Genomic DNA, 56077 nt, shown 5'->3' on the forward strand with positions numbered 1-56077 from the left:
GGCCTGGCTAATTTGTTTCTGCTGGTCCAACAGCGTTTCCCAGTTTTCTAAGCAGAGCAAGAGTTTGGAAACAAAGCTGCAGAAGGGGTCGTTTCTGACCCAGCTTCTGATTTCCCAGAGGACAGCCTGCTATTAACACACAGCCTCTTATTCGTAAACGATAAAACTTTGTCCTGGTGGACTATTCATCTACCAGACGTTTTCCACCCATGCAGTTCCAACATTAGCGGCAACTGTCAGGCAGAGAAAGACGCTCGAATGAAAAAACTACAGGAGGGCTAGTGCAAAACGGGAGTGTCTGTGAGAAAAGGTCCAGCTTTGCTATTAATCACCATTAAATGCTGTGGATTTGTACTACTTTACTGTAAACAAGACAGGTATACAGTATCTTACTGGAAAAACATTCACACCCCTCATGTAAACTGACCAGACAAAGGGATGTCAAAAAATGTCTGTGGGCATACCTGTCTGGGTTGGCGCTTTCACAACTAACCATGGCCTTGTGCTGTTACTGTATAAGCAAGTGGCTCTTTCTGAGTCTAACACAACAGCTCAGAGATCCCAGCAGTGACAACAGCAAGTTCTCTATTTAGTACTTCCATAGTTTGGAAGAGTCTCAGGCACACGTACACGTACACATGTGCTATTAGGTTTCATCTACACGTGCCACACAGAGAGACAGAAATGTAATAATTTGCTGTGATCACAACAGGTGATTCATTCTAATCACCCCCAGCTCCAAGTCCCCTAACCTAGCTGCTAGACAACCCTGTCCTATTTAATATACAGGCAATTTTCCAACATCCAGAAAGAAATTACTCCAAATTTACAATATAAGGTCTTTGGTCTTCCCATCTCCTTCCCAAATATACCCCATTTCCATAATCCACACACATATAATTCCCAGTTGCCTGGCCATGTAAGCCACATACTCCATAATTTTGTTTTCAGAATGTGATTGAAGCAATTACTTTTTTTCCTGAAAAGCACTCTTCTGGCTAGTTTTCATTCTCAGCACCAGGTGGCAGCCAAATGTTGCAATGGGTCTGCTGTGCTGGGCCTTGGGTGGAAGATCTGGAGAGCTGAATCACCCCCAAGAAATAAATCGGGTCTGACACCCTGGATCAGTCCCATCTCCATGTCTGTGCTCAAAACACTCCGTGCTGAGGACTCTGTAGTGAAGGTGAGGCAGACACACACTTTCCGTTATGCTTAACCATGGAGTTCTGCATTTTAGGAGTAAACTCTCATGCTTTTACTGAAAAGTGTTCAAATAAAAAAGGCCGGAACCAGAGGTTATTTATGTACCCACTGACTGATAAAATGCACTGATCTCAAAAATGCTTTGCTTACATACAGGTTAAAATGATCATGGCACTCCTTGCTCAGACCAGACCAATCCCATTTTTCTCTGAGGCTTTCATCACCTTTTCCCCTTTCCACATCATTGCGCTTTTCCACCTTGGCTTACTTGCACTATTGCAGCTGACCCCAGTACTCTTTAGTGCTTGAAAAATGAGGCAGCTAGGAGAGGTGAGAAACCAAGGCTTCAGCAGGATGTAGAGGTTTCCTCCTTCATCCCAGAAAAGGCCCTTTTAGAGCAGTGAGAGGACATTAGCAGATTGGTGAGGTGGAAGCTTATCTCTTGGAGTACGTAAGGAATTTTTTTCTGTCATTGCAGAAAACAAAGGAAACCAACTCCAATTGGAATGTGCATAGACTCTGAGTACAAAGGTTGTCCGTTAAAATTTGACACCAAGATAATTCCTACATGCTCTAAGCACGAGTCTGGGCCATCTCATCCCAGGTCCTACCCTGGCAATTCCAGGGCTGAGAGTGGAGCTGAGAGCCTGTTTGGTGCCACTATGGTTAACATAATTGGAGGGAAGTGAATGGTAGTAACAAGAGAGACTCTATTAAGTAGACACCTGCTCCCCAGCTCCTGACAATTCTAAAATGCTGAAAGAATGCTCATTACTAAAAATCTCCCATTAATGCTACTTCGTGCCAGATTTGGTTGCATAGGCCCCCAGCTGCATCACACCCAGGATAAATGCTTGGAAATTACTTTTTCTCATAGCCCTCTAGCTCTACTTATCTGATCTCGGACAGCTAGAATGAATTTCTTGTCAACTACCTACTATGAACTGTGATCTGAGAGCAACTCTGTGACAAAATCAATTTGGTATTAGAATGGGAGCAAGTAAAATGGATCCATTAAGATGCTAAGTGCTTCCTGCCAAGGAAACATGTGTCTTACATTTTTGCTGAATTCAATAGAGCCACTGGACAATGAATATTTTACAGGATGGGGTCTTAAAAAGTACTTACGAAATTTGGAACTATATTAAAATGGCGACCAGGGCCTCATCTTCTTTCTGCCTTGTGCTGAATACAAGATGAAACAACTAGTGGTGTAATTAAAAATTTTTTTATTATCATGTGGGAACAGCTGTCTAGATCTTGTCTGTTCTTAAGATAGTTGCTTATGTCATGACTCCACACAGACCTCAGACACTCCAAGAGCTCTGGTCGTGAAGCTGGATCAGTTTAGCTCTGAGATGATTCATATCAGGAATGCACAGTTCACAGGGTGGGGAAGGCATTAAAGATTTACATTTATCAATATCAGGTTGCAGCCGGTGTGGCCTCTGGGGTTACCCTTTTCAGGGGACAGTATCAGGAAGGGAAATTTTTTATTTTTCTGTAACTGTAAGTTTCATCTTGAGGAGGATACTCATTTTAAGTGCTTAACTTAAGGTTTTCTGAATTCTCCCCTCTCATAAAATTTTCCTCTGATGACCATATGAAACTTTTGCATCTAACTGTGATCTTCTGAATCCTCACATTAGGTTCCAGAAGCAGCCTAAGACAGAAGCAGCCTAAGACAGACAGTATGTCTACTGCTCCGGCTGCCTGTGGGCAGAAGAGCACCATATGCACTAGCCCTCTTCTTCCACTCCCGTGTCAGCCATACACTTTGAGTATAAAAGGGCCATCTCAGTCCTGTCTGGAGCGATTACAATGGAGTTGCTGACAAGCGAAACAAATTTAGTTACAGTATACCAAATTAGTTACGCTCTACCAAATTTTAGCAGGCCCAAAAAATTGCCATCAGGACTGCACACAGCAGGTCAAGCTATTTGCCATATATTCCCATGACAGGAAATTTGTAATATAATAGGAACATTATATACAAAGACTATTAAAGAAGACAGTACAGTTAACTGTTATTTAATTTTCATTCTAATTCTTTTCAGTATTTATTAGTTTACTGTTTGTTTGGTCTAGGACAGAACAGAGACTCCTACCCTTGTAAGCTTTATTATGTAAAATACATCATTAGAAAGTGGTCAGCAGAGAGATGAAACTCTGAAAGTATTTAGGAAGCTTAACTGAATATGATTCCAGCTCCATTTCAGGAAAGCAATAGAGGAGTGAGAGCTGAAGTAAATGTAGGACTTGGGCTCCTATAGAGAATGACAATAAAGAATTTTTATGAGCTGGAGAGGATCATACAGATCAATATTGCCTGCAAATAAAAACCAAATTCCTAAACGATATGATTTGAGTGGTTAAGATTAAAAAGCAAAAGTTAAATTGGAAAAATCCCTGCTTTTTCTACAAAAATGAAAAAAACTTTAAAAGAAAATAATATCTGATAGGACATTTACAAATGAGTTTTCCTTAAGATGACCACAATTATTTTATAGAAACATTTCCAGAAACCTTGCTCCAAAGATAAAAGCTCCAGATATACCTTTAATATTATTGTATGCTAGACTTAAAAACTCAAAACACAAAGCTTGCAAATGTGAGATTCCCTACGGCAGAAGAATTTAGGACATAAGTATTCCAAAAGCAAGAACCAAAATAACCATCTCCTGCTGTGTTTATCCCAGGAAGATTTTTATTGCAAAAGAGCAGAAATCTGGGACACAGAGACCCAAGATAATTACACTTTGTTTGCAGTACTTACATGCCTTTGCTTGCTCTTAAAAAGTTCCCCTAGAGAAAGGTCCAACAAAGGATGTGTGAGCAAGTACCTCCACACTTATGTGGAGAAATGAAAAAATGACAAAATTCATAACCTGAAAATTCAGAGACAGCATGAATACAGTGATTAAAGGAAGGAGAAGATAACAGGCCATAAGACAAAATAACCGGCTGAATATATCTCAGAGGTTTTTCTCATACATGACTGGACCTACAAAAGATAAAACATCTACAGGCATGTTTTCACACAGATTTTTCAGCTACACTATAGAAGAAAATATGGAAAAGAAGACAAAGACTAATGACAGATAAGATCACACCAAAAATGGAACACAAAGGAGACAAAAAGAACAGTATCTTAAAAAAAACACTGGTGCAGGGACCAGGAAACAAACTTTATTCTTGGTCAAAAAGTATTCTATTATTTTTGATTTCTGAAAAACATGAATAAAATCTATAGAAGGAGTTAGAAAATAAATACACAAAAAGAGACATTAAACACAAGAATAAAACCCAAATGTCTTCCCAGAAGAGACAAAAGGCCTCACTTCAGCACCAGCTCCAGCCAATCTCAAACACTAATGCCTCCTGTTCTCCCAAAGCGAGAGAGGTACAAAGCTATGCCCAGCCCACCTCGTGGGTGGCTGATGCTTAGACGCTAGAGGTTTTCACAGCTCCTCTTCAGGTGCAGCACGTGGCATGCACTGAGGCCGTGAAGCCTCAGGCCACGCACGTGAGGTACAGGTGGGGTCTGTGGAAATAACTGCCACGCAGGTGTGAAGCCCCGTGGGCAGATGCCTCGACCCTGATTACAGAGCCTCAGGGTACTGAGGGCCTAGAGTTCAGGACCCCATTTACTGGGTGATCCCACAGCTCAGGCCACTCAGGAGCTCCCTCCTCCCAAGAAAAGGGATGGCAGCAGCGTGACTTCCACCCTCCTTACAGGGTTGTCACTCTCAGAGGTCACAAAAAGCTTCAGCGCAGCAAAAGCCAGCTGAGACCCCAGCCTTTGTTACAGGGAGGCTTCCTGCTCCACGCAACAAAAAGGCTTGGGAGCACCAGGGAATGTGGATCTGCACCCCAGGCCCTACCTTCAGAGAAGTGCTCCTGTCTAAGGTCCTTCTCCTCCATCTTCTGGGACTTGCATCATTGCCCTCATAAACAGCCTGCAGATTCTCCTCGCTTGTTGCTTCCAGTTTCTCCAACGCTTTCCTCGTCTTGCTCACTTCTGTGATAAATAATAGAAGAATTTTGCTTTCGCTAAAAGTAATTAAACAATTACTTTTTAGGCTAAAGCTATTATTAGTACAATGATCCAAATTTTAAGAAAAATAAAAGACTTTACTACTGCAAAAAGGAGGGAATTGATCTGAGGAAACACCAACCCAACAGCCCCCCCTCCTTGGGATGCTCACCAGATGATCCATATCAAAGGATGGCAACTCCTTTGCAATGGAATGAAAAAGAACAGAATGGGACATCTCTGGTATCCCATGTCCTTGAGATAAGAGAGGAGCTGAAACCACTGAGCCATAAAAGACAAAGGAGCTGCAAATTGGCCCAGACTTGAAGGACAAGGTGTACGTGACCACAAGACTGAAGAAAGAAGAAGATAAGATTGTAGAAGAAGCCAGGAGGCATGCTGAAGGTGTTGAAACCGGCAGCTGTATGGATAAAAGGGGGTTTGAAACTTAAACAATTTGGTGAGCCTGGACAGAGCTGCGACTCCTCGGCCACCCCAGCGCTGCATTTGCTCTCTTACTTTAATAAAGATTCATTAATCCATATTTGGATGTGATTTGCCTTAATCTACCTATAACACTTCTGCATGGCAGGAGCGGGAAACTAGAAGCAAGAGAAATACAGTATAGGAGATCAGGACATCGAAGAAAAAACTCTATTCCCCAGCCCAGCTGAACTTCATCTAGTGAGGCAGGACTCTGCCCAGGAGGGGGTGCTTTCTCTCTTCTCTGTGGTTCCTAAAAATATTTTCTGCCCTCTCATTAATACTTTTTTCCCCTTCTGTGCTTTCTGGTAAATTCTTTCCCCATTATCACCTCAGCACTTTCTGAGAAGAGCTTTTCCTTTTGCTCCCCTGAGCGCTTCCCACAAATGTCTTTCACCTCTTTCTCTTCAGTGCTTCCCAGCTAAATCTTTCCTCCCTCCCCTTGTGTTTTTTGGTTTTTATTCCCGTGTTTAATGCCTCTTTTTGTATATTTATTTCCTAACTCCTTCTGTAGATTTTATTTATGCTCTTCAGAAATCAAAAAAAAGGCACAAAAGCCTTTTTCCCTCCAGCACTTTCCGCAGAAAGTCTTTCACCACTACCCCCTTGACATCTCCCTGCAAAACGTCTCCTTCCTCATACATCCAGCACTCCCTGACAAACCCTTTCTCTCTCCCTCCCATGAGCACTACCAGACGGAGTGTCTTCCCGGCTTTCAGCACTGTCAACACCTGCTCACAGACCCGTCGCTCTCCTCTCAGCACCTTCCACAAAAGCCTCGCCCTCCCCCAGAGCGCCCTGGTAAAACCTCTCCCCTTCTTCTCTTGCATTTCACACACACACACACAAAAATAAAATAAAAAAAAAAAAATTTAAAAAAAAAAAGCAAAAAACCAAACCCCCTTTCCTCATTATTCCCTCGAATTTCGCGACAAATTGTTTCCCTCTCTCCGTCCCCTCAACCCTTAGGGCAAACCGCTCCCCTCACCTCAGATCTTCCCGCCTCACGTCTCGCCCCGGCGCGTGCAGATGAAGCCCTTCTGCCAGCCCGCGTTTCCCGCCTAAACGCGTCCCCCCTCTCCCCTCAGCACTTCCCGAGAAAAGCCTCTCCCCCTTCCCTTCCTTAGCGCCTGCCTCCCTCTCGGCAAAACGTTTTTTTCCTTCTCTCCCTTAGCCGCTCTTCAGCATGGCCCGCCCATGTTTCTCCCCTCTCCACTCCCCACTGAAACCTGCCTACCTTTCTGCTCAGCCTTTTCTGCTAAAACCTCCTGCCTTGGGTCTTCTCTCAGCCGTTCTTGCTAAACCTGCCCCGCTGGCTGAAAAGCCAGTTGTTACTTCTTTTTCTGCAAAGGCATCCTGCAAATCATCTGGTGATTCTGGGATATCTGGTTAGTGAATTAATTACCTGAAGGGTACAAAGAGGTCTATGGGTCAATGCCCAGAAATCTCCTCGGGGAAAGTCTTCCATCAAAATCACTTCTGGAGGGGTTTTCTTGGCACATTTTATAAATACTGTACTGCACTATGCCATTATTTACATTTCAGTAAAACAGGCTTAAAATACTGCCAGTGAAATTTAAATGACAAGCCAAACATTGGGATATGAAAATTTCTGCATCAGAAAACATTCTTTCAGGTGAAAACAAAACAAGGGGTTTGGGCAATTTTTTACCAGATGAGATCAGACAATGTGTAAAGACAGGAGATGCACTGACCAGATCTATAATGAAGCAATACCAGTCAGGGTACATTTGCTCAGGCGAAAACTGCAAAAGACCCTGTCCAGGCATCACTGCTATAATTCATAAGCCTTTAACATGAATGTGACACAGTTAACTGCTATCTGCCACTTTTTCTCCTTTCAGCCCACTCTTCCTAGCCTTTCTTTTGGAACATACTGGTGAAAGAGAGCAGCAGTTTGCAGTCTTGTAAGACTACAACTCCAGGTCTCCATGGAAGCAAAATACCAGCTTTCACTTGCACCTCCAAATAAAGCCAAGCAGCCTTTCCTTTTATGTACCACAAAAAAGATCATAATGGAATTAAGAAAGATTCTTTGCCTGAGGCACAGACTGTTTCCTCCACAAGATTCAAAGTTGGGGTCAGGCTGAGCTTGTGCTGCTTACATTTAAGCAGTTGGTTTCCTCACGATTAGCACAGGGCAAGGCAAAAAAGCTTGATAATGAGCATATCACTCTCCATTTTAACTCCTGCAGAAATGGATATGGCTTGATATTTGTACTGGAAATTACCAGATAAACACAGGACCATATACCACCTAAGAGTGTACTATACAGATTTTGAATACCCAGGTACTTGTATAGTAATATGGAGAATATGTAGTTGCCTTAGAAGCTATTTCCACTTTTCCCCAAAGCATCAGGTACATAACAGCCAGCTTCTTTGCAGTTATAAATCAGCATAGTGCCATTTCTTTATTGCTGCCTGGACAGGCCAGGATTAATTATAACTCTACAAAGTACTCTGGATGTTTTGGAAATTGCTGCAAATACTGGATAAAGCTTTCTTTAACTGTGCAGTCTCACATAGGCTTGTGTGAGTCAAATTAACATCAAGTCTATGGTACATGTAATTTCCCCCATTATTGCCAAAAAGAAATGTCTATACTCATGATGGAGGAAAAAAAAACAGTTATCAATGGGTCATCAGATGTTTTGCTTAATGTCACATAAAATGAAATAGGAAATACTGATTTTTTTTTCCAGACACCAAGATGCATCCAATTAAAACTTAATCCACTGAAAATGAATGAGAAACTATTAGATATTATTTCCCACACCCCATTTATAAAGCATGGAATGGAAAAAAACTGATAAAAATAATTCTTTAGAGAATTACAGAATCTCCTCCATCAGGATTTACATTCTTGTTCTACATATTTTGCTCTTGCTTGTCCGTCCTCTGCCCAGCATGCTGTTGTAGTGCAATCCACAGAGACAGATGCATGAAAATGTGAGATGACTACAAATGATGTCTCTATAGTATCTAGTAGGTGCTGGTTTAGCAGGTAACCGTATCTTATAAATATCTGCAGAGGTGTCTTGTTGAGGATAGTCTCATACAAAAATGTAAACTAAATTTGGTGCTCAGTTGCCTCAGATTTACATCAGTGTTACCGCAATGAACAGTGCTGGCTGCACACAAAATGCATGACTTGGTAAACAAATATGGATCTAGGAGCTAAAGGCAGCTCATTCAAAGGTCAGATACGGATCATTTATTTTTGGCTCAGTGAGTTTTCATACAAAATTTCACATCTGGCTTCCTGTATCTAAAAGACTGAAGTGATCATCTTGAGTATTGCACCTCTTTTCCTGCTGTTGTTGGACATACAGATCACCAGCTCTTTGTACCAGATGCTACAATCTCCCGCTTGATATGAGTATTTTCGGCTGGACCAGACGATCTCTGCAGCCCAAGACTGGTTTTTTACAACTATGGACAGTGACAGTACCACAATGGAGTCATGCAGCAGAACAGCTTGCCCAGAGGTTGTGCAGCCTCTGTCCCCAGAGGATTTCAAGGCAAGACTGGACACAGCTCTGAGCAACCCAGTGTGACCTCCCAGCTGACCCTGCTGTGAACGGGAGGCTGAACTAGATGACCTCCACAGGTCTCTTACAACCTGAATTACCCTGTGATCCTATAGCCTAAACCTCTAGCAAATTAAAATCAAGTATTCTGAGAATAAATCTCTTTTAATTTCCCCATAAATGTTGTCATAATTTTGCAGTAGGCAATGGAATACCATTATGACCAGTCTTTGGGCAGATTTGCCCACTTTGTGTCAAACAAGATTAAGTATAAACCATTAAGTATTTGTGATGTTTCAATTTCTTTTCATTGTTCTCTTAATTTATTAAAGTCAATGCCAAGGTGGTACAAGGCTCATTATTTATACATTAAATTTTCACATCTGGCAATTCATGACAAGATGAAGAACAAAACAGTAACAGTGGTTGACAGAAGCTGACAAGATATGCAAAATCAGTGCCACTCTAATCGTCCTGTGCAGAACTGGCTACAGGAAAGACTGACTTGAAATCTTTAAAACACCTTTGACTCAAATTTACTCTCTGTTTAAATTCACTGAAGTAAACCACTAGAAGATACAAATTGTCTTAATGTCCTTAAGGACTGATTGCCTTTTCTTCAAGCAGTCAATCTCCTTAGGGATAAAAAAAGAAAAATTATTACATCATCCTTCAATATCAATGAATGTCACCATCTTCCTGTTACTGTGATACTAGATATTGTCAGGCTGCTTAAAGCAAGTACATAGCCAAGTTAATAAAAAGAGAACACTGTTAAATTTAGAGTCAGCTGCATGTGAGAAAGAAAACAAAGTAAGAATAACAAACAAATAAAAGGTATTTTCACCTGAGGAAATGTAGACCTCCAGTTTCTCAGCCACTCTGTAATTACTGAACGGATTATGATTAGTACAAATACTGGATTTTATTAAGGATTCCATCTACTTTCTATATTTACCCTCTACTAGTAAGTTTATACTTCACAAACTATTTTCACAAGGAAAAGCATACAGGTCATTCACCAGTGATAAACATTTACACAAACAGGTCACATATGAAACTTATGTATTTTAATAGCAATACCCCTTTACAGAAGATCTGTTCCCCTGCTTTTGCTTTAGGTGCTCAGTTTGAGTGATATAAAGTATTCTTCTGTTACAGCAGTCAACTACAAACAACACTAAATAAAAAACAGCTCACTAAATAAATACTTGTCAGATGATAACCGACTATTTTGTGTATATATTAAAGTTCAAGTAATGATCAGCCTAAGTTTGGTTTGTTTTTTTTTTTTTAAAAAAAAGAACAAAAACAACTGAACAAACAAACCAACAACCACTAGTTTGAGACAAAAACACTAGAGGAGATACAATTGTCTATGAAGACTACGAGAACAGGTATACCAATATAAATGGGACAAATTCTCAGCACTAAGGCACAATAGAATTAATACTAGAATATGGCTAAAACCTTACTACAGCATTGAGTGAGCAGATAACAAGGAGTGTTCCTATGCTCAAAACGCTCGGCTACAACACTAGTGAGCTTTGTGTTTAAGACGCTTTTACCTTAGTGTAGCTTCATACAGCATTCCTAAAAGATGGGGTTTCAGTGGGCAGTGATGGTGCTCATTTACACTGTACTTACTTTAAGGATCAGTTCATACTTGCACAACAAAATGGAATTTTCATACTAAAGTTGACCCTTTAGCATTGCTCTTTTTGGAAACTACCAATATGACAGTTCTAAAGGGAGAAAAGCAGGTTCAGTCGGTGTCGGACGTTGATGGTCACTCGAGCTGACCAGAAAACCCCTGTTGTTTTGGACAGCAGCCAGTCTAGGGCCCAGAATTTGTGAACAGCATAAGGCACGATACAAAACCCACTTAAGTAATGAAATTTAGGTGGGCTTTGGATCAAGCACACACTGAGCTATGGGTTTTGTTCTCCCACTGACTTCAAGCAACGTCCCCTCTCAGGAAAAAATTCAAGCACATGTCTAAGAGCAAGGGCATTTACGCATAGGCTTCAAATAAGGGTGTTCTGAAGAGTCTTCTCAAACAGGCCCTCTGTAAGAATTGCCGCTTGCTTTCAAAAACAGACACTTTTCTGGCACTTGTGGACCTTTGCCATTATTTGCTTCTAACCCGCTGAGATCCCGTGAGTTCGGTAACCACGTATGGCTCAGGCTGACGAGCCCCCCTAGGCGCAAGAAGAGCTCCCAACACTGAGGAAACCTCGAATCCCACAAGTTTGGGCACGCCAAACCCGCGCCACCCCAACGCTTCGAACGAGGCTTGGGGACAAAAACCCGCCGCGAGCAGAGTTTGGGAAACCGCTCCCCTTCCCCGGAAAGCCGCAGGAAGGCGGCGCCGGGCGCGCTGCGGGGGAACGGGCGCTGCCGGCACACGCGGGGGCCGGCCCCGCTCCACTCCCACCCGCGTTCGGGGGTGGGGGGCAGCGCCGCCCTAGGCGCGGCGCGGCGCGGCGAGAGCCGGGCTCATGAGGTTCTCGGTGATGTAGGCCACCAGCAGGCAGATGAAGACGAGCATGACGCAGATGGAGCCCCCCACGGCCGTCATGGCGACGACGATATCCCGCATGGCGGCCGGCTCCACGCGGAACTCCACGCACTGGGCGGGCGGCGCGGGGCGCGGCGGCGCGTAGCGCGGCTGCAGGCAGAGGCGGTAGCGCACGCTGCCGTGCGCCTCCGGCAGCAGGTAGTCGCGGCAAGCGGCGCCCAGCTCCACGCTGTCGCAGGGGAAACGCGTGTAGGTGCCGTCCCAGGAGCAGTTGAGCGCGAAGCCGCGGAGGCCGGCGGCCGGGCGCGGCGGCCCCCACTGCAGCAGCACGCTGCCGTTGCGCAGCACGTTGGCCACCAACGCGCCGCCCGGCGAGCGGTGGGCGCGGCAGGCCCGGGCCGCGCACTGGAAGCCGCGGGCCGGCGTGCGGAAGCAAAGCCGCCCGCCCGCCGCCCCCTCGGCCCCCACCTTGTACGGGCACCACGGCTCCTCCGGCGAGGCGGGCGGCGCTGGCCCCGCGGCCGGCGGTAGCCTCAGGGCGGGCGCCGGCGCCCCGAAGCAGAGCAAGGCGAGGAAAGGCGGCAGCAGGTTGGGCATGCCGGCCGCCGCGGCATGGAGCCGAGCCGCGGTGCCGGCGGGAACGGCGGCGGCGTGCCCCTGCGCCGGTTATAAACGCGGGCTCCGCAGCCGTTCCGCCGGCCGCCAATGGAGAGGCGGCTCCGCCGTTAACTCTCGCCGGGCTGGCGGAGCACCCGCCGCGCAGGACGCGCAGCCGGCTCCGGACCGGCGGCCGGGAGGGGAGGGGGGGCGGTTCTGGGGTGCCCCGAGCGCTGCGCAACCCGCCCCCCGGTAAGGGCGGCGGTTCGGCCCGGGGGGAGAACGGAGCTTGGAGCACTGCTCGCTGGTGCCGGACCTCAGCGGGCGGGAGGGGTGACTCTGCCGGGGGGGTGTCACAACCAGCGGAGATTTGGTCCAGGGCAGGTTGCAGAGCTCGCTGCCAGCTGAAGCAAACCTTGTTCAAAGAAAGAGGAGGGTGAGGTGGATTTTTTTTTTTTTTTTTTTTTTTCTTTCCCGTGGTTATGTAGGGAAACCTAGGCTGCTTTAACCCTTTGGGAGCGAACAGTCAGGGAAACTCGGCAACGATGTATTAATACAGGGAGAAAGACACGAGTGCCCCACTGATAAAGCTGTGGGGATCCGGTGCACACGAGTCTGTGAGACCAAAGGAAGAAGATACTCTTCGCGCTCCTGTCTTTTAACACATGGCATTTTTCCCTCCCTGCAGCACGGCCAACCCACAATCCCTGCATTTGTTCCACAGCCAGGTGGTTTGCAGCACAGAAGAGGGCTGAAGGAAGCAGAGCACTGCTCCATCCTGGCATTACACCGTAACACTTTCTGAACGACCTTGAAAGACTTGAAGTATAGACTTGCCTAAATGTGGAAACAAAAGAGCTCTAATGAAACAATAACAACAATACTTATTTAACGTATGCAATGTTTGAAGATACTCTCTAAACAGCTAAATTGCCAAGAGGTGCTTTAAGTCTTGTCTTTTCTGAGGTACAGATTTTATTCCACACAGAAAAATCACGACGTTTTTTGTTTGTGTTTTGATCACATTTTACATTGTGTCCTGTTCCAGTTTTCATAGCATTTGTCTATATTTAGGTTGTAAAATAGAAAAATTATCATGTTACATGGTTAAAAACCCTAGAAATATACCTCAGCACAGTGAAGAAAAATGAGACCAATGTGTTACCTACTTGGAAGTACAAGAACTACACATTACTATGCAAGTTTTCTTTAAAAGTGTTTATTGTCTTATATAAAGTTTAAAAAATAACAAAAATAAGATTCTGAAGCCCATTTTTAATTTCATAGCCTAAACAAAAAACAAACCCAAATCATACACCTTGGACTTCATTGAAGGTGTTACTTGAATATATACAAAGTGTAATTTGCAGCAATGTGGTACTCATTTAAATAGTTTTGTGTTCTGATGCATTGAACCATCAACATGACCAAATGGACACCTTTTCCTGTCTGAAAGACTTGCCTTTTTAAAGTATATAGTTCAAGGAAACCTTTGAACCTAATTTAACAATACCAAGTATTATAAGTTATTTCCACATCTAGTTTTTAACAAAATTTAATGTTGGCAGATGTCTACTAGCCTACAGAAAGTTGCTAGAAATCTCTTTTGATACCAAGAGGCATCAATAGGAATCAATGGAAAAATAGGATCAGCATAGAAAAGGATGCTAAAGTTGTAGTAATGGCTTCTCTCTTCAGAAAACACTTGGTATCACAGAACAACAGGAGGTGCTGTGCTGCTGAAGGCACTTCTTGGTGGCTGAGGCAAACTTACCTGCGGAAAGTCCAGCCAGGATGCAAAAGCTGAAGATCCAACAGCCCTTCCCAAGAGATGGGTGGGTGTCCAGCAGATGGTTGGAGTCAGACCAAGCCAGTTTTGCCTCTTTAAACATCACTTAGCTCTGGACTTAATTCCATATTTCTGTTTGAAGTTGTAGAAGAGGGAAAAACAAGCTAACCCCAGATACCTCATTTCATGGAAAGCTGTGGAAGCCTCAAATGTCTTTCCCAGAACAACTGCCAAAGTTAGCAGGGATTGGAATAGATAATTATATTCTTCCTGAACCTCTGACTCATGGAAGGCAGTAGTGTTCCTGCACACTGACTTCGATTTGGCCATTTACATATTATGAGCAGAATAACTGGTTCTGTGATTATAGGCTGGAACAGGTTCGTTGTTGAACAGAACACTGAAGTGACCTAAACAATCGTGAAAGCTGTTGAATATATCCTTGTGCCATCAGTGTCATCCTCAGAATTTTTGGCTTATAGGTGTACCCCTGAACTGGAGCCCCACAGTCTTCTTTACAACCAGACATCTGGATAAACACATATTTCTTTGATTTCCAGATTTTTCTTCAGGCGCATGAATACAAGGGTATGAACACGCCAACCGCTGTCAGCGATACTTACACCTACCTCATTTTTTCCATGTATGTTGATACTCTCTAACATTAAAGCAGCACAGAGAGTTCAGCAAAATTGGCAAGCTTCTCTCCAGAGGTGGTCAAGTATAAAATGGCACGGAGAGAGATGTGGGTTGAGGTGAAAAGACATCTATTACTGTGAGGGGCAAAGCAGCAATTGGCACTGAAGGAAGTTCATTCCCTGGCAGGCCTACACTCCATCAGTCTAGGTTAGATTCGTATTTAATCCCTGAATTTCACCTCATCCAGTCTCACTCAAATCATGTAGAATATGAACAATAGTCATCTTTAAAAAACAACTGTTACTCTTAAGCAAGTCATAGATGTAATTAGAAATGAGAAGACATTCTTGGTTTGGGGATATACACACAGTTCACACCTACAGTATACAAGGGTTTAGAGCATTTTCTCCTCCAACTATTTCAGATGTCTTAGAGAAAACATCTCATTAAGCTCCTAGTAGATTGTCCCATTTTAACCCCTAAAAGCCTAATAATCCTGAACAGGTTTACCAAGTAAGAAGTGGATTTCAGAGAAGTAGGCTTCATTAAACAGATTTCATTTAACTAATCTATAGGCGTATGTTTTCCTCACCCATGCCTTTATTTGTAAGGGCACAGAACGTACTATTAATTCTCATCATCTGGCTAAAGATGTGGCCAAACCACTTAATACTCTGGCATCACGTGAACCCGTGGAAATATGTTTACAGAAATCTCATCTACATCATCTTGCTGGAGTCCAAAGGAAAATAAAGAGCAACCCACCAAAAAAATTTGTAACAACACTACATGTTAACTACACATTATCCTGGACTGCGTCCTCTGGCCTTGCACTATGTCTCTAAGCAGAAGACAATTATTTATGCAAGAGACAAGCTTTGGCTTCGCCAGTTTGCCAGCACTGGCTTCATATGAATACTTTGTCTCACTGTTTTCTCTCTTAGTAATCCAGCTGTTTCCTAAGACCTCCTTCTGTGCCCCAGTCTGCAATAAAACTCAGCCTGGACTTCTCCGGTATATTGCTCCAACAGTTCACCCCTCAGGCGAAACACTATTATTTGCTTTAAGCAGTCAACCCCCCAGGCAGCATATCAAAATCAGTAGCATCCCATATTGCCTTACAGGCCTTCAGACAGACTCAACACCACAGGTTTTCTGCTTTTCTGGTTCTCCTCCACTGGGTTTATTGTCTCCCGCTTCATCCCGTTAGAGGAAACAGTGAACTAGTATTAAAATGGGGGCAACTTGCTATAGACCAGACAAGAAAGCGCTAACCACCCACAGCAAACGAATTTATGCAACACTGCTAATTTTAGTCTTGGACACAGCCAGGGCAGATTGTCCCTAGAGCAGTGATGCTTAGTTCTCAGCTACGGGCAGCGTGCGACATACGGTTGCTAAAGTATTCTCCTAGCAGGGAGCTTTACATTTAGGGCTGAGTTGCTTCAAGTCATAACTTTGAGAATTACTCATCCTAGGCATGCAAAAGCAGAGAATTTGCCTCCTAATTTAGATAGCTCCTGCAGTCTCTCTGAATCAGCATGCAGTCGCACCCCCACCGGGGTTCTATTTCCAGCACTTGATTCACTTCCAGCAAGGTCGGAACTTACATACTCTTTAACAATCACAGGCTGAGACACACAGAAGAGGAGTGAATGAGATTCAGCAGACAGAGCTGTACTACATATCTCACGGGAGCAGCTTGGGCACGCAGGTTTGGAGCTCATGCCACAGACTGTGTGGGTCATTGATCCTGCACTGAACTGTGAAACGATAACATCTTACCAGCCCAGCTGAGAATCAGTGGCATTTTTGATCAGGATGCACCTGAACTGGTAAACTGCAACTCCAGCTAATCTCTTCTGAATGTGCTATTTATAGCAGACAGTGGTGGCTGAGAAGTATTGCATCATACAGCAAGGTTGGTAATATAAAGCACTAATGCAGCATTAAGCATTTCAAGTCATTTTGGATATCTGTTATAGTTTTGCAGTGAGCTCCTTAGAGGGCTACATGAGGAGCTATGGCACTTGGCTAATAGACCTTTTCCTAGACTCCCTGGAACAGCCTCTGGCTGCTGTTCTGCCTCTGGCACCTTTGCTTATTCTGCCTACAAAGATAACAAACAGTATGATGAGTAGAGAATCCCCACAACAGCATTTGTCTTCTCAGGAGATCTGTGCACACACTGAGGCCTGGGTACCTCTACACTTAAAGTAGGCTTCTAGGGAGTCACACAAAATGGAAAGATCAGGAACCTAGTTATAAATTGGGGTTTTGCTGAAGCTCTCAAATGAAATAGCTTAATTTAAATAAGAGCTGGACCTCTCTCAGATTTCTGATCCAGAAGAAAGCCGGGAGAAAAAGAAGAAAAGCTGCACACAGAGAATGCTCTGCAGATTGAATGTTCATTTCCAGGCCTGAGAAGGCTCATCGTAAGTGGTGGGTTGCAGCTGAACTGCTGCTGACAAACAGCTCTACAGTGACCCTGGCTGGGGTGTTCTGTCTTTGACTTCCTTAACTTTGTCTAGGCACGGCTGCAAACAGAACTCTGTAGTTAGGAGTGCTCTCAACTCACGTCATCACAAAAGCTAGTATCATCAGTATTCACCTGAGAGGAGTTCCGCATCCTCACATGGTTTTGGAACACACAGTTTAAAACCATTGCAATCAGGCTCCTCACGGTCTCGGTACACAAATACATCCTCCCCAATTCCAGCAAGCAGTAGATCAGGTGTGTGAGGTCCTAACAACATGATTCTACTGGACTCCATAATAACCAGCAGTACCATCCATCTGACTTGATGCTGTAGGTCTCGAAAGGGCAGCATCTGGAAAAGCAGAGTTCCTGTTGCTTCCATACAAAGCAGAGAGCCAACCACATTGACTACTCGAATACACCCGAGTTTGACCTGCACAGCTGATTGTGCTGGTAAGAAACACAAGCAGAATAAAAACAAAGAACCAGAAAGTCCTATAACATGTTAATTTCAAGCTCCATTAGAACCAGTTGAAGGAAAAAAAAAAAAATCAATACTGCCAGAATAAAAAAGATCTAGTTTATTGGGAGATAAATATTGGTTTTCAAAGTGTCTAAAAGTGCTTACAAAATATGCCCCAAAACAAGGGATTAAAAAAGCTGAACTAAGTCAACTAGGGAGCAGAAATCTCTCATCTGATCTTTTATCAGGTCATGACATTCAACCACAAGCTGCAGTTGATGAGTGAGGTCCCAGAGTCCAGGACTTCCGACACGGTGATGAGGAAGCAGAAGACAGCTCAGATGCACGGGTCTTGCACAAGGTAGGAGATGTGACAGCTCTGCCCTGTTCGTATGACTAAACCAGGTCAAAGGCTTTGAGATCTCATGATTAAGCCCATTCTCCTTTCAGCTGCCTCCCTTTTAAATTCCAGGGACTCCAGCTGACTCATTCCCTCTTTCTATCTGAGGTCAGGCAAGATGTGTTTTGGAGTCTGAGTAAAGCACCACAATCTACTGAATTAACAAAACACTAGAAATACCCCCCCAACTTGCTGATTAAATACCCGACCTGTCTAGAAGGAGCAAAATTTATCTTAGCTCCCTGTCAAATGCTGGGAGACTGGAAAGAAGCTGAACAGGACGGAATTGCATTAGTCAGGCTCCAAATATTCCTTCATATCTACCATCATGATACTCTTCCTTACTTTTTTTTTTTTTTTTCCCCCTCCTGTGTACCAAATTTAATCCTTCACAAGCCTTTCATGCTTGCTTGGGAATCCTGAACAACCTGGGCACCCTAGGGAGGTGCCAGAAGCTGAGTGTATGTCAGGAAGACAGAGCGGGAGGAGGTCATGGGTCTGAGAGGCAGATGTAAGGCTGGGACATGCTCTGAAACATTCTGCCGACAGCCTGAGGAGGGCAGTAGCCCTGCTGGGATGCTGCAGCTGCATCCCAAATAGTAATAACGTTTGAGCAAACACACCCATCACACAAGTGGATATACGCTCCCATCCTGCTGCTTGCATTTGAAAGCTTTAAGCAGGGGATACTCTGGCCCTTCCTAGACACTGTTTGTGTCCCACTGGGGGCATCCACAGCAGCAATATGCTACATGAAATAGCATATCCCATCAGAGGGACAGGCAGCTGTGCCATGAAGTGCTTCATTCCCCACAGCTGCTGACCTACAGAGGTTTCTGCAGGGTTGCAGTTGTTTCTGTGGGTGGCAGTCCCTGTCGCCATCGCAGATGAGCCTGTCTTGGCTCAGGCCAGCCCACACCTCCAGGAACCCAGGGTGCAGCAGCAATGTCAAGATGCACAGTATTAGATGTGGAGGCTCCAAGCCCAGCAGGACAGTCACAGCTCAAATCCAAGGAAAGAGAACTCTGCAGGGTTCCACTCTCAGTCACTGGGAAGTATCTCTGCAGCAGGCAGAGGATCCAGTCATTCATACACACACACACACACACACACTGGCCGGCACATGGTCATTTCTGTTGATGTTCATGGTTAGCTATCACCCTTGCATTACTCCAGACAAAAAGCAGGATAACTTCCTCTCCCCACCTTACTCTGATGGGAGCAAAGGAAGTTTTAAAGAAACACTACTGAGCAAAATATTTTATGAAGACAGATTCCTTTGTATTAGCAATCACTCAAGTAAGTCCAAGGACCAGTTCAGGCATCCCTCTGCTGACCCAGGGTGTTAAAAAAAAAAAAAAATAAGAAAAACTCTCCAGCTTGGGAGGGGATAGGGGAAACAAGAGGGTGAAGAACACAATAAATCAAAAAGTGCTTCTAAGAGAAGCAGCAGGATAAAATCATTCCTACAGTCCGAGAGCACTTCCATGCTATTAACGGGAGAGGCATCAATGGCCCCACACACGTCGATGTAATGCACATCTGCAAGCACCCTGCTCAGTGCCTGTGAAGAGAGTTATCTCCTCTGGCCTTTGTTCTGAGCAGTGTTTAATACAGGAGCCAGTTCCCAGGAGGAGTTCCCATCCCCTCATTCCTAGCGTATTCCATTTTCCTTCAGCATCTTTCAGTAGTAGTCGTCCTTCTTGCCATCAGCTCCCTGTATGCCTGCACGGTCCTTCTGGTCTTGGACAAGTTCCAGGTCATCATTGTCATCCACCTCACCTCCATGATCCTCCTGGGTGCAGAGGGAACAGCCAGGAAGGAAAAAATCAGCAAGGCCTCAAAAAGGAGACCCTACCTAGCAGCACACCATGCTGCTTCCAAGTATAGCTGTTCTACCATACCAGCCCAGCTTGGGAAACTCAGGAAAACAGGGAAGAATCCATCTCTGCCAGGGACCTTTAGGTGTCCTTGGCGAGTCACTTAGCCAAGACACAGAGGGAAGAAGCCTGTGTTGCCATAATCAGCCTGTTCATTTGAAGCATGTTTAATATCCTGGCATGACAGTGCCATTTGGACATCTCAGCCTGTTGTCACTGCTACACGAGTAGAAGATGATATCATACATACAACACATATAAAGCTGTAACAAATCCCACCCACCATGTGCAGCAGCCAGCACAGCCTCCGTTGGCACTTTTAGGTCCAACTACCCTGTGTACAAGCCAGGTTCTATACCTAGGGCAAGGATAGCTTCTGACATCAACTTTGCTCTTCCCACCCCATATTCCCCCAGCCCCTTATTCCCAGCAGGCAGCCCAAACCCCCAATTCCTCAGCAATCATGTAGAAGCCGCAGAAAAAGCCTGCAGCAGCCACTCACAAAGGGCAAGGTGAGGATGAACAAGACTGGAAGAGGATCCTTCACTTCTATCTACATGAGCCAGAAGGCACCAGGATGATCCTCACTAGTAATCATGCTCTCAATCTTTGGTGGCCTCCAATCTTTCTCCTAGAGGAATGCCAACTTGCCGCTGACTACAGTAGTCCTGGGGCTCTGAGACACAGCAATAATATCTGTTTTCAGCCAAACAGGAGCAGTGGCTTCCTGGCAACTGTGTCCCAACCAATGTACCACCCTCCTACACTTGCGTTGGGGGTGGGATGTCACATTCTTCTGCCACCCATACTTTTGTTTGACTTGATAGATGTAACCCAGTGACCCTTCTCAAAGTACTGGTGTACTTCTCCCCAGCTCTTCCACAGACACACAGACTAGACCCAGTAGGACCTGTGCAGCAGCAGACTACAGGGCTCCAGTCAATATCTCACCACAGGAGTAAACCCAGGGTGATGCTTGGAGAAACACCTACTGATCTTGCCCAGCTGCACCAGCACAGCTTGTAATTCACCCCAGCTGCTGCTCAGTAAGCATCTCACAGCTCAACTGCTGCAGAAAGAAATGAGGAGGGGAGATAGAGCATAAAGGGTACTCTGAACACCTTAAAAAGGGAGCAGAGGTAAGTGGGCTCCAGGTTTGTTCTGGAGACCCACCTCAGTGAGCAGGCAGAGACAAAACTTAAGTCAGTGCTCACATCTGATTTCCCAAAAGCTGAGTCATACTCAGCTCCTGGCTACCAACATACCCAGGTAACAATCACACCAGAGAGGGAAAGAGGAAGAACCTTGGTGTCGTACAATTTCTTGCTCCTGATCTTCTTGATAGTCATCCATTGGGTCTTCCCCGGGCTTGGCAGGTCTGCCAGCATCCTGAAAAATACAGAAAATCAGACACTGTTGACAGTGACCCAACCTACTTCTGTTCCCTGACAGGTATACAACTCCCTTGCATTAGAGCCCCAGGTCTGGAAGAGAGGTCAGGAATCAGGGGGCAGAAGAGAGACAATGAGGCAACCTAAAGTCCATTTGTACTTTCTCTATCCAGTCTCTCTTCCCACCCGCTGGCAGCAACTGCCCAGCTCCTTCCAGTGTGGAGAGGGAGGCCTTGCCTGCAGCAGGAAGGTCCCTCACACATGCTGCTGTTGCATCAAGTCCCAGAACTGCAGGGAATCTGCAAGTTATTTAGGGCAGAGCTCTAGGGAACACAGCACAGCCCTATCTGAAAGTCAGGTATTTATGTCACTAATTCTTTCCACATTTTCTCTAATCTTAAGGAGGTGTTGCTCTGTTGGTGCCAGCATCTCTTTGATTTCATTGGCCTGGATTTCTCCTTTTTTTTTTTTTTTTTTTTTTAAACCTCACTATTAATCATGATTTTAGAGCCTGACAGATAAAACACTCCTTTTTAAAACAAGCAACACTCAGCTGCTTGTCAAAACAAGCTAACATTTCCCTGATGCAGAGTCTGGCTTCAGACAGCAAGAAACACTTTGCAAAATAAATGGATTCCATCTGCAAGCAGGCAGACAAGGAGGCAGAATTCTCACATGTTGTCACTGCTGCCAAGAGCCTGCTGCATACCCACCCCAGGAACAGCCATGGCTGCACCGACCAGACCCCGAGTGTCAGCCCATACTGTTGTCTCTGGTTTTGGGGTCTCAAGTGCTTGAAAAGATACAGCACCTCTGCAGTAGTAGCTGTGGAATGAGCCATCGCCTATTCAACTCTCTCCAGCCGTGTAGGTGCTGCAAATGCTAGGGCTGACTTCAACAAGCAGAGAGGACAGGGCCAGAACAAGTTCCAGCACTGACCAGCCCATCAATTCTCACTGAGGAAGAGGCTTCTCCTGCCTGCCTGCCTTAGCCTTGCAGTGGGATTATGGATCCATCCAGGACCATGATGGTTTCATTTGAGCCCTTCAGCTCTCTGACTCCCCCCATTCATAACTGGGATCTCTCCCTGGCCCCTGCTGGTTGCCCTCATGCCAGTCACCTTCAGTGGCTTCTCCTTAGACTCTTCTTTCATGCTGGGCTCCTTGAACTTCTCCAAACCTCCCACCTTCTCTTCAAAGTCAGGCCTCTCCAGCTCAGCTTCCTCAAACTCATCCTCACCTTGGTTATTGGGATCCTGGGCAGGATCTGCAGCATCATCTGGCAGCTGGACGAGAAAAGCCTCTTGTGAATGAATACCAAGCAGGATATTCCCTTGGGAGACAGAAGGCTCTCTGCCTTCACCAGCAAGCAGAAAGTGCTGGCTTGTAGCACTTCAGTAGCACCTTTCTTCAAGCATGTTAGTGGTTATAAAAACAAAACCCCCAGTCTTCTTTATCCTTCTGAATCCCTCCAGAACCCAGAAGGTTGGAGCTGCATGCTATAGAAACTTCTGGGAAAGCATCGACTTAAATTACACAGCTGGATTCTTATTCAGAGCTATGGTTGCATCCAGATGATGGCATTACTTACCATTGGTTCCTGGACAACAGTCTCTTTCTGAGAATTCAAGTTTTCCTCCCTCTCAATCACTCCTGCATCTGCAAGGAAAAGGGACAGTTACCGGTGTACTCTTTCAAAAGCCAGTGTCACCAGTTAAGATGCCCACTGTTGGGAAGCAGCTGTATTAAGTTTATGCCAAGTAGAGCTTCGCCTGCAGCTTGAAGAAGACAATGCTCTACATATGTTTTCAGAGGAAAATATTTGCAAGTTCAGGGCAAATCAGCACTATGCTCCTACAGCTGCCAAAACTGCTTCCTTGTCCCCAAGGCTGGTGTGTAAGCCTATGTTGAAGCATGCCCATAATTTACTGGATGACACAAAGCCAGAAACCAGCTCTGAATTCAGCCCCTAACCTATATTAAGATTCGTCTTTCCCTCATGCCAGTTTTAAGTCTGGGCAGGATCTAGAGCAGCAACCCAGCCAGTCAGACCATCGCTGGGAGCCGAACCAGACCACGGGAGGCCAGCACGTCGGTGCCACCTTCCCCTCCACTGGCAAGAACAAAAGGAAAGGTTCTTGTGCCAGGCACGGGGATAGTCAAGGCAGGAGCAGAGTAGTAAGAAGAGAAAAATACAGCCTTTGCTTTCAACTAAATAAAGGCCTAATCCTAACCCTGAACTGGATACAGCTCTGATGTGCCCCAGCTCTGGCACTCGCTGCTCTGTCTGCCATCACCCTGGCTGAGCGTTTCTCCCCAAAACATTAACAGAGCCCGTGAGACAACAGTGCTCCCAACTGGATAGCAGCACAGCCTGGGCAGTCAAGTCATTACTTTGGCTGTTAATTCTAATTAGGACACAGAGGTCAAGGGCTATTGGTCTTCTCACCCCCTTATACCTGTCATGAGGCCTTTTTTTTTTTTTTTTTCAGGGTAGAATTCAATTAGTTCAGGTCCTCTAAGGGGACTTGCTGAAAATCAGGTCAGCAAAACATGAAATAGCAGCTAAACATAGCTGTGGGAAAGCACGGGAATACCAAACCTCCTCTCCAAACAGGCACCTGTATGCACATTTGCTGTCACCTAACTGTTGCTGTTCTGTAAGGGAAGACTTCACCTGCACAGAGTGAGCTGAGCCAGTAGCCTGGGAGGAAATCACCCATCTTGGGTGATTTCAGCCTTTTGATCCAAGATTCAGTTAGAACCACTGAGCTTCATCTCTGCCCCGTGACATCCCTCCTCTGTTCCAAATCCAGAGCCAAAAATCCATTGTCAAAAACGCAGGCTGAGACCATCTTTATAATATTTAACAGGACACAATTCAACATTTCAAATGAGATCCTCACAGGAGTCTCAGCTCCCAGCTTTCCTGCCTTACTGCATTCAAGACTGCAGCAAAAAGCTAGCCACATGAAAAGCCACCTACTTAGTCATTCTACCTCAGTCCAGCAACATACAGAACTAGCATTAGTCAGATCTGTATTTCAGTGTCTCTTTCTGACGAAGGTAACTAGCTGCCTCTCAGATCTTACAAGTTATTTCCATATATACAAAAGAAATTGATGGTAGAGTCTGTCTGCAGCAAAGAAATCTGTTTACAAAGTATATTCTGTCCCCATGAGCACAGCAGAGCATCTCTGCAGATTCTCAGACTGGATACCTCTGCTCAAAAGCCCACTTTAGCTCTCCACTGGCTTACTACAGTATATTTTTGATGTCTTCCCTATTTGCTTCCAAAAGAAGTTTGTAGCTTCCCTCTTATACTTGTAGACATACAGTTGCAATTAAGTCAACCTTCCCTTTGTTACTGGACCTATGGAAGCACTTCAAGCCCCCACCTATCCGCTGTAATCTTCTGAGAGGTCTAGTCATTTTACAGCTTTTTTCTGTTGTTTCACACAACACAAACAGTTATTTAATTGTTTGCTCATTTTGCCACTCACATGTGACCATCATTTCAGGCCCATTGATAAACCTCACCTGGAAAGTGAGGCAAAGATTCTGCTCTCACATGCATAACCTAATGAATTATTCATCAGTTGGTTTCATGATGTGATGATGAACTTTACACCAAGTCAAATGTTTCTCCCAGCCTGTTACTAGCAGAATGAGTCGACGCACAGTTGTCTGAACAGATCCGGATCAGAAGACTGATGAATTCTAACATCTGTTCTAAGAGCTGGCCTCTAATTGACCAAGTGAAGTTACTTACTAGACTTTAAAGTAGCTGTAGGTGCTCTGTAGGCTGACTGACAAATACAACTAGCTGCCCTTAAATTTATTTGCTTTTAGCCCCTTAAAGACAGTTGGGAAATGTTTTTCCCTGAGTAAGCTAGAAAACCCAACTTCTAAAAATATTAAATCAATTCCGATGGGAGACTGAGATTAGTCCTGGAATAAACAATGACATTTTCCCCATCACTCCCACAGGAAAGAGAGAATTGACTTAACTTACACAGATGTTGAGTCCACTACCTTAGAAACGTGTGAGGACGCAGGACAACAGGGAACAGAAATGGAAAATGGTCCAGGCTTTGCATTTGACCAAGGACAACAGAAGAACAAGAATTTTTCAAGAGCCGTAAGGCTTCCTGTTAACACAGAAAGCTTTTCTCGCTCCCCACCTTGATTAGCAATAAATGAGTACTGTGCAGCACAGGATTAGGGAAACCATACCCATTTCAAGTTCCTCATCATCCGTCCTTTCCTTCTTGCCTTCCTGATGAGCTATTTGATGCTCTTCCCCTCTCTTCTGACTGGGTGGCTGTGGGCTGCCTTCCTGCATCTTGTGCCCAGGTTTGGGATCAAAATGAGGGCTCTTTGGGTAACTGTGCACTTGCTCTTCATCCATCTGGGCATTCACTTTGTTAACTATGTCTTTCCAGCTGCAAACAAGGATACAAAACAAAACAGACCCCCCGCCACCTCAGTATATCGAGAGACATTACACAATGTTATTTCATAATAGCAAGCAAAGAAAAAAAACCTCCAACACATGCAAAAGTTTGTCCTAATTTAACTTTTTGGCAAAGCTAGCAGATTGTATTAGTTACTGCGATATCTGATTGAGAGAGACCATTTAATATGCCATATAGGTACCAAGTAAGTCATGCTTTATAAACACAATTTTTTGTAGAACTGCTTTAATATTATTCATACGATACAGTAACATATCCACATAGCAATAAACTCCAATTCTAAATAGATACTGAGTCATGCCTCACACATACCCAAATAAACTAAGTTTTTCAAAAAATATCAAAAACATAAGTCCTCTTTCTTGTTCCAAATTAATTTAAAAAATGAAGATGCTACTGAAGTAAGACTATAGAATTTTGGCCTGTAACGAGAAAAAAAAGCTTTCAAAATAAACAGGAAAGCTGCAGTACAAAATTGACAATTTCCATTGTCTGATAGGGGTTTTTTTTTAAAGCTACAAGCTCTTTATAAATCTTTGCAGCTGGGATGGATACTTTAACCTGCATCTACTTATAAAACTCTTCCATAGCATTCATCTGTCTGCTGTACAAACCCAAACAGCAAAACCAGAACTATCTGAAAGCAAACATTCACGTATTGTTTTGATTTTTTTTTTTTTTTTCAGGTAAACATGGGAAAAAGTGTTTTGTTTCTTCATTCAGTGATGGAAGATATATTCCAATATGATTTACTGCTTTTCCTATCTCTACCTCCCCCCCCAACATGTTTTCTTCCATCTACTGACCTGAAAAATCAATTATTCATACACAGCTCTATCTGTGAGAGTTCAGGCAACGCATTTCAGGCACCCACGGTCAGGAACTCCTTCCTTTGTAATGGTTCCACCTCAATACACTTCTCCTGATGTCTGCATCAGTATCTGTGTCTGCTTCCTTCTTACCAGAAGTGTCTCATCAGAGGGACAAGTACTTGATATCAAGGTATATGCCAAATGTAACACATTTTTCATTAATGCTTCTCTGCCTACAGCAATAGCACCGCTCATGTGGATACCCAACCAGAGGCTCAGCAGCAGAGTAATTAGTAGCATAACACCATTCCACTGCACAGGAATGAATTGGAGGTCAAAGAAACAGAAGATCTTCATATTAGGTTGAGTTAACCCCTGAAAAGCCTGGAAGGCAGAGCTGTCTCACAGGGAATGTTTTCTTTGCAAATATCCTTACTCAAGGACACCTCGAGAAACAAAGGGTAAAGAAAGGGATGAAATCCCAGTAATATGGACTCTCAGAAGTGACTAAACCAAAAACTTGTAACCTGAGTAAGTTACCACCAGTTTCAAGCAGGACTACTGCTTGGCCTAGCCTGTCCTGCTACATGAGTGAGCTGATTTAAAAGTCTACTTAAGACATTTAAGTTTTTAACTGCTGCAAAAGGACAAATGGCTTTAGGTTTAGCAGCTTTTTAAAGCCAGCATACTACCACCACACAAAACTTTCAGTAAGAAAAATCACAACCCAGCCTTCAGCTCAGATTTCCCCATTATAAAATGATCAAAATAGAAATTGGCCATCAAGAGCTCATCTGGAATCTGCTGGTCTCAGCCACCCAATGCAAGAGTTCTTGGCATTGGATGCATGGTCTCTTTGTACTCTACGGTGGTTTGATATTGTTCTTGGCATTGTCACCTTCTGGAGAAAGTTGGTTCATGCACTCCTTATCACAGATCTCATGCAGTGTAAATAACAGCCTCCAGCTGCTCAGTCATTTTTTGATGATAGATCCAGGAAAAGAAAAGCACAACAGACATACCACAATCCCTGTCCTTGCAGAAATAATTCTCCGAACAAATCCAGTATTTGCATTTTATGTTTCACTACTCTGTGCCAGTATCCCCTCTGGGCTTTACGTAGCTGAGGAAAGGCCATTCTGCCACCACAACTTCAACCTCCACCTTCAGTTACACCCACCCAAGTCCTTCCCTATAAAAAGGCAGAATACTCTCTGTGCTGTTACCCTGTGTGTCCATGCAGATGTTATCTATCAAAACACTATGGAGAGGACATTGCCCTTTAAAGTAATATGCAAAGCACAGTCTCTGACCTGGGAAGATTACGGGTTAAGTGAACAAACAAAAATGGCAGAGAAGAATAGGTAGGATCAGGCTGAATTTAGAACGAAACCCACAAGTCTCCTCTGCAGATAAAACATAAATTAAATCTTGTTTGCTCCAGTAAACTGAGCAGATATGACCTGGACACACACGGGATAAATAAGTTAAATGAGAAAGCACTATTTTCAGAGTCAGTCTTTGGATTATGGCCAGACTTTGATGAATTGCAGCCTCAGAAGGACATTTTCTTCCTTTTGCAAAACAGACTGGTCTTCTGCAAGTACTGCTGAGACAGTAAACAGTTTCTCTTGTGCCTGTACAACAGGATCCTGGTCCCTGACTGGACTCCCAAGTACCACAGCAATACAATAACATGATGCAGGAATTATCCATTCTGTTACCTGCATGGAGCAGACAGGTTCACGCCATTCTCTGAACCTCTGCCCTTTCCAAGGGACTCCCCTCCCCAGAGCTCTCCTCTCCCGTTTACCCCAAGAACAGAAGCGTGTACCAGTTTCAAGTCTTTTATTGTAAACCCTAATCCTCATCTTGATATGGTTGAATTGGTTTGACTTCTCCAGATGAAGCTGAAGTTGCTATGATCTACATCATCCCATGTACGGGTATGCAGGAACATAGAGAGGACAAAAGTCTGGGTTGTCTGATGGATTCTGGTTGCATCATTATTTCTGGCATAAACCACTGCTGTCAACTGCCTTACCCCATTCTGGATAAAAAACATAGTTTTGGGATCACAGGTCTCAGACCTGTCTGACTTTTCAGGTTCTAAGCAGGCTCTGTGAAGGACATTCCCTAGCATACCTCAGAAATGCACTAGCAACAGGAACCCAAGCTCCATTCCCTGGGAGGAAAGAAAACAAGAAAACACAGAAGAGAGAATACAGTTTGGGAATTTGTCTTTTCACTAGAAGCAAAACCAGAAAAAACTAGTACCTAACAGGGCCTGGTTGCCTGCTGCTTTTAGATTACCATACAACCTCGGAGGTGAGAAGCTTTCAGATCTCAAGGTCTGGTTGTTCCTGCAGATTTTGGCAGATTACTGATTAATTAGTGGAAAAGAAATGAGCAAATTGCAGCTCAAATATACAACTTAATGCCTCTTATTTATAGATACAGCGGGAATTTTTAGCCTCCCTGGCTGCTGCAGATGGGTCGCTTCAGTCATGCAGCATTTCTTCAGTTTGCTAAACAAAATAGGATATTTTAAGTCACCGTCACTGACAGGGAAGAGATTCCTTGAAGTCAGTTCATACTCCCCTCCCACCCTTCTCCTCTAGCTAGTAGGAGATCCATGCAGAGCTGATCTCACTCAGCAGTAGCTCTTCTTTCTTTCTCCTCCCCACACAAACACTTTAAATACACACAGATCAAATACAAAGGCAGCCTACAGAGCATGCACCAATAACATAAGAGCCTTTTTTCTTTTCCCGGCACAGCACCCACAGAGGCCTGTGCATTCAACCACACAACATTGCCCGCAACATGACTAGTCTTCTGCTTCAGCTGAGATGGAGACCTGGCAGCAACATTCAGTTACAAGATTTAGATGACAGTGGAATCAATAACTAACACTTTCTTCAACCATCTTTCAAGTAGGAACCACACTAAACACAAGAGGAGAGGGACTGGGGATGAGCCTGTATGGTACCTTTCAGCTCAAACATTGAGAGTAAAGGGGGTTTTGTTCCACCAACCTTTGCGTTTGTGCCTGTTTGTTCCCTGTAGAGTGGTGGTTGTCTGGTATCTGAGGTTTTTCTGCTGCAGAGGGTTGTTTCGGATCAGACAGTGACAATCCAGGAGCCTGGCTTTCCTCATTGCTTTTCACCTGAACACTCATCACCATCTTCAGATCCTGCAGAGAAAGCACATGCATACGCTTGGGATACATACAAGCTCCTAATTTTATCAGATACCTGCAAATCTTCCTTGCATTTGGGCAGGCTTATGGGCCAGAAAAATCCTTTATCAAAGAACAGATTCAGAAGTGCTTCTCCTTCCACGCAGCCAAGAGGAAACAATTTGGATCCTATGTGACCCAAGCTTGTCTTGGGTAGGTCAATCTCCAAGAAAAAAAGGAACAACAAAACCACCTCTAAAAACCCTACACTTGTTGCCATTATAATAGTTACTGTAATTATAGTCTAACCACACTGCAATTGCTGTCATTTTTTTAGAGATTTGCTTTCCATAAACTCACTCTCAATCACCCCAGGAGGCAGGGGTGCTGCTTTTATGATTTACTCTTTGCAAATCCAGCAAGATCCAGAACAAGAACCTTAGCCCGTTCGCCTGAGCCCAGACACCAAACCACAAACTCTTAAGAGTGTGCAGGAGTCTGAAACCTGAGGCCAGGACAGTTTCCACATCAGGGAAGTGGTATGCACATATGCTTGTCATTACGAATATCATAGTTTTGAGCTTCAAAAGCACAGGCTACACAAAACAAGCAGCGAGTGCGCAGAACTTACGGGGTTCCCATTTGGTAGGCTGTTCATGGTCCGGGTGAATCGGATGACATGGCCATCCCCATGTCTTGCTGGCCAGGCTGGCATAGCATCTGGTAGGGAATTGGCACCTTGCAGCGGGGCTGGATGGGTGAGGAGCACATTAGCCTGTGGCCTTGGGCCATCGTTACTGTACGAGCTCTGGCCTTGGGGCAGAGGGCCATCCGCCTGCTTCTGAACCCCAGAGACTTGTGATGCCAGTGGGTTCCCAACAGGGCGATTCTCCTGATTGACTGGAAAAGCCTGCAAGGAAGAAAGGACAAGAGCAAACTCTAACAGAACAAGCTCAGTTCCCTCCAGTTCAAAGCCCCAGGCTGAAAACCCACAGAAGCCCTGCAGAACTCTCCTCCCTGGGGTTTTCCTGGGAGAACCACACCTTCTGCCTCACAAGCTGCAGCTGGCTGTTGGCTGGCACCATGGGCTGCTCCTTCAGCACCTGAAACTGCTGCTGCCCCTTCCCAGCTCCTCCTCCTTTGAAACTTGGCATCTTCTGTAGAGCTTCCTTGAGCTGCCTGAACTCTTCCATCTGGGCCTGAGGGAGTGAGAAGGATACAGAGAAACCTCATACAGTAAACAGCGTTAAACAACTCCTTGCTGAGAACAGCCATGCTTTTATGGCCAGTTGTTCAGCACTGATACACTATTAAAGAAGATACATATTTAAATATATGGAAGGCTGGAGATAATCCACAACCATTAATGACAAGACCAAGCTAGCCTTCAGCTTTCCCTCCAGATTTCATGAATATTCTGTATTGCCCTTTTGCAAGTCTTACACCTTATTTTATTGCATACTTTCACTCTTAAGTCCTGACCCATGACACCAATTCTTTGACCAATGCTATTTAGTGCATGAGCCATTGACACAACTCTCGCCTTTCCACAAGAATTGTATCCTGGGTCTTGTTAAGTGTGGGTCCCTCTCCCCTGCTTCACACCCATGTACCTTCAGGTCTGCTTTTTTAATTCCTGCGGAAGCATTTCTCCATGGATGTGTTCATCTCAGCAGGGCTGACAATAATTGGCATAATCCTACTTGACAATTCAATTTACTTTGCAAGACAAATGAAAATTGATTCTCCTGGACTGTTAAGCAAATGCAACATTTTTCTCTCTACTGCTGCTTATTTCTTCCATCTCCAATCCTGAAAAGTAGGGCTTGAAAAACCTACTCAGGAAAAGTTCCCCACTCCTACCCCAGTTATTTATAGGAAAGTGAGGGGGGGAAGGGGGAGAGCTTTTCATATGCTTGCCAGGGTACCTGGAAATGGACCAAACTAGGGACTGGGCAGAGTTGGAAAGCTTCCAAGCAGCAAGGAAAGTTTAGCAGGAAATTAATTCCTGAGCAGGCTCTGTTGATTTCAGTTCTTCCCCCTGAAATTTGACCTTAAAATTAACATTAAAAAAAACAAACCAAACCAAACAAAACCACTCAGCAAAGCTAACATGAAAGGAATGAGGAAAGGAAAAGGAAGCCAAGAACAGTTCATGAGATATAGCCCTAGCTAGTAGGAGACTGCTTCCAGTCAGAACAAGCCAGATAGAAGCAAGACTTGTACCCATCAAGAGCATGTTGAAGTGGTCAGCCCAGAGGGAAAGAAGCTTTAGATGAGCCTTAGTGCACAGACTCCCACGTGCTGTTTGCACCCCATCACGACAAGCTGTGCATGCATCACTTGGTGCCTCCGTGCCTCGTTTTACCTGGCAGACCAACTGATATGACAGCTACTGCAGGTTGGACTTGTGAAACATGTTAGAATCCTCAGAAAATGAACAGCTTGTCTAGAATGCAAAGTATTCCTCTAAACTTTCACCTGCCAGAAGGAAGCAAGATCAACAACAGGATACTCTGCAAATCGGCACTGCAATGAACTGCAGTGCTGATAAAAGAAGCTGGGAGTATTTGTGGGTATCTGCTCTAACACAGCATCTCGCCTCACTGAAGGCAAATTTCATTCCATTCACCTTTGTGTTATGAAACACTGATTAGACACGACAAAGAGCTGATCAGAAAATCGAACAGAAAACTTTAACACTAGGTTAATTGTCAAAAAGATCCAAAGTATTTTCTGAAATCACTGGGACCAACCACTGCCACTTCTGTAAGAGCCAGAAATAGCAGTCAGGCAGATGGTTGGAGCACAGCTTCGTTACACGACTGTCTAGTACATTCAGAGCAGGGAGCTGAGCCATGTCTCCCACACCCCGGGCAAATCCTTCTACTCTTGCTCACTCTTAATTTTGGCAAGAAATGACAGTGAGCTGTTTCTTGCAAGCTGCTTTTCCCATTGGTCACAACACTAAAGGGGCCAAAAGTTAATACTGGCAGCACAAAAGCTGCCACCACGTTTTCCAGTATGTAAGCACTTGACTTTGTTGTAGCCTCAGCCATCTCTAGCCAGTTGTTTTTTTTTTTTTTTTAATGCTGTTGAGAATATGTGCTAGTTTGCACACTTGAACCGCTGATTGCTTTCTCTAATGCAGCACAGTTAGCCAAAGTGCATTTTAAGGGTACTCTGCTGAAGAGTAATTCAGGTCCGGTCCTACATGTTGTGTCAGATGCAAATGCACTCAGCATTGACCCAGCAAGATGAAAGTAGAAACACAAAATGACAAACAGAGGACCTTTGATCAACTGGTATTGACCCAAGTTGTCAAAGCAGAGGCCTGTATGATGGGAGCTGACTGGGTCTCAGCGTTGCTTGAGAGCAAGCACAAAGCAGTGACACTGGCAGCTACTTTGAAAGTTTAGTCAGGAGGCCTAAAAATGAAGGCTGAGATAGCCTTGATAGCTGGAGGTATGAATGTAGGCTTGCTGAGGCACTGGAAAAGTTTGTAATCACACGCTGTTTCAATTCCTGGTAGGGGCTTGCTGGACTGACCCCTATGGAGACCAGAAGTCTTTGTTTAGTTTCCAACAAATACACTGCAGGCAGTGTCACTGCTGAGAATCCTACCAGTCTGCCTTGGCCCCATGGAGGAGGAGAGTGAAAAAGCAGTTCAGTGTAAGTCACTATTATGAAGGCAGGCAAATCAAATACACCTGACAGACCACCCGAGACCCCTCAGAGCATGTCTGACACGAGCCAAAGAGCTGTCAAATGGCAGCTGCCTGCAATGCCAGTAACATGGGCTTCCTGCCTGCAGCAACTAGTTACCTGTGAAGCTTGCAGTGCCCGGGAGACACTTAGTGCCTGCCATTTTGCAGGGCAGATCAGGCTGGAACTCAAAAGCAACCTTGAAGTCAAAACCCACTACCCTCTACACCTCTAGTTCAAGTTCAGTGGAAGAATCTGTTTTCAACAGCATCTAACCACAACTAGCACCTTGCTTCTGGACTTATACTATAATCCAAGGGAGTGCTTGACAGAAGGCTGTTAATTAACAACAGAAAAGACTAATTCAGACAGCAATGTGACTTTTAAAGTGCATTTACAAAGCTCCTTGTTTCTTGGCTCAGTACAAGAGCCTCAGACAAACACTGTAGAGACATTAAGTCCTCCCACTTCTCCCAGCATACGCCGCTTTCTGCCTTCTCCCAAGTCATCTGGGAGCTCCCAGCTTCAGCTGGATGAGCAGAATTGTGAGGTCAGGACTTCCAGTGTGCTGAAGAAGCTCACATCACATCAACAAAACTTCTGTTTTTTTCCCTGCAGAAAAATGCTTTTCTGCCTCTTCAGTCAGAAGCCAACACCACTTGCACATCTGTCCCAATCTCCAAAAGCATCACATTCCAACACTTATTACTGAACATTAACTTCTTTTTGACAGCTTCTTTGAAATTTTTTATACATCTCCCTCTCTACTAAGGCTTCACACAGAGATGCAGAAGGGGACCTTTTTGCCAGGGTTATTGATTATCTATTTGTAGTCTCAGCAAGCTAGGCAAGGCACCTCTGCATTGCTATTTCACTCTGCAATTAGATTTATAGGCATAAGTAGAAACAACTCATCATAATTTAGGGTTGAAGTATTTGAGACGTGGGTTAAGTGACAGGAGGCTTCCCAGGGCTGGGAATATTCTGGTTCATGGTCACTTGAACCACAGTGACTTCAGTAGCATACATGTATCTTCAGCTACTGGGACAGATTCCAGGCTGGAGATTTTTACTTGTACAGAATGCATCTATACTACTAGCACCTACCAGCACTGTTTTAGGCACCTCGTCACACTAGAATACAGTTGATAACTAGATTAATTATTTAGAGAATATTTGATGGTGTACCCAGACCCCAGTGAAAGATTGTCCCATGTGGCCACAAACACCTTTTTGTTGACTACCTGGGCATTAAGGAGCTGAGAGTGAACTTCCTGGTGGGCCTTCCGAAGAAGCTTGCTCTCTTCTCTGAGTTTAAAGACTGTATCTGCAAGAGAAGAAGATATCTGCTTCAGAGAGTTGTTTTCACATGTGTAGTATCTCTCTTCCTTATCATAAATTACTCTTAACCTCATAGATCTCTCCAAGCCCAGGAATTACAGTGAAGCACTAGCTATGGACTGGCCAAACACACTGACAAGCCTGAACCAGCATTCCTTTCAGCATTCGAGTCCTGCCCATCCAAGGAACTTCCTTTTTCCTCCTTCCTCTTTTTGCCAAGAAAGGTTGGACCAGGTGAAAAATGAGGTCCCTCCCAACCTGGTATTCTATGATTTTCCTCTCCAGACTGTCTCTGTTAACTATTGCTATCAGGGTCACAGGCTCTTGCTGTGCTTACTATCAGAATCAGACATTTGTTTCTTCATCTCCTTTACCCACTGCAGCTGAATAGCAGGGGGAGCAGTAAGCAGTGGTCACTGCCCCTACCTGGAGTAACTAGAAGGTTGAGAAACAGCTACAAGAGAGGTCTGTCAGGTCTCCTGGACCCAAAGCAGATCCAATAAAGAGGTTCCCTCCTACTGCACAGAGCAGCTGCCTCTGGTAAAAAAAAAAAAAAAAAAAACAAAAAACCCAAAAAACCACAAAAACCCAAAAAACCACAAAAACCCAAAAAACCACAAAAACCCAAAAAACCACAAAAACCCAAAAAACCACAAAAACCCAAAAAACCACAAAAACCCAAAAAACCACAAAAACCCAAAAAACCACAAAAACCCAAAAAACCACAAAAACCCAAAAAAACACAAAAACCCAAAAAAACACAAAAACCCAAAAAAACACAAAAACCCAAAAAAACACAAAAACCCAAAAAAACACAAAAAACCCAAAAAAACACAAAAAACCCAAAAAACCACAAAAACCCAAAAAAACACAAAAACCCAAAAAAACACAAAAACCCAAAAAAACACAAAAACCCAAAAAAACACAAAAACCCAAAAAAACACAAAAACCCAAAAAAAACACAAAAAACCAAAAAAAACACAAAAAACCAAAAAAACACAAAAAACCACAAAAAAAAAAAACAAAAACAAACAAACAAAAAAAACAACCAAAAAAAAAAAAAACCAAAACAAAACAAACCCACAAACAACCACAACCCACTTCCAGGGAGCAATCACACAACAACTTAGTCCTCAGGCACATTCATTCTGATGCTGTTAAGTAGCAAGCTTGTGCCTTGCAGCCTCCAGGCTGGGCTCCTTTCAAGCTCTTTGCACACTCCTAAGTGCTTCAGTGACAAGACACAGAGCACACGTATATTTCACTGACTTGAATATAATTCTGTATCCTCCAATCAAAAGAAAAACTATGTCAAAATATGTCAGCCTTAGTTTGGATCCTGGAGCTCTCAAAATATCACTAGAACTGCATGCACTGGGATTTCTCTGCAAACAGTTGTACCTGCCAGGACAAGGATGGGAATGTTTCCTGTAACAGGACGGTCACTTTGCTGTAGTCTGAATTGCATGAAAGACTCCAGCTCAAGATCGTAGATATTTCTGATTACAGTGGTATATCTTTTTTTATAACATTCATCTCTGGAACAGCATATTTTGCTATTGAGGTTGGGTGCTGTGTCCTTGCCTTGCAGTGAAGGTTAACATCAAACTGAGAAAAGAAGGTTCTGTCTTTCCTGCAGCTAGAAGGAAATACAGAATTATGTCCTATGGGACTACAGCCAGAACAGCTTTAACTGAGTTTACCTTGTGTACGTACACACAGTGCTGAAAGCATACACTGCTGTGGGTGTTGGTCTGGAGCAGTGAATAAGGGATGGGTTTTGAGGCAGCTAGTCCAGGCTAAGTGACAGCCAGCACGAGACTGCTACTGCTAAGATCTCTGACTACAATACAGACATTCCCCAAGGCGTTCAAGAGAACTAAAGGCATCTCAAGTGTGGGAGAGATGTCCAAAAGAATCCTGCAGTTTCACTGGGCTAATACCTCAGTAACATCTAAGCCTTCAAAGCATATTCAGAAACTGGAAATCAAAACCTTCACACCACTGTATGTCCTTCCTCTACCACCAGCATGTCAGATGTGAAATCCTGGTCCCAGCTCCTCATCAAGAGTTTTACCACTGGTGTCAATGGGAAAAAAAGCTTCAGCTGTAACTACAGGGTCCTTATCTCCAACAGAAGCTCAAAGATCAAAACTCTCCATCTGCCATCAGAGTAGACTATGCCAGTGTGTGATGAGAAAAAAAAATGGAGAGTACAGAATTAGCGTGAGGGAGCCCAGCAGAGGACAGGCTGTGCTGGGGTGTGAAATGCAGCATAAATAGACTGCAGTTCCTATAAAGTAGAGGAGAAAATAGTTCATAATGCAGCAGGAGAAGGCCTGGAATAGAGGGGAGGCAAACAGAATTAAACAGGCCCTGGTTAACAAGACCAGAAAGCTTCAGCTACCTGAACATATACTCATAAATCCATCAACCAGCATTCAAAAACCACTTCCAGAAGCAGGGATCTTCAGGAACAAGGCACAGATAGCCCAGCAGCAGCACAACCATTGGGTCATATGCCACAGCTGCATCGTCCCCAGATCCCAGCATCTTCTGGATATAGAGAGCTGTGTCACCAACCCGAGAGCTGCCCCAAAGCTGTTAAGCAACCAGGACCACCAATAGGAGCTACCAAACCCAGCTCCAGCTCTGGAAGCCATCCCTCTTACTTCCCAGTGGGCTTCTGCTTTTCCCCAGCATCCCTGGGGTGAGGGTCACATTTCGGCAATTGGACCTAGCAAAAATCCCTCAGTTCCCTTTTGACAGCCCTGAGCAATGCCCACTGCTCAGATAGCTCTTCTGTTCTCTGTTATACTGACAGAGGCACATCTTCCAACGCATGTCTTCTGAGGGCACATTATATATAGAAAGTACTGGTGGAACATAAGGAAAGAAAATGAGGCATTAGCAATGCTACTAGCTCCCTGTCTTTGCCACCACTCATGAGACTGTCTTGCTCTTTTGTATGGCACGGTTACCAATACTTCAGGAAAGATTTACTAGCCAGCTTCGAGCTTAAACCACAGGAGAGAGATGGTACCAAGTGAACAGGAGCCTGGGAAGATAGACAAAGAACATTAATATCTCAGCCTTAAGCTGACCTTCCTGACTAGCTTCCCTCTTTGAATTGTTTTTCTGATTGTTATTCTCCTTCCTCTGACGGAATTTGTTTTCTTACATCATTGGGGGCTGCGTATTTCAAGAAGAGACACAATCAAATATTTAAGTTTCTCTTGCTTGTGTTCAGTTCCCTGCTTCTAACCCAGGAGTGCTCATCAGATACTAGGGTTTTGTTGATCAGAGAAAAAAAAGAAACAACCAACCAAACAAACAAAACATCAGCAGATTTCACTCTCCCAGACCTAATCTAAATAAGAACAGATGTGAACCTTAAAACCCCCACATTCTAATTAAACAGCAGACTAAATAGAAACTACTCTTTGGGAATTAAAGGGATCAGCATTCTCTGCAATACTTGCACTATTAAACACATTTTATAGACCTACACCATTAATTACAAAAAGTATGTTTATTTTGCTCTCAAGCTTAAGTGTTAGAATTTACAGGATTCTAGTAGTACAGAAACTGGTTTCCACTGTCAAAACTGTACAGAGAAGTAGAAAACATTATCTTGAAAATAGATGGGATACCTAAATGTCACAATGTTTTATCTCTGCCACAAAAAGCGTCTCTGTTAACTTACACTCACCTCCCAGAGAAAGGATAGGGTAAGGCAGTATTATCCCATGGATGAACCTGTCTTTCCTGCACCAGCCTACTGTGGAACCACAGGCACATACCTCTACCTTTGCCTCATTCCTTTTATTTTTGGATTATCTTACCCATTTTGAGTGACTTCCTTGGGACACACACTGTTTCACAATCCAAATACATCCAGCATCTGGCATAATAATTTGTTATCTTACCTAACTCTACACAAATTCTATGCAAATAAGGTAAGTAGCAGCTGCAATAAGAGTAATCAGCCAGCAGAAGTCAATTAGGCTTTTAAAATAACACCATGAAAGTCCTGGTGTTGACAGAAGCCAGGGATGCCCCATGCAACGTAACACTGCAGGGGTCTCTGAACCCCCGAGAACTTGAAGTATGGTTAAACCCATGGTCATGCAGTCTCCCATGAACCTACAAAAAAAAAAGGAATCTCCTCTCCTCTGTGACCCTGCAATCGCAGCCTGACCAACGTGTTTGCCAGCCCAAGCACCCAGAGGCTTTTGTGGTGTGTATTTCTACACAAAACCAGCGCCTGTGAGCCACAGCGCCTTCCCTCGCACGGGGAAGCTGCTCGGGAGCCTGCTCTGCTTCCCTCGCCTCCCTCAGGGCAGCTGCAACACCACCCTTGCTCCTGCACCACCGCCCTGCGTGGGGACAGTGCTCCAGGTGAGGGGTAGAAAGGCAAAGGCACTGCACACTCACAGTCATACAGAACTGTTCCTACAGCATCTGCAGACCTTTTGGGGACCTGTAGAAGCAACACTGTCCTCTTTCAAACTCAATTCTCCAGCCTTTTCCCTGCCCGGTGTTTTCTCAGCTCTCCATCACACTCACCCTGCAAGTTTGTGACTTCACTGTCCTTCTCCTGCTGCAGCTGGGCATATTTCTGGCTATGGGACTCCAGTGTCTTACGAAGTTCCAGTTTCAAGCTGTTGTGCTGCAGCTGCAGGTCAAGCAGCTGCTTCTTGACATCTTCATGCTGGTTCTGAATATGAAAAGAAGGGACAAAGAGTCAGTACAAAGTACATGGAGAAGAAGAGTAATTTAGCTATTGCCAAGTGCTACTCGAGTGCCTCCATTTAATAAGTTGCTTGGGGAGGCAGAAGAGATGTTCATTCCTCCAGTAAGGTAGCTGGAAATCCCAGATACAATAAAATATTCTTTGTGTTCAGTGGTTCAGGAGGGATGTGAAATGCAAATTAAACTCTGCTTTGTGAACCGGTTTGGGAGGTCTTCTTGGAAGACACTAGACTGGAAGCAGAATGCAGTCCACTCCTGCCTGAAAAAAAAAAAGGATGGAGACTCTGGGACACAGCCAAGAACTACTTTGACTCCTTCCCAACTTCTCTGCACACCCTGCTCTGCAAAAGCAATGCAGGTTGATATCAACCTGCTATCAACCCAAATGCCTGTGGAACACTGCACAAAGCCAAGGTCCTTTCCAGAGCCGCAGACGTGCTGACAGACAACATTACTTGCAAGGATAATTGCCATAGTGCACATGGCATCAGTCTGCACACTGCATGACAGCAGTAGTTCACCTTTAAGTGGAGCTAAGGTCTAATTCCCTTTGCCTTTCTGTGTGGGGGTATTGCTAGTCACTTAGGACACACGCACACCTAAACACTCAGGTTATCTTCTCCGCTTGGTTTGCTTCCTGACAGCCTGGCTGTTCTCCTACCCATCACTCCAAGCTGCTACAACAGGATGGAGACTTTTTGCAAGGACACCAAATCCTCTCACATAGTGAGACTAGAGAGCACCTATATTGCCTGTAGTAATGTGGGGCTCACAGACATAAAATGCCAGGACAACAAGACTCTCATGAGACCATGGACTATTGCAAGCAGGCCAAGAATTCATCAGATAGAAGGGGGTTGAAGAGCTGTTCTCTTCTCCCCTCCTCTCTTTGCAGAGCCCAAGAACAAAAACATGTTGAGACATCCTTTTGCTCAGACCCACTGAACCGGAATTCACCTCCTTTTTTGTTCCCATGGAAACCTACAGAGTCCTTCCACATGCAGTTTGTCAACACCAATTATGTATGCAGATTGATTGGCTCACAGGTGAACCCTGGCCCTTCCACACAATAGCTCCTCAGGACTCAGGCACCAATTTCAATCAGCCTTCCTGTAAAAAACACATCTTTTTTTAAAAAAACCTAAACCTCTCAATGCTATTGATGATTGCATTTATCGCCAGTAACATAAAGCATCTGTGGCCCAGGCATTCTCCCCTGAAGCAATTATCTTCCAGCTAAAAGGAGAGAAATATCTGTGTTCCAAAAATACATGCAATGTAGAGGAAAAGCTACTGGTATGGAGGGGTCCCAGAGACAGAACAAAGAGGAGAGACAAAGATGTCAGGTTAATCAGATCACAAAATCAGGAGGGAAAATAAAGAGAATAAAAGATTCCTGCTTTGGCTTTCAAAGACAGTAGATACTTACAGTTCTCATCAGAGCCACCAGCAGAAAGCATTGCAGAGGAACCACATCCCTAAAATCATTTTGATACTAAACACCTCAGAAGCCACCAACATTAGTAAGTTAGAATTGATTTTAACAAGGAACTCTAAGCAATTCAAGGAATTTTAAGTCCTCATCAGCTCAGGTCAATTAGTTTCTAGCCCATAGTCTGTCTGGCAGGTGATCTGCATAATGTCTGTCCCCAGACTGCTCACAGTCAGGAAGCAAGGGAATATTCACCCTTTGATAGCAGCAGGAAGCTGAAGAGAGTGATAAGTGTCTTGGCCAAGGTCACACAAAGTACCTGAGGCCCAGTGCAGCTCATGAAGGACACAGAGCATCCTCACCCTCACCTGGTTTCTAGAGATGGCTGTGACCAATGTATGCAGACTTTAGAATCCTCCTCAAGATGCTGGTTTATTGTAGTTGCAGGACAGGAGGTCTGAAACATGCTACATGTGAATATTTCTCAGAGAAGCAACTCAGCTGTAAGCAGAGCACCCCTGACACAGTCAGTTCTACCAAAGCTGGGTATGTTGGCAGCCCCAAGGAAGCCAGGAACCTCTTTTGTTCAGAGCTGCCCATCTGACTGAAGACATTCCCTTCTCTACCTCATAGATCCGCTGTTTCACTCAGTCAAGCAGAAACTGTAAGACACAGCACATGAGCATTCCACAAACCATGTATGAATGCAGCTGGGGGTAAGGGAGTACAGAGAGACTGTGCTGTCATGACGTTTCATGCTGTGTCCCTACCCATCGTGCCCAACACTGCAATTCAGGAAAATCATATAATTCAGGAAGCCAGCTAATCTTTCAAAAATCAAGAGTCCTTCAGCTCAGCTGTATGAATTCAGGCAAGCACGGCCTTCCCTCTGCTGTTCAAACATGTAGTGCCCAAGATGCATCAGCTATGCAGTAGCTCTGTCCCACCAAGGTCTCTGGGGAAATGGGCAGGTGGGAGGGCAGGCGAAGAGAAAGAAGAAAATAGAAGTACCTCAAACCCATGTATTTCTGCCATGATTTAGAAAGCAGCTTTGTAGATAGCATTGTATAAAATGGAACCAGTAACTGGATGCTTACCCCACAAGCAAAGGAAGGACACACCTCATGGCAAGTTTCCAGGTCCCAGCAGTTTCAGGAAGTTCATGTCAAAAATCTTTTGTTTAAAGCCACCCACCTCCTTGCCTGCCTACTCCAATGAATGCTAGGATGCATTCTGCAGAATGACACTAACAAAAAATTGTATTCCCCACTCAAGAGGATGAAAGGAATTGCAAGACGAATTCTGGCTCCAGCAGGAATCCAGACACAGACAACTACTGCAGCTCCTATTTTTGGACAAAGTCAAGCCCCTTGCCCCTTGGAGTCTGATGTGTCGGCTGCAGATGTTCATCAGACACAGATCACTTCAGCAGAGGGCAGAATGACAGCAGTGGCCATAAACAGCAAAACCAGATACACTCATGTGGCTTCATGGAAGTCTTTGGCCATGTCTGGGACCTCCAGCTTAACAGAGTTAGTTGCTTCTGTTCAGCATTACATGTCTACTTCCTAGGTGATGCTGCTGCTAGCAGCAATCTTCCTCCTCAGGAAGTTAGTACCAGTGGGAAGCATTTTTTGCCTGTGCTCCAGTAACAGAATTGTTACAGTCGCATAACTGGCTAGAAGTTAGGCTGAATATTGCCTTTTTTTGGGGGGTGGGGGGGCACAGGGGGTGGGCAACACTGAAATCTACCACACTGCAGTCCCAAGGGCTAGCCTGTCTTTTGGCAGCTGTAAATTTAGTTTAAAAAGATAGATTATTTTTCCACCAACCCTCCTCTCCCTCCCAATAAACGGAAGCAAGAGAAGGGAGCCAGGACGAAATGCTCTCACTGTCCCCTTGAGACAAGCAAACCAGAGCATTCTGCTCAGACTGCAGTTGCTATGAAGAGGAACATTACTATTGCAAAGCGTTCCCAGAATCCGCAGTGCTGGATAATACCCAAGAGACAGAACTGTACTTCCCTTTTCCCGAAGTTTGAGTCCAAAAGCCAGGCAGCTGGAGGTCCAACTCTGCTCAGGAAATACAACCCAGCGGTGCTAAGTGTTGCTGGAACCTAGCCCTCTTTCTACATCCCAGAATTAAATCACTATTTCACTGCCAATGCTCTCACTGAAAACATTTAAAAACCGTCATCACCAGCCACAGTTGCATTGCTCTAACAAAAGCAACCTTTAACATCAAGATACGCTTCAGGTAGGACATGTGATAAGCTATAAAATGCTATAGGCCACCCCCCTCTGAGCCTCTTACACAGACTGGAATACATTGTATTAGCCCAACGGGCAAGCTACAATGAATAGACCCATCTTCACACCACGAGACCCAGAAAAGAACATGCTGAACAACAGAACTCCTGCGCGATAAGCTGCACAAAGACTACGACTGAAATGAGGTATAGGTGAAGGCTGTAATCTGATACAAAGCCCAACAGAAGGAAACTCCCAAGAACCTGAATAGTCAGGAAGAAATGTAGATCAACACCACTATGTGGTCCCTTCCCTCTGTGCTGGCACCAGCTGCAGGAAACCCTTGGTCCCTCCTGGGCACCTCTGGTAAGAGAAAGCACCGACTCCCCGTCCAGGGAGCGTTCTTTAACGCGCAGCGGATGAACGTGAAACCAGACGCCTCCCTTACCTTCAGTATCTTGTGCTGAGAACTGAGGGCCCCGTATCTGTTCATAGAATCTTGCTGGAAAGAAAAAGATTCAACAGTGCCATTAGATCCCAAAAAAACCCAAGGCAGGGACAAACACACAGGAGCAGCCACCCAGCCAGGGGCTCCTGCTGCCCCTCCGCACGCACCGGCACGCTGATTGGGAGCAAGCCTGCCAAGGGCACCGGCAGAGCACGCAGCCTGAGCACGGCTGGCAAAAAACCCTTTCAGAACAGCCTAGCCACCAGCTAATTAATTGCACTCTCTTGATTCGCATTCAGAGTGGTTCTCCCCAGTCTTCAGCTCTCTATCTAGGACAGGCCCAGAGCTGGAAGAGCGCTGCACAGTAAACCCCCCCCCAAAGCAGGCTGAGCACTCTTTGCAGCAGCTGAGGGGGAGGCAGCCAGCACCAGAGCTAACGCTTCCGCCTACGCACAAAAATTGCACCATTTAACAAAAAACTGATCACTAAGCAATTGAGTAAGCTTAAAGCAAACTCCTGGAATGAGGTACAGTTTCAAACTAAGCTCAACTGACACAAACCAGCAGCAGAGAGGGATTTACAGGTGTCCACAGAGGGGTCTGTACCAGTTGAACAGATCTACTTGTGCCTGACTAAGGGTCATGTTCTTCCCCTTTGTCTCCAGGGTACCACTCTTCAGTATAGCACCAGCATCTCAACAGAGGTGTGAAAACCAGCAGCTGCCTGGGCTCCGAGGCCCCGTCCCCACGGCAGTGGTGGCACCTGAGAGAGAACACGCTGCAGCTTTTCCCCTTGCGTGCAGTTTTACAGACATCCGCTGGGATCTGCGTTAGGGCAGCTTAAAGCAGCGTGGCTGAGACACGGAGGAGCATCATGGAAGTGCAAATTTAGCACCACGCTGAGAGTTTCACTACAACCCACAGTTTAACTTACACGATAAATACTCAATACAGTATGAAATGTTACCAGCAAATGAGCACAAATTGCAGGAGAGCTGCCCAGACATTAGAGTATTCAGATATTCATCCACGAGTTTCTTTTGGTAACAGGATGACATTCACCCACAGATGAGCAGGCTAAAAGCAATTGCTCTTCTCGAGCATCTCATCAACAGATGCTCTGAGAAAGGAATAAAACCAGCCTTATAACTTCAAGTGAATGGGAGAGACTGTAACCCAGGGATGCATTTCTTCCTAACAGTCAATGAAGAGTCCTTTTTTCCCTGCCAATTGAGAAGTCCACAGGCTAGTGAAAATCATCTGACAATCCCTGGAGACAGAAAACAATGGATATGCTTTCCCCAACACCACCATGGCCTTTCTTCTCCATGTTCCCTGTGGTGTGCCTTGCATTCAATTTCCCCAGGACTCTTCTGTACCATGAAACAGCAATTCTTTTTTCAGACTGCAGCACAGGACTCCCTGCTACACCAGGAGCTGACAATCAAGTCATCTACTCCGCTATCACACATGGGAGAATAGGCAGAGTAGCTCTAAGCACAACACAGGCTTTCCCTAAAATGAAGTAAATCCTCACCCCTCAACAGCCCTGTAAGGTGAAGTCAGCCAAAGTTCATCTCGTACCATACCCATTCATAGTCTTTCATGCCTTCCAGACAGCAGCACAGGCCTCACGACTGTGGTGGTACTAGAAAAATCTTTACCATTATTACACACACACTCTGAGGAACAAACCATACCTACCTTCTCTTTGTTGAGAGCTTCCTGAGCTTCTAACTTATACACTAAAAAATCTAGAAATGGAAGAAGAGAAGACAATTTAATGAGCTGGAATTTAACAAGAATCTGGTTTATATTTTGGTGGGGGGAGGGAAGAAGGAAATCAGCCCCTTGCTGAGCAAAAGGCTGCAATTCAACGAGCTGGAATGCAGATGCTGCTAGGAGGTTCCACTCAATGCCCTCAGAAAGATGTTGGATTTCCCATGAAAGCTGTCCACCCATCTAGACTGGCCCAAATGTCCTTCCTTTCCCATTCTATAGGCAAGTGCCTTGGTGACTTCCTACTTCAGCACACAAATGGTTACATTTTGATGTCACTGAAGTTCTGTAAGGATTTGGGGTGTTCTGAAAGGAGGGATGACTCTGGAAGAGAGAAATCAAAGCTTCTGTGAGACCAAAAGGAACTCATCTGCTGATTTCATCTGCGCTACCTTCTTAAAACAAGAAGGTCCCATGACAAGATAATGTTTATTAGGATGCTTCATTTTCCAGTCAGTCCCCACTAAATAAATGAAAGAGGATGCTGAAATGCAGCTTCTCCCTTAAGTATGCAGCCATGTAGCTACAGCCAAACCTGGATGCTCTATGTCAGCATCTCCAGAAACACAGTGCACGTAGGAGTAAGGAGTAGTGATGTTACGCCACATAGCAGTTTTGAAGATAAAAACCAAGCTATTAAGTTGCCAACAACAATCAGGTGCAAAGGGGTCTGATATCCAAGCACACTCCTCCACTGGAAAAGTGGAGTAAAAAGCTAATCTGTTAGCTTTCTACTTCCTCTTGTATTTCATGGTCTGAAAATATCCTACGTGTATTTATCTACTTCTGTACATCAACTTTGAAGGATCTGACAGTCTGTATTGTCCATGTATTATGGAGTACAGTGATGTTAGTATTATTAAGGACTTGTAGAGCTCAGCATCTTCAGATCACTTGTCTAAGAAAGTTCACATATTTCCAAGAAAAAAGGAGGGTCTAGTGCCAGATTTAGTTATCATTTAAAGTGCTCAAACACCACACCATGGGTACCATTACTCACAGATTAGACTGAGGACAAACATAGGAATATGAGAGAATAGAACCCACCTCCCAGCACCTTTGGCCCATGGACAAGTCAATTAACTATTCTCCAAGTACAAACCAGGGATGAGTCTCACCTGGGGGGTGTTCAGTAACATGCACACATGGCCCTGAAGGCAGCAAACGCTTTGGGTACAGCACACCCATCTCCCCGCAGGACAGCTGGAGGGCTGGCTGGCCACCGCTATGCCACCCGTGCAAGAGTCTCACCTTCCTTCGTCTTCTTGTGTTCCCCTCGCTCCTTCTGCAAGGATCGTTCTAGCCGGGATCTGTGCTCATACACAACTAGAGAAGCAGAAAGAGGCAGAGCATGAGATAAACCCTGAATTTGCATCCCACATATTCTTTTCCCCAAAACAGGCCAGGGGCACGTGGTGACCTCAAATCCTGCTGTGGACTGGGCTAGCAAGTGACCATGAGAGCAGACTTGGGCAAAAGAGCCTTTTCTGTTTTGAACAGCCTGCATCACTCTGGGTTTCTAAGCTTAAACACACAGCAACTCACATGTAAAATCCAGACCCAGCAAATCAGACAGCCCTGAAAACCATGCAGATACCTGATGTCCTAAGCAATCAAAGGGTTGGGTCCAGCTACAAGCTGTTTGCACTTCTTGGTCAACTGTGACTAGATAAGGCCTGAAGCAGAGTAGGGACAACTGGACTAGAGACAATGGATATTCCTGACATAACACACCAATCTGTCATCCTGTAAGTATCTGCACTCAGGTGTTGCTTTGAAGTCTAAACCAGCCCAAGAGCTGTCTTTAGTAGCCAGTGGCTAAACGGTGTATTTGTGGGCCAAGTCCACTGCCACGCTCAAGACAGCCAGAGCCTTCCAGGTCAGGTGTTCTGTGAAGGCATCAGCAGCACACAGCAGAGATGTCTTCTCCCCTTCCACAACCCAACCGTTAACCGGCCCTCAGGCCACTAAGGACAAGTGAGCCAAGCCCGTCACACACAAAAGAGCATCTGAACTCTGCACAGGAGCAGAGAAGGGAGAGGGATGAGGCTGCTTCGTACAGCAGCCACATGACAAATGAAAGTGCCAGAGAAGCTTCTTGATGGATGGTGATTTTAATCTGCTCCGATGTCTGAAAGCTACCCAAGAGCTTTCCCTGAGTCACAGCACGCGGCTACAACAGGCTCCTCCATCCCCTCCACGCAGAGACTGCCACTGTCCCAGAGTAGCACCGGGAAGAAATTCGGGGTGTGAGGAGTAAAATCTACTTGCCTCCAGAGCCAAGATCTTTAGTGGCAAGTCACACCATGATGCACAGTTTTCAGGAAAATTAGCAAAGCAGGATGATATTTGCATGCATAAAACAAGTGCTAACCCATTCCCTGTTGCCATCTTGCCAAGAACCCCAAGTGACTCTACAGAAGCTGCCAGCTCCACTCAGGTCACACGGGAGCAGCAAACGCAAACTCCCCCTGCATTAACAGGGAGTTTGCTGCCTGAGAGGAGATACTCCAATCTGGGAAAGTAAGAGACACAAAACATCCATATATATATATATATAACAATTTACAGTGTCAACCACCAGTGGCACCAAGCCTATGGTATTGCAGATGTCACTCTCAATAGATATGTAGAGAATTGCTCATAGGCAGTTTTAGCATCCTAAAAATCAGGCTAGGACATTTTTCTAAACAACACTAAAGATCATCCAGCAACTGCAAGGCTGAGATAGGGACTACACAAGATTCAAACTTCGTGATTGGAGTAGTCCTTCCTTGCTCTACCACCTGCAAGTCTGACACCTCTGTAGCCCCTGAAGGAAAACAAACAAAAAAAACACCCAAAGAAAACCACTTTCTGTGCTGCCCCACCCATTTCTCCCCAAACAGGGAATTCGAGCCACCCGGTTCTTCTGACAGCCTCCCTATGCCTCACCTCTTCCTTCTGTGTTGCAAAACAGCAACTACTCCTTGCATTTTTAGACTGTATCTTCCTCACAGCAGGTCTCCTAATTCCACTAAGTGCATGGAAGACTGTAATTTCACCAGATAGCAAAGCACTGCTGCCACAACCACTTTTCAAGAGCTTTTTAATCAAAGCTGGGCATTCAAGGGAAGCACTCCTCACCCTTCCGAGCCACATCCCCCTCCAACTTCATGCAGGGGAGACCTAAGAGTACAGTCTAATCATTTTATCCAGCTTCTTTAAAAGCCTGGTTCACTATTGCATATTTCTCTTCTGTTGGATTACAACAAACCCAAGTCCAGTGGCTCACCAGGACCCTCACAAACACTGGTGGTTTTCTTCCCACCTGGAAATGCCTTTTCCACACAGGAAAAGAACCTCCGTGTGGTTTAACTCCATGACTTTTAAGCCGAGCACATGACATTGGCTAGGTCCAATATTGTGTTAATATTTACAGTGATCTCCAACAACAGCTGAAGTCAATCAGGAGATAAGAAGTGATAAATGAAGCCAAGCATGGTGAAGTGTTAAATCCAAAGGGATTAAACCCCAGTTGTTGTACAACTGCTTTCTAAACCTTCTGGGAGCCCTACCCCAGTCCAGCCAGGTAGATTGCAGCTTCAAGACAGAAACTGGAGCCAAACTTCTGCGTATCCCATTATTCTCAGTGGAGCAGCTTCAGTGCCTCCAGGCAGTGACTTTTCCTGTACTGAAATCAAGGCTTCAGCAGGACAAGACAGACAAGTTAGCTTTTCTTGGACTATGGTGGGTTAAGATACTGCAGGTACAAGGACTATGTTTTAGGCTCTGCCAACCTGGGCTCATCATGTGTCAAGCTCAGTCCCACCCCAGACTGAGGAGCCATTCCCCAGGCAGACGTTCACATCCAAGCTATTTCCCAGACCTACCTAACTCCCTCTGTCACTTTTGACCTCCCTCAGGGAGCAGCAAGGGCCAGTGTCCCAGGTCAGGAATTCCCGTTGTCATCACACTATCACCTTCCTTCTCTTTGTTACCTTCCCTAATTAACAAAGACAGATATTCCAGTGGTGAAGATGCTTCCCCTAGGCCAGGCCACTTCATTAATATTTTCCCCTGAAGTCAGGAAACTACCATATTCTCCAAACAATTACAGCAGAAGTATTTGTTGTCAATCTGGAAGGAATTTTTTTCCCCCATTGAGCATATTGGTAAGCAGCAAGCCCATCACTGCAGCTGCTCAAGGGCCTACTTCAGGACAGCTTTATTTTTAGAAACAGTTTTCCCTACAGACTTCTCTGATGTCACCCTGAGTGCTTCCCCTGCCCAGCTAAGCACACAAGAGACTGTGGGTGCTTCTTCACTACATGCCAAAAAGCCTCGTTCAATGCAATTGTCATCTTAAGAATATCAGCCACTTCCCAAAAGATTTGTGAACTCTGGACACTCATGATTCTGCCACAAGCATCTCATTTGATTGCAGTCTTCTCTAGCAGAGCACCTGAGGACAAGTCTTTGATGTGATGGGAACCTCACACCAGCAATGAAAAGTCACAGCTGCTGGGACTGTGAGGGGTGCCCAGCAATCCACAGGCTTTACTGTGCCCTTTCACGTACTCTGAGCTTCCAGTCTGCATTTGCCTCAGCAGTTATGGGCTTGGAGGAGTTCCCCATGTTGGAGTTTCTCCTGCAGTCATTTCATTTTCTGAGTATACTGGAAGAAAACACCCTGTGACCAGGGTTAGAAACACACCCCACACAGGCAGGTTTCCCACCATTCCGGGTCCCTGGAGCTGAAGAACCCAGGGAAACTGAGGCAGTGACCAGCCTCACTGACAGCACACTTCTGTTCCATCACCCAGAATAGCAAAGTGCACAGTGTACCTACCACAGCGAGCAAGCTGAACAGCTACAGCCTCACTGAAAAAACCCACGCACTCTCAGCACAGGACCAGGCAAGGAAATAACTATTTTGTGTAGAAAAGGGCTGCTTAGATGACCACAAGCTACCAGGTGCTATTGATCTCACACAGTAAATGGGAAACTAAAGCACAGGAAAGCCCCTATGGCAATAGCTTTGTGCTAACACCCATAACCACAAATCCTAATGCCAGCACCACAATGATGAGTCTTCAGGAACTGCTCCGTGTCACAGGCTGTTTATTCAGAAATTAGGACACAAAATCTGGCTCTCATGACACTTTTAAGATAAAATGAAGTAACCTCCAATGACTAGAAAAAAAAAAAAGAAGTTGTAATCTCTCCTGCCATTCCTCCACGTCTCCAGAGCCTAGAAAAGGTGAGTGCAGCCTTACTCAACGCAGCAAGTGTGTGCTGCATAGTCTCTCTAGTCACCTTTGTGGTGGAATACAGAAACAGCTTAGCAGACCAAAATGGCACTGTACAGCTTCAGAGGACAGGAAGCCAGGAAGTCTTTAACAATTTGCAATTACAGGAGAGAATGGAGGGTGGTCAGTGTCTAAACCAGGCTGGAATCAATCCAGAACTCAGCACTAAAGCACCATCACCTGCTGCCAAATGAGTTAAAATGCAGAACTTGAACTGCTGAAACAATGAAATCCCCTGCAGTGCCTTGCCTTTGGGAAAGAAGAACAGGTCAGGCCTTCCCCAGGCTTGTTCTCATTTTAAAAGACCACAGAAAACAGAGTGATTGTGTGAAGGGGTTGCCTCATATACCCCAGAGTGCTAAGATAAGCATCAGCCAGGGAGATAGTCTCCATAAAGGAGATCCATAAAGAGAGATCAATTCCAGTCTTGCCAAGGTCCCAGGTTTTACTCTCCTGTTCAAGTGGTTTCATTTTCCCCCTTCCTGGGAAAGCCATGGGTGCACACTAGCACCCTGCTTTCATGGATCAAGGCAGCAGTGGTGTCAGATTTGCTGCTCTGGTTCTGCTAAAACTACACACGGTGTGTAGTTCATTAGGCTATTTCTGTGCCAATGGCACATAGTGTGGGGAGAGTCATCATACTACCTACAGCTCACAGCCCTCAACACAGAGATCAACACTTCATACTGTGCTCCTTCCCCTCTCATCGTCACCCAGAAAACACTTTTATTGCTGTTGCTGTCCTTGTTAGGGGTCGCAGATACTCCTGCCAGTCTCCATCCAGTCACCTCACAACTAATCACCCATTGCACCAGTCACTCAGGCTCAAGAATCATCCAGAGCAAGGGATGAGGGGAGCAGAAAGCAAGCCAGACTCATCCTACCTCCCTCCCCGATCCAGAGAGATGGCAAAAGAAAGGCAGATTGGGTAAAAGACATTCAGTAGTAAGGACAGGAGTGCTGCACTCACGCTCCGCCACTGTGCAATGGCAGCCTCCTGTCCGAGAGAAAACTCCTCCATCCCAGACAGGAGTTTGATGTGCTGTTGTCAGGCCACACCAGGAACGTCAGACAGAAGTGGATGGTACTACAAACACACCCTTCCTCCCCGTCTGTTCAAAGAGTGCTGTTTGCTTGTGAACTGGCCAAAATAAAATCTGCAGTTACGCTCAGAACCTCCAGGCAGCAGCATGGTCATACGTACACGGGCACCCACCTATGGACAGGGGGAAGGGGCAGAGCAGCACTTCACTTAAAGCTAGCCGCTACATAAGTCAGCACGGCAAGAGTTTGGGGTCGGGGCCGAGACAGAACAGGTTCGCCTGCAGCGCACATCAGGTCACAGCTTGCCAGACTGTGTCTCTAACCCCCTCTGAGCCTTGTGACAGCACCAGAGCCCCCCAGCTCACAGCCCATAAGGGAGAACCCAGCATTTGGCAAGGTGTCTCCATGCACGTTCAGACATACCTCCGACCCCAGCCAGCAGAAACAGAAGAAATGGAGGGACAGGAAAGCCAAGCAGATTTTCCTCCTGGATTCCATCTGGACCACAGTATGAGAAGAGGGTCTACTGGGCCACAGCAAACAGCTACCACCACGTGCAGCAGCAAGAGCTGGCCAGGACAAGGGGTACTAACCCCCTGGCAAGAGGATGGACAGGGTGACACGCACAACAGCACTTCCCTTTCTTCTTCTCACACAATGTGTTTTACCCTAAAGTCAGCAGCTTCTCTGCTCTTTTAAAATAAGAGTAGATGAGATGCATTTCTCAGCGTGCAGCCAGTAGGAAGCACATGGGACAGGCTGTGCTGGTTTCAAGGCAACTTTGCTCCCTCCTCCACTTGGTTTCCTTTTCCCTTTCACTCAACCCTTGGCCCAGCCCTACACTTTCAAGCCTTATTTACAGAGGCTACCAGAAGCACAAACCATATATTGTACTCAGATATAAGGAGGGTAGGAGATACCTGAGAGCTCAAAGGAGACACCTGAAGCACTAGTTAGCACTGATTCCACCTTAGAATAACACAACCTCCTTTTGTAGAGCTGGGAAGACGGGAAGCAGATGCAGAAGACACAGCAAGAAGTCAGCACAGGGGCAGGGCTGGAGCCCAGCACCCTGACTGCCCTGCTCCTGGGCTCAGCACCAGAGCACAGCTGGGACCAGCGCTGCGAGACGACGGCGCGAGAGCCACGGCCATGCCTGCGAGAGACCTCTGCACTTGGAGACTTCCACGAACATGGCTCCTATCTGCCAGTTGCTCGGCTTCTCCCACCAGCCAAATCCAAAAGGAAGCTTTGCATTTGTTAAAACTGTTGGACAAGTAAGTGTCTTCTCCAAATAAAAAGGGTATCCATGGCAACAACTGTATTTAGGAACGAGAGGGCTGACAGAGGGTTAGAAACACCAGCAACAGGCTACAGCTCTGCCATTCAAACACGTTTGGGTGGAAAAACTATTATGAGCCCATCTCAGTTGTTTGCTTCAGCCTGCTGTTCCCAAAACTGGGGTTCCCTGAGGCTACCCCTGTCATCTCATTCTCTGAAGAACCAGCCCCCTCTCTCCAAGAGAAGCAAGAGATGCTGACACACCAGAAAGGAACGGGGGCTAACTTCTGCCCTGCTGATCTGTGCATCACAGAAACACAGGTTGCAGGTGGAAATACCTGGGGCTGTGCAACATGTAAGAAGAAATGGAAACAAAATGTAAGATAACAGCAGTGAACCTATACATACACTAGATCAATTCACAAGACTGATGTGGTTTTTTAAACCATGTTTCCTTAAGACACAAGCAAAACACACCACACTCTGCTTTCCAAGTTTACAGGTAGAAATACCCAGCCCTGAGCACAAGAAGCGTAGGTACAACGTTACATTTGCATCACAACACTGCACACAAAACCACCAGAAAATATTTAACCCCAAAAGGCACATATGTTGAGTCACAGATCTGCAGAATGCCCCGGCAATACAGGCTATAAAAACAATGTCACTGGATATGTCAACGAAGGTCATAATGGATACTCCATATTTGATTTTAGCCCGAGGAAGAGCTCTTGATTTAAACACAATAATCTAAACCCACTTGTTAAAATCTCTTGACCTTGAGTCACTAGAACCACAGGCAAACAATATTTTGTCCACATAAAATTCATTCTGTGGGCACTCCAGAACCAACCCATCCTCCAGCATTAAACACACACAACTGCTGGCTACCAAAGAGTAGATTCCCACCAAACCCCTCTACAGGGAGCTCAGCAAATCCCTCTAGAGACTCCAAATCTAGTGGCGGGTGCTGGAAGCGTAGCTTTGGCAGATGCAATAAGGCTAGAATGATTGAGTAGACAAAGATAAGAGTTCAGCGTTGGAGTAACATGGGTCCTCAGCCTTCCCTATGGAGATCTCTCCTTGGGCTAAAATGTTGCTCTCCCACAGTCAGACATATATGTAAGGAGGACAAATGAGGGGGGAAGGGGGAATATACATATAGTGTCTCCTGGTCTTCTGGCAGCTCTTGCCAGAGGAACCAAATGCTGGTCAGCGGGCTCAGAAAAAACAGTTCTTCTCCTCCTCCCCCTCTTTAGGGAGCTCTGTGCTGCAGCATCAATCAGCCCCAGACGAGCCAGCAAGACTTTTCTAGTCACCAAGGAGTCTCTTGAGAAGCAGACAGGTTTGTTTCCTTGCAAAGGCGATGGGCAGTAGGCAGGATGACGACAAACTTTACTAAAGGACCCTCTGCCTCTCTATTTCCTTTCCGGACAGACGCTCCTGCGGGCTTGAGAGCGGAGCCACATCTCAGAGCCTGCCCAACCGGCCTCTGTAAGCCCCGTTTGCATTTTCACTGCTTCACATTTAGAATGACATCGAACTAGGCTTTACGGCCAAAGGGAACTACAGGGAGAAGACATGGAATAAACGTGACGCAGCTGAACTCACCAATCCAGCACACTCCGCTCCCCTCGCTGCTGTGGCAGTGGTTCAGATTCAAGGCTATTCTAATTCAAGACAGCAAAGGGGGGAAGGAACCAGGCGACAACGTCTTCTCGGAGCTCTTTAAAGCCAAAAGCTGAACGCTGCTCCACAAAGGCACCCCGCTTGTGTGGCAAAACCACCGGCGGGTCATGTTGGGAGGGAGGGAAGTTCAGAGAGTGTGTGTGCGCACAGAGCGAGCGGGTCACTCACCTTGGAGCTGGGCAGACAGCGCTTCCTGCTGCTGTTTGTATTTCTGGGCCAGGGCTTCAGCGTTCCGCACCTTTTGCTGCAAGTGGTTGTACATGAAAACTCCCGAGCCCAAACATGCCACAGTCACCAGGCAAAACCCGGTCTGCAGAAGCCCCTTCTGCCTCCTCGAACACATGCCAGTGCCCATGATGGGGCCGAAGCAAAACGACGCAGCGCTGCCTCTCCGGCGCCGCTAAAGCATCTGATTATTCCTGCCCGACAGCCCCTTTCCTCCGCAAATTCGCAGATCGCTCGGCAAGATGCGATCGAAGTCTCGCCTTCGCTCCTTCCCAGCCCTCAGAGAAGAGGCAGACGCTCCGGCGAGGTTTTATTCCTCCTTGCCCAGGGGAGGGAAGCGCAGGGCAGCCCCCGTGTCCGAGAGGAGCAGCCGCATCCTTCAGCTGCAAAAGGGCTCCGGGGGACCGGCCGGCAGCCTGGGCGGAGGGCGCAGGGAACCGGTGGAGGGGAGAGAGGAGGAGGAGAAGGAGGAGGAGGAAAACTTTTGCTTCCCATGTGCTGCAGTGGGGGAGGAGGAGGGGGGGCGGAGGGGGCGGGAAGACGGGTACCGCCGCGTTTGGCTCTTCCCACCTCCCCTCTCTGGAGCACCGACCGGAAAAAATAACCCGGCGGGACGAGAAGCCCCTTCTGCCCCCCTCCCCCCCGCAGAGCTCCGAGAGGAAGCGGCGGCAGCGGGGCCGGGAGAGGGGCCGGGAAACCCGGCGGCATCCGGGCTGCGGCGGCGGCGAGTCCGCCCTCCGCGGCGGGGGGGGGTGGCGGGCAGGGCCCCGGGGGGGCCCCGGAGCCCCATCCCCGGCCGGGGGTCCCCAGAGAGAAGGCGGCCCCCCCCCCCCCAAGGGACCACCTGAGGGGTGTTTCTCAGGGCATCACCTTCCTCTGCTGAGCCCCGAGGGCGCTGGGGCCAAGCGCGGTTGGCATCATCTTGCCCACTCC

At 45.6% G+C, this 56077-nt stretch overlaps 2 protein-coding genes across 6 annotated transcripts; both read right to left on the minus strand.

Annotated features, from left to right (window-relative positions):
* Positions 1 to 9561: 9561 nt before the first annotated feature.
* FNDC10 (fibronectin type III domain containing 10) lies at positions 9562 to 19316 on the minus strand. Its single transcript, XM_033007567.2, has one exon. The coding sequence runs from the start codon at positions 12392 to 12394 to the stop codon at positions 11744 to 11746; it is 651 nt and encodes a 216-aa protein (XP_032863458.2). The 5' UTR covers positions 12395 to 19316; the 3' UTR covers positions 9562 to 11743.
* A 107-nt stretch (positions 19317 to 19423) lies between these two features.
* Positions 19424 to 55808, minus strand: LOC104357882 (Golgi integral membrane protein 4). 5 transcript variants are annotated; one of them, XM_033007564.2, is made up of 14 exons: positions 55088 to 55808; positions 46866 to 46940; positions 45540 to 45589; positions 43836 to 43889; positions 39521 to 39671; positions 34855 to 34937; positions 31009 to 31104; positions 30537 to 30815; positions 29763 to 29920; positions 25671 to 25879; positions 23026 to 23093; positions 22556 to 22720; positions 21362 to 21433; positions 19424 to 19959 (listed from the first exon to the last, which is right to left on the minus strand). In XM_033007564.2, exons 1-14 carry the CDS (start codon positions 55272 to 55274, stop codon positions 19849 to 19851), a joined length of 1758 nt encoding a protein of 585 aa, XP_032863455.2. In that variant the 5' UTR covers positions 55275 to 55808; the 3' UTR covers positions 19424 to 19848. The 5 variants fall into 5 exon arrangements, with proteins under 5 accessions (XP_032863455.2, XP_032863456.2, XP_032863453.2 ...); XM_033007565.2 differs by having other exon boundaries at positions 21349 to 21433; positions 30949 to 31104; XM_033007562.2 differs by having other exon boundaries at positions 30949 to 31104; positions 55088 to 55806.
* Positions 55809 to 56077: the final 269 nt, after the last annotated feature.

Source organism: Tyto alba, unplaced genomic scaffold (genome assembly GCF_018691265.1).
Source record: "Tyto alba isolate M040663 unplaced genomic scaffold, T.alba_DEE_v4.0 Super-Scaffold_20000042, whole genome shotgun sequence".
NCBI lineage: Eukaryota > Metazoa > Chordata > Aves > Strigiformes > Tytonidae > Tyto > Tyto alba.

Coding starts and splice junctions, on each gene's coding strand:
- FNDC10 (XM_033007567.2), bottom strand. CDS start 12,394: ATGCCCAACCTGCTGCCGCCTTTCCTCGCCTTGCTCTGCTTCGGGGCG.
- LOC104357882 (XM_033007562.2), bottom strand. CDS start 55,274: ATGGGCACTGGCATGTGTTCGAGGAGGCAGAAGGGGCTTCTGCAGACC. Junction 46,941..55,087: donor GCTGTCTGCCCAGCTCCAAG/GTGAGTGACCCG, acceptor CTGCTTCTCTAG/TTGTGTATGAGCACAGATCC. Junction 31,105..34,854: donor CTCAGCTCCTTAATGCCCAG/GTAGTCAACAAA, acceptor TCACTCCCTCAG/GCCCAGATGGAAGAGTTCAG.